The sequence below is a fragment of the Armigeres subalbatus genome, chromosome 1 (assembly GCF_024139115.2).
Source record: "Armigeres subalbatus isolate Guangzhou_Male chromosome 1, GZ_Asu_2, whole genome shotgun sequence".
Taxonomy (NCBI): Eukaryota; Metazoa; Arthropoda; class Insecta; order Diptera; family Culicidae; genus Armigeres; species Armigeres subalbatus.
The window spans coordinates 244,569,994-244,641,423 of NC_085139.1; the positions used below are offsets into that span (position 1 = coordinate 244,569,994).

The 71,430-nt window shown below is 46.6% G+C and overlaps 1 protein-coding gene across 1 annotated transcript; it reads left to right on the plus strand.

Moving 5' to 3' along the window:
• The first annotated feature begins 11,349 nt into the window (after positions 1-11,349).
• LOC134212311 (zinc finger protein 54-like) lies at positions 11,350-33,944 on the plus strand. Its single transcript, XM_062690047.1, has 5 exons — positions 11,350-12,293; positions 32,284-32,485; positions 32,561-32,805; positions 33,049-33,250; positions 33,319-33,944. Exons 1-5 carry the CDS (start codon positions 11,489-11,491, stop codon positions 33,902-33,904), a joined length of 2,040 nt encoding a protein of 679 aa, XP_062546031.1. The 5' UTR covers positions 11,350-11,488; the 3' UTR covers positions 33,905-33,944.
• The last annotated feature ends 37,486 nt before the right edge of the window (positions 33,945-71,430 follow it).

Sequence of the window (71,430 nt, forward strand, 5' to 3'; positions counted from 1 at the left end):
CCCTTGCAGAGTGTGCAATCGAACGGATCACCGACTGCGTCACGTCAAGACTTCAAAAATCTAAATATATTCGGATCGGATGAAAGTAGTTAGCACTGGAAGCTTTTGTCAGATATGCTTGAACATGCATGGGACAACACAATGCAAATCTGCTGCGCTCATGTTGAAGATTGTCGTCAGGAACATAATTCCTCTTACATCCAGTAGACGAAACGGTCGGAATTACAGCGCAGTTTCGGACAGACAGTATGACGATGTTTCGAATGATTCCGGTACGCCTGTACCGTGGAGAAAAATCGATCACCGTACTAGCGTTTTTGATGAGGGCGCTTGGTGACACTTATTGAACAAAAGCTCGCAGACCGCTTGGGAGTAGTCGGTGTCCAGGAAAAGCTTACAATCAGTGGACGGCCAACATAGAACGAGTGGAACGAAATTCTACGCGTGCGAATATATGCGTGTCGGGGATTGAAGCAAAAGCAATATGCTATTGAGTACAGTTCACACGGTCAACAAACTTATCCGCCAGCACAATCGTTGGATGCCAAGAAATTGTTGTCAGTACAGGCATCTACAAGGATTGCCTATTTCCTCCCACAACGGGCGACCAGAGATGCTGATTGGGTTAAACAACTTACTACTTTCGCTCCACTTGAATCCAAGATTGGATCAGCGACGGAGCCGATAGCCGTGCGGTGCCGACTTGGATGGACGGGTGATGGACCCAAACAATCGTCGACTGAAGCAGCAGTTACAGGATATGCTAACCATCATGAAGGCTTCAATGGAACTGCGATGCGTACAAGCGTTTCAAAGATCACCAAAGTTAGAAGAAAAATAAATTGTTACGCGGGACCGACGAACGAGTTGACACGCAGTTGTATGTGCAGCTCGAGGAGTGCATCAGCACGCGTATCCAATTTGGCGATGTTGTAGGTTTGAAGGTAACTTAAGATGTGCAGAGCTACAGGATGTTACGGCGTATGTTAACACCGCAATTGGCCCAGTGTGCCGACCAACACTACAGGCGTCCGTCGAAGATACTGGTGGCGTACCTATTTGTTTTTGCCGTCTTGTATCGTTCAATGCAGGCGCTTGGAAAAGAGAAAGAAGAGTATGAAATAGAATGTAAAGGTAAACAGCCCGCTATTTGAAGCTTGAACTTTAACTATTTCAGTGAACTGAATATTAATAATAATTAATAGAAGAAGGAAGTATTGCGGAACAAAATTGCTAGTGGTACTGCCCGTGAAGATTGAGACCTGACAGAGAAGCAACATAATTACTCTTGGTTTATGTAAGTAAATGTGATGGCGAATCAAATGCAAATAATTAATTGAAGAAATGTACACAGGAACGGAATAATATAGCAGGACAGGTTCAAGAAATATTGCTAGAAGAAGGTATCGCTCGCTATTATGTGTAAAAGGAGTGTCGAACCAATCGTTGTAAGTAAAATTAAAAAAAACCTGATAGATTCAATAATAAAATATTAATTTAGTTTTAGCTGCTACCAAAAAAAGTACTGCTTAAAAACTGGTTCTATTCCGAAAGCTTCCATCAGATTCGCATCATCGTCCGCAGTGTACTTCAAGTCCGAAGTCAAGTGTTCCCTTAATGTAATGCAAAATCCATTTTAGGTGCGTCCAATGTACATCTGCCGGACAAGACTGAAACTGACTTTAATAATTAACTGCTGCCGATAGGTCTGGGAGTAGATAGTGTCACATACATGAGGCAGCCTATTAACTCCTGTAGGGTTTGTTTCTTCGATTCCTTTTCTAAACGAAGTCGACATTCCATTGGTCGACCATATTGAAGCAATCAAGCAAAGCTCAAGTCCCTTCGGGTTGCTTATTCTTATCGTCCGTTGGACTTCTTTCCACCTTCCATCTTCCACCTTCCACCTTCATCTCAAGAAAACTAGTAATTTCTCCGTCTGTCATGTCGAAACCCTTGGCAAGACTGTTTTAATCTTCTTCGTTCTCAATGACAAGGATGTTGTCTACATACAATATTAGAAAATCTTTCTTTTGCCAGAGCCTCGTACATACAAGCATTGATCTTCGATCGACGGAAACCTAATCCGATCACAAAGCCATGAAATATATCGTTCCATGCTTTGGAAGCCTGGTTTAGCCGTAAAGGGACTTATTCAATTTGCAGACCAGCATTCTGATGCCGCATACCTCCAGTTGCGTCATGAATATTTCCTCGAGAATACACCATTCAGGAACGCCGTCACATCTATTTCATGGATTGGCATTCGTTCTTGGTTGGCACTGCCAGCATGACACAAGGTGTCCAATGGTGACTGGAGTATGTTCCATGAAGTCAAACCCTTTTTCTGCTCAAAGCTCAAAATAATTTTCTTAACCTTTTTCTGGTTGAATCCTTGCTACTAACTTGGCTTTATAGCGGTCCGGCTGTCAATCATCACCATGTCTTCCAATGTTGCTTCATTGTTGTCGTCTTTTCACCGAGTACACCGTCATCTTTAGCGTAATCCTAATCGCATTGATGCGCATGAACATGTGGAAGTAATTACGCTGCAGTGCCAACATTTCTCCTTTCAGCCGATTGAGGTGGTTTGGTTTGTGGCCGATAAAGCTGTCGTACGCAGTCGTAGTTGCGCATAGAGGTGTTGATGCGCGTCGTGGAATTCTCGAAGGCGGTTCAAGATTTCCACTTGAAAAGGACTTGATTGGTTTAGCGTGACAGCCACCATTGCATCCACGACCCAGTTGCTGCGCTGCCGGGCCCAATATTGCCACTTATATCGAAACTCGGCAACGTTTTCTTCCGTTGGAAGGTGCGGTCGAAAAGCCCAGAAACCGCACCCGCCTGTGTCCTGGGTGAAGACCGTGTCTTAGCTTTGTGATCCGTGAAACAGCAGACGTGCGTAGGCAGACTGAAATTCGTCGCAAAGACCACAGCTCACGTAAATCCGAACGAGGCAAGATCGCGCGTTTCGACAACCGACCGGTAAAACGGATTCACGTGGACATAGCTTCCCACACAACATAGCTGCAGTTGCTGTATGAGACGACGAGAGACGGACTGGTGTTCTGGCTGGACGAACGCACACACGCAGTACGCAATTGAAATCTCCAACTACGATGACGTTCTCTGTAGTGGCGGAGACGGGCATGTGCCATTGAAGAACTCTTTCGCGATAACATCGATATTTATCGTGAGACCAACACCATCAAAGGAGGTAAAGGATGCCGCTACCTGTTGATGGTTGGTTTGCGGGAGAGCTATCGATTCGTCAAATCGTCGTTTAAATCTTTGTTTACAAAAGCAGATAAGTCGTTTTGAAAATTTTGGCTTGAACTCTTCTCTAGCAGCGCGCTGTGCAGTGCCGGAGGGAGATAGACGTTGCAGATCGTTGTGTCGTTCACTGATTAGTTGGCTGTCCAGACTCTTTTCCACGTGAGTGTCATAGATGCTTCTTCACCGCTACAGCTGAGCCTCCCTTGTGTGGTCCACATTCTCAAAAACGACAAAGTCAGGCAAGGAAAGCAGTTCGTTATCGACTTCCTGCAGACACACGCCATCAAGGTTTTGCCTGCTTATGAAGGTTCGGAGGCGTTCAGTTTTTGGGGTTCAGATCGTGCCGATGTTGATGGATGCTAGATTGTATGACGTGGAAGCATTTATGAAGAAAGTCCACATCCCGCTCGTCGTCATCGTCGGGATCGCTGTTTCTGCCGGTGGCATCTTCGATCGCATCGCGTTTGCTGCCTTTTAAATATGTCAACCAAGACCACTTCATCGGTCTGTGGTTGTGTGCACATCGACGACGATGAGCGGCGCGTTTTGTACTTGCAACGTACTGGGAGATTCGTGATTGGAGCAGCAGATTGGCTAGAAGTTGGGTTTTTAGCCAGACAGTTTGGTCTGACTCGACGGCTGTGGCAGCTCGGGAAAGCCTCCAGCGATGCGGGAACACTGACCTACCAGTTTGGCGCTCGGGGTTTGCAACGTTCGGCTTTTCGGTGGTTGTCGTGGCCAGTTTGTTCGCCACGTTCGCATAGCTCTTCTAGACTAGCAGCTTTTGTTCTAGGACATGACATGCCAGAATGAGCTTGTTTTGCAGTGTTTACAAGAGACGATCTGTCCCTTGTAAACTATGTAGGCCTACTGTCCATCGATCGTTATCCAGGAATCGATGTTTCGATGGACTAGCACGATTTTTTCTTCGGGGATGCTTTCTAGCAGGTCGTGCTTTAACCTCTGCAATCCATCTTCCATGGTGATGGCGAAGCTTTGCACCGCGGGCTTCACTTCATGCTTCACATCATGTTTCGACTATTCGTTGTGCGAGCGCCAGGTTGTCAACCTTGGACACGCACATTGTTCACCCTGTGGCGCTGTAGTCTCAACACTTTTCTTCAGGGCGAGTACCGTGCGGCAAAAGCCGTGAACCTTTTCGAATGATGGCTTCGCCGGAAACTGGAATAGTCAATACGAAAGTATTTTTCACCTCATCGCGGATCACTTCTGCTACGCGGCATGGACGGAATCGAATTTAACCTGTAATCGATCATTTGGCTTTCAAGAGCGCAATCGGAAACACGTCTCCACGTCTCAGGAGCTGAGCTGTAACTGTTGAAATTAACTTTAACGTGCAATCGTCACCCTCATAATCGAGACAACTCAATGTTGATATGGAAATGAACACACCATGACTGTTGATGTGTTGTCGAATTAATTGTTTATGTCAAATGTAAAAATAAGAATTGTATTCGTTCAAAGTCCAACTGATTGGTTGTTTTTCTTTCTTCCGTTCCGACGTTCCTGATTCGCTTTATCTGTCCGCTGTACGTTTGTTGTCCACTGTTGCGCGCTCTCCAACAGGTTATTGGCCCAGGTATGGACGATAAAGTGAAAATCGCCGCGTTCGACGGGTCCGGGTTCCACAACTGGAGGTTTCGGATGGAAACTGTTCTCGACACGTTCGATCTGCTGGATTGCTCCACCGGGAGATGAGTGAGATCGACGAGTTTAAATTGATGGCGACGACTCGCTAGTGTAAAGTCGAGAAGAAAAAGAAATGGTGGAACGAAAAGCCGCGGAGAAAAGTGTAAAGCGTGATAATTCAGGCGATTGCTGACAGCCAGCTTGAACTGGTGAAAGATGCGACTCGAAGAAAATATGGACACGCTAAAAGCGGTGTTCGAGCGCGCGGTGTTGCCGGACAGTTGTTTATCCGAAAGCAGCTCCTCACATTGAAATATGTGTAGATGCGAGTGATAGTTTGTCGGAACACCTGCTGAAGTTTGATCGTTTGATTCGGGAGTTGAAAGAAAGTGGTGCGGCTGTTGAAGACTCTGACGCGGTTTGTCATTTGTTGTTGACGCTGCCACCGTCGTTTGATTCAGTAGTGACTGCAATCGAAACGCTTCCAACCGGTGTTCAATGGCTTTTGTTAAGAAGCGTTTACTCGACGTGGACATGAAAACAAGAAATCTGCTGGCCCCTGGGGGCGAAGATGAGCGTAGCCGTTTAGCAGACAAAGCTGAAAGAAGTTAAAGTGTTTTAGATGCGGTAGAGTTGGACACAAATGCCGATTGCCGTGAATGTGGGAATCGGATGCGAATGATTACGGTAGAGATAAATATGCGAGGAAATTCCAGAATCGTGAGCGGACATAGCTGTTGAAGACACGAGATCCTCGGATCGTGCGGATGTGGCATTTCTGGCATCCAAAGAAGAGAAAGAAGAAAATGAAACTGCGGTGGTTCTTAGACTCTGGAGCGACGGACCACATGGTGAACGACCGTAATTATTCAGCATGATGCGGCGTCTGGAGCACCTGGTTGGAGTAGTTGTAGCAAGTGGTGAGAAGCTGTCAGCGGAATATTCTGATGTTGTAGTGTACTCAAGGGGAAATATGAGAAAGAAATGTAAGTAAAGAATGTGCTGTACGTTCCCAACCTCAGCTGTAATTTGTTCTCGGTGAATTGTGTTGGAGAGCGGAATGGAAGCTCGTCTTCGGCAATAAAGCGAAAATTACAAAATATGGCGGTAATGGCTGCCGCATCAAGATGGAAAGCAGTATGTGTTAGACGAAGCCAATCAAAACGAGTACAACAATGGGTATACAAAGTCTTCATAGCAGTGTGTTGCAGCGCCCAGAAGCACAATGATTAAAATGGCGATATGGACGAATTGTTGCAGAAAATGATGGAAAGAGTATAAGAAAAGAAGGCAAAATGATAGCGAAAGACAAAGGACGACGATGAAGAATCACTAGTTGGTGAAAGTGTGCAGAGAGAAGAAATTTTATGCGAATTGACGAAGCTTGCATAGGAGGTGAATATTTTCAACAAAAGAAAATGGAAGTAATACGAAAGAAGAGGGTTGAGATTGTGAACTTGAACTTGAAATCAAGTGTTCGAAGTTGAAAGTGAAGTGACTATTTCAAGTCGATCTGTGATAATAAATGTGTATCGGTGTTGACTTGAGGAGGTGTTGAAATTAACTTTAACGTGCAATCGTCACCCCTCATAATCGAGACAACTCATGTTGATATGCGCGAAATACACATGACTGTTGATGTGTTGTCGAATTAATTGTTTATGTCAAATGTAAATAAATAAGAATTGTATTCGTTCGTGTAAAGTCCAACTGATTGGTTGTTTTTTCTTCCGTTCCGACGTTCCTGATTCGCTTTATTCCGCTGCATGTTTGTTGTCCACTGTTGCGCGCTCTCCAACAGTAACTACATATGTGTATTTTAAAATTATTTTAATTAACTCTTATAACATCTGTCCTTAGTGTGATAAGACGCGGCTACAAAGCAGACATGCTGAGGGTGGATGGGTTCGATCTCCGTGCCGGTCTAGGCACTTCATATTCGGAAATTGTCTCGACTTCCTGGGCATAAAGTTTCTGTTACTATAGGAAGGAAACCCCTCACAAAGAATAACAATTAGAGTTCCTTTCTTTCAGCGGCAGGCTACTGACTGATACCTCTGCCAGCAGCTGCAGTTCTCTTTATTCAACAATAGGTATATACAATCCATAACAAATTTCCTTAATCTATACCAAAGAGCAACTACAACCAACGGCCCGCTTCTTATCCATCTTCGATCTACAGCGAAGCGTCGCACATACCTGATATTCCAACACTCCTCCTTAGTGTGCACGCCTCGCAACTCTTCAGCGACTCCAACACCGAGCCCTGTCCATAGCTCCTTCTCGCGAACAATTCTCCGGCCCAATCCGTTGCCCGTACAAATGGCCTCTATCCGACGTTTGTTCACAGCACCCTCTGTTGACCAGCTCCTGAATGTCTGACCTCCTGATGAATGCCGTCCGCGTTACCAAGACTACGCGTGGCTATCCATGATCCCACTGCGCCACGATTATGCGGCCGATCCATGATCCCACATGCGAATGCCCATAACATCACACTAAGATGGAGAACGGGAATCGTTCCTGGGCCCATAACCTGTTGGCCATAGGAAGGGAACCCTCACTAAGAACAACAATTAGAGTTCCCTCTCAGCGGCAGGCTACTGACTGATACTGCCAGCAGCTGCAGTTCTTTATTCAACAATAGGTATATACAATAATCCATAACAAATTTCCTTAATCTATACCAAAGAGCAACTAACTAACCGGCGCCCGCTTCTTATCCATCTTCGATCTACAGCGAAGCGTCGCACACTACCTGATATTCCAACAGTTTCATCGTACTAGCCTCATGATATACGAATGCAAAAATGGTAACCTGGCTTAGAAAACTCGTAGTTAATAACGTGAGAGTGTTAATGAACATCTCAAGTAACTTGTTTAAGAGTAGGTTTTCGCTTAATCAGCTCCACTGAGCTGCTGCGAAAAACGTACTCTAAAGAAACTTTTGGTTACTTGGGATAAGCTGCGAGGCGGCTCTGTCCCAGTGTAGGGATGTAATGCCAATAAGAAGAAGAAGAAGAAAACGAAAATGGATCAAGAAGACACGGTGCATCCTTTCCGATAATTTATTTAAAAACTTCCATTGCACAGTCTTTTACAACTATGCAATAGCACTTCAGTTCAAGGAACTAGTTACCTTCTTCCGACTATGTTGGCTGGGTGGAAAGTCTCAACCCACTCGACGTTCGACCTCTCGTCACAACGTCCGAATGACTCGTGGATGCGAAAGGCGCCGGTTCACGCAGTTTCAACTTCCGCCACCACCAGAGGTCGAGCTGAGCTCCGGAAGACGACCGGCGGGAGACGTGATCGTTCGTGAAAATGGCGGTTAGGGCTGTCAGGGTTCAGGATGGTGTTCTGGCCTCCAATATCTCCAATATCGTTGGACCATATGACTTCATTCCGGTTTGAGACGGTGTTTCCACGATTGATGATTTGCGTTCAGTCTCCGGCCTCTGCCACCGAGTGAGCTAGATTATATCCCTTCGTAGTTCGGCTCACGTGCCGTCGTCGACTTTGACTTGTGTGGGACAGTAAGCCACGATGAACGTGACAACTGACGGAGGTGGTGACTTCCATTCCAACGGCTTTTGATTATTTTGAGCTTGAAGTCCGACAACAGGTAACAGGCGATGTTGCTCCGCAAGGCGATCGTCACTTCTCCCCCTCTGGAGCTTGTTCGATCGAACCTTACCAGCCTAAAACCCGGAATTGTTGCACCTATCTCGGGGGTGGGTTTCGGTGATGAAAGTCGCGTCAATCTCCAACTCCTCAAGGAAATCGCTGAGCTCAACGATTTTGCTCTTGAGTGAGCAAGGGTTCCAGTTTACCAGACCCAACCTATCAGAGCCAGCTGCTCTGGGTGTAGAGAGGGGGAACCCTCCAGAGGTAGAGAATGCGAGAGGGAGCGCGTTGACTGGTTGACGGATCGATGTTGCTTCGCTTGGCTTGACTTCGGGGAGACCGAGCCAGCAGCAGCTGCGTGTCTTCTTTGCGGTTGCAGAGGCGGAAGGACGGATCGGCCGCCGAAGAGGGATTGTTGGAAAGTTTCGTTCGTCGAGCAATTAGGGCGATCTTCGGCTGGATGATTTCGAAAGCTTGCGAATTTCGCAAAACTCCGCGCGTTTGGGGCCCTTCCATTTGCCGCACTAGTCGATGCCATGGTCTCGTACACGGGTACATCGCGTTCATGAAGCAGTTCCGCGTGCCTTGGCCGAAGGAGACAGTTCATGCACTGCGTCACGTCACGATGCATGAGCTTGTTTTTGTCCACTAGACAACGGTGATGTTGATGGCCTTGATTTGCTTGGGGTCCTTCAGCGTGGTAGTATGTACCGTGTACCGTGCTCCAGGTTCGCCAGGTTAAGCTGATTACGGTAAGTCCGGAAAGTGTCATGCCGGAGGATTTTGTGTATGCTGGTCGGCTTCAAATCACTTTTCTCCAGAGCTTCCTTCAGCTCTTTTTCGTCCACGTCGTTGAAGCCACGCAACACGACTTTGAGCGGCTTGCTCGGGGACATCGGGTGTAAAACTGGAACCGTTTCGTATGCAGGTACTCCAGCCCTTGTCGAAGCGAGACCTTTCATCGGTCATTAGTTTCACACCTTCGACGCATCAGTCGAAAGTTGCACTTAGGCCCCGGGCGATCAGTTTCCGGAAGTCGGGACCAATATGAATATACTACCAGGTAAACATTAAGCACTTGAATAAGCCCTATCTAAACTTTATAACGGCATTTTAGTGCCTATAAGTTCTATATATGTTTTCAAATGCTTATTGGCCATATAATCCTCAAGCAGCAAAAGAAGCTATATCGGTATACAACGCTTCGTTGTGAAGCTAATAGGCCCCGCTTGATTCGAGCCGAATAAAAGAACCAGCTTTACCAATTTAGAGATATCATCTATGACGTTTAGGTGAAATCAATAAAAATATCGACCATAGTTCTATAACCCTCTTTCGCTCGCATGCCACAGGGATTGTTTTCGAAAACCTATTATTCTATTCAGTATACTGTATAACAACATTATTATATGGTTAGACACGAGGTTAGACATATTAGAGTCCTATAAGAAGAGTAACGTCATGTGCCACGTTTGACAGGGCTCCTGCTCGTTTGGAACGCGCATTTGATGGAACTGACAGACGATTCTGTTCCAATTTGACACTTGACAACACTGTTATTATAGTCACTGTAAGACATATGTATGCAAACTATTGAAGGAAAATGCGGTTACATTGTCTATATGCTGTGGCCCTGGCTGTGGATTTATTCTGCAACTATAGTAAAGCTAATCGGCACCGAACGTTATATTTTATATGCTTCATGCAAAAGTTTCGTGAATAGTTTCTTTCTATTTTTTTTATCATTTGTTGCTCTTGATGTCGATTTAAATGAAATCTTTCAGTTTATCCCCAATCTCAGTAATACAAACACTCAGTTCGGAGATGGATCAAATGGTAAACCCCGCAGCCAAAATAAACCAAATCCTTCTACCCAACACAAGTTCAAGACCGAGGTTAGGAATAATTATCAAAAAATCATCGAGTCCCCAAAGAAAAAGGAAAGAACACATCAAAATGTAAATAAATATTTTTCATTTCACTTTTTTTTCGTTTTCCACTGCTCAAAAATTTTGACATTTCTGACATGGGCGCGGAAAATTGGAGGGGCATGCAGTATATCAGCCAAACGCCAAAAGCGGCTTTTTGAGCAGCACTAAAGATTTATTTAGGTCTTAATAGCACTGTTGACCATGCTGTAAATGCGACTATAAAACCGAATTGAAGTCGATTTTAACGGCTTAGTGGTTACTTGGTAGTCACAAACTGTCGTAAATTCTAGACCCCATCCCCCCTTAAACCGTGGACGTAGATTTTGAACGACCCTTTAATGAACATTTTCGAGTGAATACCTCGCTCAAATGTCAAAATCCTTGGGTGAGTGAATTTGATGAACTCTTGTACAGACTTTGACAGTATTAAAACAAACTTCTGTTTTTGTTCGACGTTTATCAATTTTGCTTATTTTGCGGATTTTCTTGTTATAAATTTAACATAATTGAAAGTTTTAATAGTTTAAAATAGTGCTGAGTGTGGAGTGCAAAATACGCGTGTTTTTCTCAATCAATCAGGCTTTCCAGTCAACAAAAAATTTCACCACCACTAACCTTCAGTAGGATGGCCTTACCTGGGGCGAACTGAAGTTTCTCTCCACAAACTGCTTCACTTGCCTTCGTGCTTGAAGCGAGGCATACCAGTGCTTGTGGTGAAACGAGAGTCTTCCAGATCCTCACGGTGATCCTCGATCTTATGAAAGCGCATTTGGGTTTCGAGAGCAGTAGATTTCGGAAGACATACTGAAAACTGTTGACACAACTAAAGGAGTTCAATCGGTTCATCTGAAAGTACAACGGGCAATTCCATCCGAAATAGGTCACGATCATCGGCAGATGACGATAGAAATTGCTTTACATGTCTGTTCCAAACCGACGATCGTACACCAATCTTGTCGGGAAGGGCAAGCGAGTTAGGCTCCAAGACCGTAGTGTCGGATCTGATGGTTAAACATCTCGGCTTCAAACTGGATGATTTTACTGCCAAACATGCGATATGCCGATTTTGTTTAAATCAACTGGTCGAGTTTCATTCTTTCCATCTACAAGTGGAGCAGAACCATTGTGCTCGGAATGCTGAAAGCGAGAACGATTTTCAGATGGACGAAGAGGAATCAGAAACCCAGGGTAACCACTGCGTTGAACGGCATGCCGTGCTTGATGAGGACAGAAGTGGGCTGGCCGAAAGATTGCTTGCTTTGGATGAATTTTATAGTCCGCAGGCACCCAATGAGATCCAACCTTCCGTTGCAATTGGGGGAAGCGTTTCAATTGACGATGATTCTGAAATGGCCGATGGAGAAAAACAATACGAGGAACTAAGAAGCCTGGAAGAATCTCGCGTAGGAGGGAATGTAAGATACGGGAATGATGGATCTAACGCCTATTCAGTAGAAGAATTTCCTCCGTTTGATGAATCGAACTTGATGGACAATGATATGGACAGTTATCATATGAAAAGAGAAAAAGGACATAATGGAGAAATGGAACAACCCTACAAAGAACGGGACCAAAACCCAGAAGTTAATAGATCTGAAAGCAAACTAACAGAAGAATTGTCTGCGTCGGAAAAAATAATAAAGAAGTTGCTAGCACATGAAACAGGGATGCGGAAACATGCGCTAACAAAAGCAGAGGGAGATGCAATTATCCATACTCACCTTCAGTACTCGTGTACGATTTGCAAAGAAGATTGTGGCACATTCATGCAGTTGAAGCAGCACAATGCAGATGTACATGGCATGAAAGGTACGTATTTGAAGTTTTCATTGTTGCTATCTATGAAAATTGGTTCTTTTTCAAATGTTTTATGTAATTTGTTAAATTTGGCTATAGTTTTCAAAAGCTTCGAACCCAATTCATAATTGATCACCCAACCGTGGACTACGTGGATATATCCTCTAAATTCTTTGGTCGCTTTTATACCGGCTTTTACTTCTTTTCGCTTCTCTATCCTTTTCCTGATTTCATCGGTGATCCATTGTTTATTCGGGTGCTCTTATTCTCGCTGCTGGCCACGATATATATATATATATATATATATATATATATATATATATATATATATATATATATATATATATATATATATATATATATATATATAAACGATGTACATTGTACATTCTACAACTTTGTTTGACTGCCACTAGAATGCTGTTAAAGCGTTAGTTGCAGTAGTTATACTAAATCATAACAAAATTTCATTCATTTAGTATAAGTATAACCTTCTCTCTATCCTCCCATAGACCCATAGTGTTATATACCAATCGATATACCGACTTTCTCGTAACAAGCTGCATTCAAAAAGTGGTACATAAAGCGTTGTTGATTGCCATTAAATCTGATAATAATCCTGTGTTGAACCTCTATATACAATACTGCAACAAGGGCATTACATCGTTCATATAGTTATCCTATCTAACTAGAAACTGGTCTGGATGGATGGTAACTCAGAATTATTGAAACTGGCTAACTGGGGATATAACAAACGATGATAAAGCTGATCAGTTCAGTCATTTCTAGTTCAGGCTATTTCATCACTTACTGACTATTATTTATGAAATTCACTGATTATAAACTTTATAGAAAAGATATTAAATTTTGCATAAATGTATCCACATCAGAACAATCTTCTAGCGCGCAATAGTGGCAATCGTAGATCTATTGTTGTTCATTGTCCTGTTCTTGCTGTGTAGATGCTGTTTTGCAGAAGTAGCGTTGTCGATCCCCTCAGAAGGTGGCAGGTGTGGCATCGGTTCAGTATCGGTTACACTGGGGTATTCGGGTTCAACGGGTGAAGACGTAGCGTAACCAACAAACACAATAATAAAGTAATAAAAAAAAGTCTGTTGACGATCGGTCATTGCGTATAAAAATTATAAAAAAAAAACCAAATCCACCTAGCGGTGATGATGCCTTTCTCGATTCAATCCCATGGTTTTGCCTTAGTGAGATACACATCATCAATAATTGCCAACATTACGGCTCTTGCAAACGCTGTAAGGCAAATCAACCACCAACACAGGGCCGGATTTATGGGGGGGGGGGCGTGGCTGTGGCCCCGGCCAGTTCCATCCCATTGGCTATTTGGCCAGTCCCATAAGAAAACAATGGGATTTGCCAAATAAGGAACCAAAATTAAGAATAGTGCCAAAACTGGTGCATGCGTTCCTATTATGGATTAATCAATTTTGAGAATAATAACAAATTTTATTGTGGTTTTTCACAGCTGTTCTAAGGAGCAGAAAGTAAAACCTTTCGCTTGATATATAAATCCACCCACATGCCTTTTACTTATTTCTAAAAAAATACAATTAATTGCATATTATTCGGCAACTGGTTGCATACGAAACTATTTTTTGCAATGAAATTAAATTACTTCTTCGTTACAGACGCGAGATTATTTGTGTAATGGAAATCGGGCCGTACGAAAAAAATGGTTTTCGTACGGCCGAGTTGCCGAATAATATGCAATTAATTGTAATAAAGTGTCGGTCTTTCACCGTCATTAGTCGTCTGAGTACACGCGACCGCTTACGTTAAGGCAATCAAACTCATCAAATGCTTTAGCCAAGCAAGCCTTTGGCACAGCAGAGTGCGATTGAATTCGCATTCTATACCGTCCCGCCCAGACAGTTACTGGGGGCATGGAGTGCGATCCTCCTGTTTAATAAACAATGTACTCTGCTTGGCTGTGTGTATACAATAGTAAAGCACATGTGGAGATTGGACAAATCAAGCATCCGAAAGATATTCAATTTGCAAAAAAGAGAGCTAACCGCGGTGGAGGTTGGTACTCGGATTCTGATGGCTTTTCCGCAAACGTGACCTTTAAGTGGTCTTGTTGTGTAGGGGTTATCACGCCTATCTAGAGAGTAGGAGGTTGAGGGTTCGAGTCCCTCCAAGACACGTGGATTCTTTTTCGCAAATTTCATATCAATTTGTCCATTTCGAAACATATGCTGTGCATATGCACAGCCAAGATATTTATCTAAAAAAATAGTTATTCTTATGTATGGCGACAATATTTTTATATTTTTAGCTGATAATGAAAATAAGTGTAACTAATAAGATTCATGAAAAAAGAACTGAAAATCCATAAAGTTGGCGAAATTTTCATTATTCCGAACTCTGGGAGAGAAGCTTGAAATGAGGCTTCTGAGCCCCTTGAAATGAGGCCTCCAAGCCTCTTGAAATGAGGCTTCTGAGCCCCTTGAAATGAGGCTTCTGAGCCTCTTGAAAGGAGGCTTCCGAGCCTCTTGAAAGGAGGCTTCCGAGCCTCTTGAAAGGAGGCTTCCGAGCCTCTTGAAAGGAGGCTTCCGAGCCTCTTGAAAGGAGGCTTCCGAGCCTCTTGAAAGGAGGCTTCTGAGCTCTTGAAAGGAGGCTTGAGCTCTTGAAAGGAGGCTTCTGAGCTCTTGAAAGGAGGCTTGAGCTCTTGAAAGGAGGCTTCTGAGCCTTCTTGAAAGGAGGCTTGAGCCTCTTGAAAGGAGGCTTCTGAGCTCTTGAAAGGAGGCTTCTGAGCCTCTTGAAAGGAGGCTTCTGAGCTCTCTTGAAAGGAGGCTTCTGAGCCTCTTGAAAGGAGGCTTCTGAGCCTCTTGAAAGGAGGCTTCGAGCTCTCTTGAAAGGAGGCTCTGAGCTCTTGAAAGGAGGCTTCCTGAGCTCTTGAAAGGAGGCTCTGAGCCTCTTGAAAGGAGGCTTCTGAGCTCTCTTGAAAGGAGGCTCTGAGCTCTTTGAAAGGAGGCTCTGAGCCTCTTGAAAGGAGGCTCTGAGCCTCTTGAAAGGAGGCTCTGAGCCTCTTGAAAGGAGGCTCTGAGCTCTTGGAAAGGAGGCCTGAGCCTCTTGAAAGGAGGCTTCTGAGCCCCTTGAACGGAGGCTTCCGAGCCCATTGAAAGGAGGCTTCTGAGCCTCCTGAAAGGAGGCATCTGATCCTCTGGAAAGGAGGCTTCCGAGCCTCCTGAAAGGAGGCTCTGAGCCTCTTGAAAGGAGGCTTCCAAGCTCTTTGATAGGAAGCTTCCAAGCTCTTGAAAGGAGGCTCTGAGCTCTTGAAAGGAGGCTTCCTGAGCCTCTTGTAAGGAGGCTTCTGAGCCTCTTGAAAGGAGGCTCTGAGCCTCTTGAAAGGAGGCTTCTGAGCCTCTCTTGAAAGGAGGCTCTGAGCCTCTTGAAAGGAGGCTCTGAGCTCTTGAAAGGGAGGCTTCCTGAGCCTCTTGAAAGGAGGCTTCCTGAGCTCCTTGAAAGGAGGCTCTGAGCCTCTTGAAAGGAGGCTCTGAGCCTCTTGAAAGGAGGCTCTGAGCCTCTTGAAAGGAGGCTCTGAGCTCTTGAAAGGAGGCTCTGGAGCTCTTGAAAGGAGGCTCTGAGCTCTTGAAAGGAGGCTCTGAGCCTCTTGAAAGGAGGCTCTGAGCTCTTGAAAGGGAGGCTTCTGAGCCTCTTGGAAAGGAGGCTTGAGCCTCTGAAAGGAGGCTCTGAGCCTCTTGAAAGGAGGCTTCTGAGCCTTCTTGAAAGGAGGCTTCTGAGCCTCTTGAAAGGAGGCTTGAGCCTCTTGAAAGGAGGCTCTGAGCCTCTTGAAAGGAGGCTTCTGAGCCTCTTGAAAGGAGGCTTCTGAGCTCTTGGAAAGGAGGCTCTGAGCCTCTTGAAAGGAGGCTTCTGAGCCTCTTGAAAGGAGGCTCTGAGCTCTCTTGAAAGGAGGCTCTGAGCTCTTGAAAGGAGGCTTCTGAGCCTCTTGAAAGGAGGCTTCTGAGCTCTTGAAAGGAGGCTTCTGAGCTCTTGAAAGGAGGCTCTGAGCCTCTTTGAAAGGAGGCCTGAGCTCTCTTGAAAGGAGGCTTCTGAGCCTCTTGAAAGGAGGCTTCCTGAGCCTCTTGAAAGGAGGCCTTGAGCCTCTTGAAAGGAGGCTGGAGCTCTTGAAAGGAGGCTTCTGAGCTCTTGAAAGGAGGCTTCTGAGCTCTTGAAAGGAGGCTTCTGAGCTCTTGAAAGGAGGCTTCTGAGCCTCTGAAAGGAGGCCTGAGCCTCTTGAAAGGAGGCTTCCGAGCCTCTTGAAAGGAGGCTTCTGAGCCTCTTGAAAGGAGGCTCTGAGCCTCTTGAAAGGAGGCTTCTGAGCCTCTTGAAAGGAGGCTTCTGAGCCTCTTGAAAGGAGGCTCTGAGCTCTTGAAAGGAGGGCTCTGAGCCTCTTGAAAGGAGGCTCTGAGCCTCTTGAAAGGAGGCTTCTGAGCCTCTTGAAAGGAGGCCTGAGCCTCTTGAAAGGAGGCTTCCTGAGCCTCTTGAAAGGAGGCTTCTGAGCCTCTTGAAAGGAGGCTCTGAGCCTCTTGAAAGGAGGCTTCCTGAGCTCTTGAAAGGAGGCTCTGAGCCTCTTGAAAGGAGGCTCTGAGCCTCTTGAAAGGAGGCTTCTGAGCTCTTGGAAAGGAGGCTCTGAGCCTCTTGAAAGGAGGCTTCTGAGCCTCTTGAAAGGAGGCTTCTGAGCCTCTTGAAAGGAGGCTCTGAGCCTCTTGAAAGGAGGCTTCTGAGCCTCTTGAAAGGAGGCTCTGAGCCTCTTGAAAGGAGGCTTCTGAGCCTCTTGAAAGGAGGCTTGAGCCTCTTGAAAGGAGGCTCTGAGCTCTTGAAAGGAGGCTTCTGAGCCTCTTGAAAGGAGGCTTCCTGAGCCTCTTGAAAGGAGGCTTCCTGAGCCTCTTGAAAGGAGGCTTCTGAGCTCTCTGAAAGGAGGCTTGAGCCTCTTGAAAGGAGGCTTGAGCCTCTTGAAAGGAGGCTTCTGAGCCTCTTGAAAGGAGGCTTCCTGAGCTCTTGAAAGGAGGCTTGAGCCTCTTGGAAAGGAGGCTTCTGAGCCTCTTGAAAGGAGGCTTCTGAGCCTCTTGAAAGGAGGCTCTGAGCTCTTGAAAGGAGGCCTGAGCCTCTTGAAAGGAGGCTCTGAGCCTCCTGAAAGGGAGGCCTGAGCCTCTTGAAAGGAGGCTCTGAGCCTCTTGAAAGGAGGCTTCAAGCCTCTTGAAAGGAGGCTTCCAAGCCTCTTGAAAGGAGGCTCTGAGCCTCTTGAAAGGAGGCTCTGAGCTCTTGAAAGGAGGCTTCTGAGCCTCTTGAAAGGAGGCTTCTGAGCCTCTTGAAAGGAGGCTTCTGAGCCTCTTGAAAGGAGGCTCTGAGCCTCTTGAAAGGAGGCTTTCCTGAGCCTCTTGAAAGGAGGCTTCCTGAGCCTCTTGAAAGGAGGCTCTGAGCCTCTTGAAAGGAGGCTCTGAGCCTCTTGAAAGGAGGCTCTGAGCCTCTTGAAAGGAGGCTTCTGAGCCTCTTGAAAGGAGGCTTGAGCCTCTTGAAAGGAGGCTCTGAGCCTCTTGAAAGGAGGCCTGAGCCTCTTGAAAGGAGGCTTCTGAGCCTCTTGAAAGGAGGCTTCCTGAGCCTCTTGAAAGGAGGCTTCTGAGCTCTTGAAAGGAGGCTTCCTGAGCCTCTGAAAGGAGGCTCTGAGCCTCTTGAAAGGAGGCTTCTGAGCCTCTTGAAAGGAGGCTCTGAGCCTCTTGAAAGGAGGCTTCTGAGCTCTTGAAAGGAGGCTCTGAGCTCTTGAAAGGAGGCTTGAGCCTCTTGAAAGGAGGCTTCTGAGCCTCTTGAAAGGAGGCTTCCTGAGCTCTTGAAAGGAGGCTTCCTGAGCCTCTTGAAAGGAGGCTTCTGAGCCTCTTGAAAGGAGGCTTCCTGAGCCTCTTGAAAGGAGGCTCTGAGCCTTCTTGAAAGGAGGCTTCTGAGCCTCTTGAAAGGAGGCTTCTGAGCCTCTTGAAAGGAGGCTTCCTGAGCCTCTTGAAAGGAGGCTTCTGAGCCTCTTGAAAGGAGGCTGGAGCTCTTGAAAGGAGGCTCTGAGCCTCTTGAAAGGAGGCTTCTGAGCCTCTTGAAAGGAGGCTCTGAGCCTCTTGAAAGGAGGCTCTGAGCCTCTTGAAAGGAGGCTTCTGAGCCTCTTGAAAGGAGGCTTGAGCCTCTTGAAAGGAGGCTTCTGAGCCTCTTGAAAGGAGGCTTCCTGAGCCTCTTGAAAGGAGGCTTCCTGAGCCTCTTGAAAGGAGGCTTCCTGAGCCTCTTGAAAGGAGGCTCTGAGCCTCTTGAAAGGAGGCTTCTGAGCCTCTTGAAAGGAGGCTCTGAGCCTCTTGAAAGGAGGCTTCCTGAGCCTCTTGAAAGGAGGCTCTGAGCCTCTTGAAAGGAGGCTTCTGAGCCTCTTGAAAGGAGGCTTCTGAGCCTCTTGAAAGGAGGCTTCCTGAGCCTCTGAAAGGAGGCTTCTGAGCTCTCTTGAAAGGAGGCTTCTGAGCCTCTTGAAAGGAGGCTTCCTGAGCCTCTTGAAAGGAGGCTCTGAGCCTCTTGAAAGGAGGCTTCTGAGCCTCTTGAAAGGAGGCTTCTGAGCCTCTTGAAAGGAGGCTTCTGAGCCTCTTGAAAGGAGGCTTCTGAGCCTCTTGAAAGGAGGCTTCTGAGCCTCTTGAAAGGAGGCTTCCTGAGCTCTTGAAAGGAGGCTTCTGAGCCTCTTGAAAGGAGGCTTCTGAGCCTCTTGAAAGGAGGCTCTGAGCTCTTGAAAGGAGGCTCTGAGCCTCTTGAAAGGAGGCTTCTGAGCCTCTTGAAAGGAGGCTTCTGAGCCTCTTGAAAGGAGGCTTCTGAGCTCTTGAAAGGAGGCTTCTGAGCCTCTTGAAAGGAGGCTTCTGAGCTCTTGAAAGGAGGCTTGAGCCTCTTGAAAGGAGGCTTGAGCCTCTTGAAAGGAGGCTTCTGAGCCTCTTGAAAGGAGGCTTCTGAGCCTCTTGAAAGGAGGCTTCTGAGCCTCTTGAAAGGAGGCTCTGAGCTCTTGAAAGGAGGCTTCTGAGCCTCTTGAAAGGAGGCTTCTGAGCCTCTTGAAAGGAGGCTCTGAGCCTCTTGAAAGGAGGCTCTGAGCCTCTTGAAAGGAGGCTTCTGAGCCTCTTGAAAGGAGGCTCTGAGCCTCTTGAAAGGAGGCTTCTGAGCCTCTTGAAAGGAGGCTTCTGAGCTCTTGAAAGGAGGCTTCTGAGCCTCTTGAAAGGAGGCCTGAGCCTCTTGAAAGGAGGCTCTGAGCCTCTTGAAAGGAGGCTTCTGAGCCTCTTGAAAGGAGGCTTCTGAGCCTCTTGAAAGGAGGCTTCTGAGCCTCTTGAAAGGAGGCTTCTGAGCTCTTGAAAGGAGGCTTCTGAGCCTCTTGAAAGGAGGCTTCTGAGCCTCTTGAAAGGAGGCTTCTGAGCTCTTGAAAGGAGGCTTCTGAGCCTCTTGAAAGGAGGCTTCTGAGCCTCTTGAAAGGAGGCTCTGAGCCTCTTGAAAGGAGGCTCTGAGCCTCTTGAAAGGAGGCTTCTGAGCCTCTTGAAAGGAGGCTTTGAGCCTCTTGAAAGGAGGCTTCTGAGCCTCTTGAAAGGAGGCTTCTGAGCCTCTTGAAAGGAGGCTTCTGAGCCTCTTGAAAGGAGGCTTCTGAGCCTCTTGAAAGGAGGCTTCTGAGCCTCTTGAAAGGAGGCTTCTGAGCCTCTTGAAAGGAGGCTTGTGAGCCTCTGGACAGGAGGCTTGGAGCTCTTGAAAGGAGGCTTCTGAGCCTCTTGAAAGGAGGCTCTGAGCCTCTTGAAAGGATGCTTCTGAGCCTCTTGAAAGGAGGCTTCTGCGCCTCTTGAAAGGAGGCTTCTGAGCCTCTTGAAAGGAGGCTTCTGAGCCTCTTGAAAGGAGGATTCTGAGCCTCTTGAAAGGAGGCTTCTGAGCCTCTTGAAAGGAGGCTTCTGAGCCTCTTGAAAGGAGGCTTCTGAGCCTCTTGAAAGGAGGCTCTGAGCCTCTTGAAAGGAGGCTCTGAGCCTCTTGAAAGGAGGCTTCTGAGCCTCTTGAAAGGAGGCTTCTGAGCCTCTTGAAAGGAGGCCTGAGCCTCTTGAAAGGAGGCTTCTGAGCCTCTTGAAAGGAGGCTTCCTGAGCCTCTTGAAAGGAGGCTCTGAGCCTCTTGAAAGGAGGCCTGAGCTCTTGAAAGAGGCTCTGAGCCTCTTGAAAGGAGGCTTCTGAGCCTCTTGAAAGGAGGCTTCCGAGCCTCTTGAAAGGAGGCTCTGAGCCTCTTGAAAGGAGGCTTCTGAGCCTCTTGAAAGGCGGCTTCTGAGCCTCTTGAAAGGCGGCTTCTGAGCCTCTTGAAAGGAGGCTTCTGAGCTCTTGAAAGGAGGCTTCCTGAGCCTCTTGAAAGGAGGCTTCCTGAGCCTCTTGAAAGGAGGCTTCTGAGCTCTTGAAAGGAGGCTTCCTGAGCCTCTTGAAAGGCGGCTTCTGAGCCTCTTGAAAGGAGGCTTCTGAGCCTCTTGAAAGGAGGCTTCCTGAGCCTCTTGAAAGGAGGCCTGAGCCTCTTGAAAGGAGGCTTCTGAGCCTCTTGAAAGGAGGCTCTGAGCCTCTTGAAAGGAGGCTTCTGAGCCTCTTGAAAGGAGGCTCTGAGCCTCTTGAAAGGAGGCTTCCTGAGCCTCTTGAAAGGAGGCTCTGAGCCTCTTGAAAGGAGGCTTCTGAGCCTCTTGAAAGGAGGCTTCTGAACCTCTTGAAAGGAGGCTTGGAGGCTCTTGAAAGGAGGCTTCTGAGGCCTCTTGAAAGAGGCTTCTGAGCCTCTTGAAAGGAGGCTTCTGGGCCTCTTGGAAGGAGGCTTCTGAGCCTCTTGAAAAGAGGCTTCTGAGCCTCTTGAAAGGAGGCTTCTGAGCCTCTTGAAAGGAGGCTTCTGAGCCTCTTGAAAGGAGGCTTCCGAGCCTCTTGAAAGGAGGCTTCCGAGCCTCTTGAAAGGAGGCTTCCGAGCCTCTTGAAAGGAGGCTTCCGAGCCTCTTGAAAGGATGCTTCCGAGCCTCTTGAAAGAAGGTTTCCGAGCCTCTTGAAAGGAGGCTTCCGAGAAGTACTGAAGCGTATCAGTGCATGCAATAATTAATGCTTGGCGGTTACTTGGGGTGTCTGATGCGTGGTATCCGAGTCTATGTTCCTTCAACCTTACGGTCCAAAGTTCTAACCGAATCGCACTCAACCCATTTTAGTACAAGCCGACTGAAGTCGCTCGCTCGAGGATACGTTTGGTGGGAAATAATCGATAAGGACTTCGAGGGGATGCTACGCAACTGTAGCAATTGTCAATCAACAAGGGTTGAACCAACCAAGGGATCGTTCAAAAATTACGTCCATAGTTTTTCGGCATTTTCAACCCCCCTCCCCTTCTCCTGTCACAAAGTGTCACGAATCATTAACCGTCCCCGTCCTCTGTACGTACATGTGTCATTTTTATTTTGGTGATTATTTAAGTTTTTCTTTTTCGTATACTACTTTTACAATAGCCTAGTGAGTTATGTCCCTTACTAACAGTTTGAATATATGTTTTTAAAATGCAAATTGTCCCTAAAATACTTTCAATTTTTTTTTAGGGTGGACGTCACAAAAGACGAACCCCCCTCCCTCCCCCTGTCACAAACTGTCACAAAATTCCGACCCCCCTCCCCCCCTCAAACCTTGGACGTAATTTTTGAACGACCCCCAAGGCTGGGAAGTACCAACGAAACCGTTTGAACGTGTGCACGTGGATTTTGCAGGGCCGTTTAAGAACACATTCTTTATTGTGTTGGTGGACGCCTACACCAAGTGGCCAAAGGTGCGCATTATGAACAACATTACAACCACTTCCACGATTCGAATATTCGAATATTTCGCTACGTATGGAATTCCATCTGTACTGTTGAGTGACCACGGGGTGCAATTCACTTCTGGGGAGTTCCTGCAACGGGTAAATCACCATCAATAGATCAGCTTAGGGAAGTTGGTCCAACACTGCTTAGTGGACGTGACCATACACCAGTTATAACCGAGGATGTACCTGTCGAAGCTGCACTTTCGGATATTCCTGAACCAATCACAGCAGCCAGAGCCACTGTGAAAACTGATGTACCGATGTCAAGTCCGATGATTTCCGTCAAACCGTCAGTGCAAGCCGACGGAGCTTAAAGGAACGGAATTATCGCAGCTGCTCCGGATCCAAGACCGCCAATCGTCAACAGAAAACAGGTGAACCAGAGACCCAATAGAAAATCGCCGTGAAGATCTTGAAGGGTCATCCGACCGCCCAACAGACTGAATCTTTAATATTTCTCAGACACTTTCATTAACTGTGAAACTATTTTATATTGTTGAATTTGAATTTCATTTGTTAGGGGGAAGAGCTGTCATAAGTTTCGTTAGTTTTCTTTACCTTTGTTTATAAATATACCTTGCGACAGCTATCAGTAGTCCCCGTGCTCTGTCAAGTTTTTTTAGTTGAGATCGAACAATAAAAACGACTAGACACGTTTCCGCGAAGTGAATCGTTTATTCAATGAATGGCGTCCCTCCTCCTAGAACCCGTTATCGACTACCGTTACAACAGCCTCTGCCTGACCGCATTACCATTCAAGGCTCCAAGACACAATGTCCGTTGGATCACATGCACACGCATAAAATCAAGGGCGCCGCCTACAAGAAGTTGGCGGAGGAAGTCGGAGAAAGTTAGGGAGCGTCAAGGTGGGATGGTCGGTATGCCCTGTGGGCATATATGAGCAACCCGAAGTTTGCTTCAAGTGCCTGGAACCGGGGCACAAGCAATGGGACTGCAAAGGCCCTGACAGAAGCAAGCTCTGTCGACGCTGCGGATTGGAGGGACATAAGGCACAATGCTGCACGAACCCTCCCAACTGTTTGATCTGTTCCAGCAAAGCTGCGAACAGCAAACACCCCATGGGGGGTTCGAAGTGCCCGGCGTTTAAGCGTGCTGCAAAATCACAGTGCAGGTAACGCAGCCAGACCGTTGCTGAATGGGGGACGGATATCGCCATCATAGCAGATCCTTACCGGGTACCCGCCAGGAACGGTAATTGGGTCACCGATGGGTCTAAAATGGCGGCGATATGGACAACGGGGAAATACCCAGTCCAAGAGTTGGTGCAGTTCGATCGAATGCTAGATTGTTTGACGGCTAACTTGATGGGGCTTAGGCCGGTGGTGATAGCGGGGGACTTCAACGCTTGGGCCGTGGAATGGGGAAGCCGATCCACGAATCAACGGGGGCAGATCCTGCTGGAATCACTGGCCATGTTGGATGTGGACTTGGCTAATGTCGGTACCAAAAGTACCTACAGCTGGAACGGTGCCGAGTCGATTATCGACGTTACGTTCTGGAGCCCTGGCCAAACGAGTAGTTCGAACTGGAGGGTAGATGATGACTACACTCACAGCGACCACCTGGCGGTTCGCTACAGTATCGACTATACGACCAGCATTCAGCGGACGGAAGAAGGGGCGAGGCCTAGTCCTCGTATGTGGAAGACATCATACTTCGACGACGAGGTGTTTAAGGAAGCGCTCCGCCGCGAACACAATACTCTCGGTCTGAGCGGCGAGCAGCTGGTAACAGTACTCTCGCGTGCATGCGATGCCACCATGCCTAGGAAAGTCCACCCTAGGAATGGGAGGCCTTACTGGTGGACTAAAGCAATTGCAAACCTGCGCCGCGCCAGCCTACGGACACGGAGGCGGACGCAGCGAGCACGCACAGAAGCGGAGCGTGTTGAACGACGGGTGGCGTTCGTGGCTGCTAGAGCCGCTCTGAAGACTGAGATCAGATCAAGCAAAAAATCCTGTTTCCAGGGCCTGTGTCAAAGTGCCAACGAGAATCCATGGGGTGACGCCTATAGGCTAGTAATGGCCAAGACACGTAGGGCGATGGCCCCTACAGAGCGGTCTCCAGAGATGCTGGAGAGGATCATCGCGGGGCTCTTCCCACGTCACGACCAGAGTCCCTGGCCTCCCTTTGTGGAGCTGCCAGGGGCCAGGGTGACCGACGAGGGAAGAGTAACTGTGGCGGAACTTGCGGGGATTGCACAGTCCCTTAGTGTAGGTAAGGCGCCAGGACCGGATGGTATTCCGAACCTGGCCATCAAAGCGGCCATTGCCGAGGCTCCCGAGATGTTCCCTGAAGCATGGAAAAGGCAGAGCTTGGTCCTATTGCCAAAGGCGGGAAAACCACCGGGCGATCCGTCGGCATATAGACCAATATGCCTGCTTGATACGGCGGGGAAGGTGCTCGAGAAGATCATCCTCAACAGGTTGTTGATACGCACGGAGGGTGCGGTTGGTCTATCGAGTAACCAGTTTGGCTTCCGAAAGGGTAAGTCGACCGTAGACGCTATCTTGTCGATTACCAAATCCGCGGAGATAGCTATCCAGCGTAAGAGGAGAGGAGTTCGCAGTAGTGACTTTCGACGTGAGGAATGCTTTCAATAGTGCCAGTTGGGCAGCTATTGCAGATGCGCTTCCCGAGTACCTGTACAAGATTCTCGGAAGCTACTTCCAGAATCGAGTACTGGTATACGACACGGAGGCGGGTCGGAAGTGCGTTGACATAACCTCAGGGGTTCCGCAAGGTTCCATACTGGGTCCGGTGTTATGTAACGTCATGTACGACGGTCGGTGTCTTGAGGTTGAAGTTTCCGGTGGGCGTGGTAATCGTCGGCTTCGCTGACGATATTACGCTGGAGGTCTACGGCGAATCGATCGAAGAGGTGGAGTTGACTTCAGCCCACTCGATCGCAATTGTGGAAGAGTGGATGAGTTCCAGGAAGTTAGAACTGGCTCACCACAAGACTGAGGTGGTTGTTGTTAACAACCGAAAGTCGGAGCAGCAAGCGGTGATAAGATCACCTCTGAACGCTCCATCAAACTCTTGGGGGTAATGATCGACGATAAGCTCACCTTTGGTAGCCACGTCAATTACGCCTGCAAGCGTGCCTCCACAGCTATAGTGGCATTGTCCCGGATGATGGCAAATAGCTCTGCGGTTTATGCCAGCAAGCGCAAGCTTCTGGCTAGCGTTGCTCTGTCCATACTGAGGTATGGGGGCCAGCTTGGGGCACGGCCCTGGGTATTAACTGCTACAGAACGAAGTTAGAAAGTACGTATAGGCTCATGTAGAGTTGCGAGCGCGTACCGTACCGTGTCGCACGATGCACTCTGCGTCATCACCGGTATGATGCCTATTGACATCGTTATCGGTGAAGACATAGAGTGCTTTGAAATGCGCGGCACGAGAGGCATCCGTAGGACTGTCAGGTTGGCCTCAATGGTCAAATGGCAACGTGCGTGGGACAGTTCCACTAAGGGTAGATGGACACATAGGTTGATACCGGAGATAGGTACGTGGGTCAAGAGGCGCCATGGGGAAATCACTTTCCACCTGACCCAGGTCCTTACAGGCCATGGTTGCTTCAGACAGTACCTACACCGGTTCGGACACTCGGCCTCGCCCGTCGGTTTCCTGTGGTCGAACTCGATCCTTTTATCGAACAACTGGCCGCGTGAAGAACAACATGGTATTGTCGCTTTCGCGGCGTCGGTCAACCAGGCGGGTTCTGAGCCCGAGGACGGAAAGGGTCCTCGTCAAGGCTGGGGCAGGCGTAGGCACCGCGTCGGCATGTCCCTATGTGTGCTGGCGAATAGGCCCTATCGCAGAGAGGTCAATTTGGGGTGCACGCGGCATAATCATTCTTGATACCAGTCGTGCAGAGGGAAGCAGGCGAGAAGTCGACCCTGCCCACCTTCCGAGGACAAAGGGCGTGGTAAGGCCACCTGGAAAGCCGGCAATGCGCTGGCACGATACCATGGTGTTCTTCTAAAAAAGCGAGTCACGATGTTCGATGCTGCAAGGACAAGCAGCTAACCTCGAGGGTGCGTTGTGCACTGCCCCCCCTTTGAAGCATTACTTTCTGGTTGTACCGAAGGGACTATGGGCTTGGCGGCAATGGAAACGGTTTAGCGGGTCGGGGATGCAGTCCTGCCTCCCTCATTGGAGGTGGCCCCTAACTCCGCACTTCCTGGTCAACCCAGGATGTCTGTTGATCAGATTCCCCCTCCATTGTTTAGGAAGAAAAAAAAACACGCATAAAATCAATGTAAATGCCAGATATGTGACGCGACACCAAACAAAAATAGTCAACATGTGATACCATCACGGCATGATATGTCTTTGGTTGCTATCTCAGTGCTTAAATGGTTTAAGCCCAACCATCGCATCAATATAATCTGTCCGAGAGGAGGAAATGTGATATCTTCTAATCGAACCAAATCTAGTATTTATTTATTTATTTATTCAACTTTTAACTTATCTAATACAATTTGTTTAGTAGCAATCTAAAATCGTGTTACGGATCTCCTTTCAGCGATATCTTAGCATTTTTATATTTCAGTAATTACGGTTATTATTTTACTGTTCACCATGGAAGGAAAAGTTTAGAATTCAAAAACCTTCAAAATTATTTAGGAGAAAAAAAGAAAAGAAAAGCTTAATTCTAGTATCACATTTCGGCCATCTCTTGTAGATATGGATTTGTAGAGGAGGAACAGCTTTGGTGGAACTTCGGTACCAGTCTTTGAAACCAGTCGTCTATACGCTCAACTCCAGCAAGCGTATGTAACTCATCCGTTGGGAATAGGAAGTCCAAATCTAGTATCATCTTTAGTAGGCGATTTTGCTTGACTTGTAATTTATTGCGGTGAGTTTGAGCACAGTTGTACCAGGCAGGGAAGCCATACGCAACCGTAGGCCGGAAGATGGTTTTGTATAGCAATAACTTGATGCTGGGATTCAGGCGAGACCGTCTTTTCACGAGCGGGTATAGAGTTCTCGTTAGGTTGTCACATTTTTGAATACATGATGCCACGTGGTGACAACCAAAGTTTAACTTTTTATCCAGAATCACACCAAGGTAGCCAACAGTTGAATGCCATGGAATTTCATCACCGTTGCAAGATACGTGTCTCTGCGGTAAGTATTTCGGGCTTTGCCGACGTGTAAAGAAGATCGCCTGAAATTTGGCAGGATTGGCTTTAACTTTCCATCTCTCTTGATGCTTCTGAATCGAGTCGTGTGCTTCTTGAAGTTTGTCGATCACAACATTTGGGTCGCGATGTGAAGCAATGAATCCAGTGTCGTCCGCAAACAGGTAATACTGTACCCCGTCAACTTTGACGATATCGGCGGAGAAAATGTTGTATAAGGTTGGGCTTAGCACAGAACCTTGGGGAACTCCAAAAGGTATTCCTACTGGGTCTGATGTACAACCGTTTACCGAGACTTGGAAAGTTCGGCCCGTCAAAAAACTACACACAATTTTAAGAATTAGCATAGGAAAATTTCCGAGTAGCATTTTGTGCAGTATCGCTTCGTGCCAGACCGAGTCATAAGCTTTCTCTACGTCGAGCAGGATTAACCCAGAAGATTTCCCCCGTTGGAAATTTCTTTTGACATCATTCACCAACCGTACGATTTGATGACCTTTTTGGAAACCAAACTGCTCGTTCGAGATGATTCGGATGGATTCCAAGTGCTTGTCAATTCGTGTTAAAATTACTCTTTCGAACATACATCTTGCTTAAAGTTGGTAAAAGGCTTATGGGTCTGTAGTTCGAGGGACAAGATGCATCCTTGTTTGCTTTTGGTATGGCAACAACTATTGCGTGTTTCCAATTGGTAGGAAAGTAACATAATTTTAGACAGGCAGAATTTTTTTTGAGAGAAACACACAGCCTTTCCTAGGAAGATGCTTCAACAACCAGTTCCGGATGCCATCATGGCCGGGGGCTTTTTTTGCTTTAAGGTTGCGTACGATTTTCACTATTTCTTTAGGTCGAACCAACCAGTCGTTATCGTTGGCCGGTAATGACTGGTTGATATGATCGACGGATCGCTTGACTGCTTCAATGGTATCCCATTCACTAGCTGCTTGATTGTTGTGCGCTTGTGCAAAACTTTTGGCAAGCAATTTTGCTTTTTTCTTGAGATCTGCATGCAGGGTGTTGCCATTTCGCAGTGGGGGGCTGTACTTACAGGTATTTTTCATTGCTTTGGTGATATCGCCACGAGACATTGATCCTAACGATTCTTCAAATTTGTTGAAGCGGGCATCCGCGCAATCATTGCGGATACGGTTTGACAGTGATGCAACGATTTCTTTCAGTAGAGGATCCCTAGTCCGCATCCACTGTCGCCGGCGTCGGTTTCGTAGTTGGATCAGTAATTTAGTTTCTTCAGGGATGCAAGCTGTTTTGTAGGGGCGAATATTCGTTTGTGGTACCGCCGCTGACTCTGCCTCCAAGAGTGCATCTTTGAAATAAACAAGAGCAGCATCAATTCCATTTGCGTCCAGAATGTCGGCAACCACCGGGTCATTGGGATTCAACTTGTTACTAGCTATTCTTTGAAAAATTTGCCAGTCGGCGCGAGCGTAACAACGAACAGTGTTTGTGTGTGCCGCAGCCACGTCTGTGAGGTTGATTTCAAAGGTAATGGGCAAATGGTCTGAAGAGAGTTCATTCAGGACGATTGGTTTACTCATGTCGATAATGTTGTTGGATAAGACGCGGTCCAGCGTGGATGGTTTCCCCCTTCCGGTTGGATAAAAAGTTGGCGAATCTGGGAAGTTGATATTGAAACTCGAGCGAGCAGCTTCCTGTTACAAAATATTTCCGGCCTTGTTACTTTTAGCGCAGTTCCAGTGGGAATGTCTAGCATTGAAATCACCGACTACGAAGAATGGACCTTCACGAGACACCATGGAGCGAATGTCCCGACGAAATTGAGACCAGTTTGAGCACCGCCGTGCACCAGCAAAATATGCGGCGATGATGCATATCTCACTTCCTCCATCCATTGAGATCAATATACCGGCAGCTTCGATCAGTATCGTCGAAATATCAATTTGTTTGGATTGTAATCCCTTTCGTATGGCAAGTAGCACACCACCGCCTCTCCCGACATCATCATTAGCGGCCCGGTCGAGCCGAACACAGCAGAAATTTGGGTGATGAAAAGATAGATTAGGTTGTAACCATGTTTCCGTGACTACCGCTACGTCGATGTTGTATAGCAGGATAAAGTCGAAAACTCCATATGCTTATTATGAATGGATCTACCATTCCAGTTAGCTTTTCGAAGCGACAGTCGATTAGCCATTATAAACGTACTTCATAATAAGCTCAGAGAGAGCTAAAATTGTTGCTCCTTGTTTCGGCAGCTTTGCAAACGTTGAACAAATCCTTTGCTAGGCAAAGGAATTCGGTAACGGTGAATAGGTTCGGATCTTGCACATCTATTCTCTGGGAACTCGTACCTTGCACAACTTGGGAGAAGGTGAGTCGATCGGTTACGCACGTGTTGTTTTGTTGCCCTTGAACAATAGGAGCATTCCTAGGATGCCTTGGCATCGCAGCCGACGAAGCGCGGGAGATAAATGTGGATTTTTTGGAAAGACGCCGTCGGTTCTCTTCTTGCTGCTTTATGTAATTCGTGCGACTGGGGCAGCCGCGATAATTGGCAGTATGGTTACCACTGCAGTTGGCACATCGAATTTCGCTACGTGTGGCAACGGCGTCGTTTAACCTTTCCGTCCCCAACGTCTGTTTTTAAGGGCTTTCAAAAATCTAAACTGCTGTAAAAATCGCATTTCTTGACCGATTCTTTCGCAACAAGTTGCATTCCATCCGGATAGATCCCAATTTTTGATTTATATTAGTTTCGAGGATATCCACAGTACGGTTCCAGAATTATTCCTGATTCCGTTGGGGTCAGTTGTCCCCGGAATAAGTGGCCATGTACAATTTTTGGTCAAAACAGGTCGTGTGACACCTCAAACTTCATGATTTCACAAAGCAATGATGCAAATGATATTTTTTGGGTTCCTGGCCCACTCGTACTCAATCTGGCCACATCGGTTACAATCCGGGGACCTACACGGGGCCATTTCCTAAATTGATTCAAAATAGGTCGTGCGACACCTCAAACTTCATGATTTCACAAAGTAATGATGGAAATGATATTTTTAGGGTTCCTGACCCACTCGGATTCAATCCGGCCACATCGGTCCCAATCCGGGGACCACCGGAATGGCCATTTTCTAAATTGATTCAAAATAGGTTGTGCGACACTTCAAACTTCATGATTTTTCAAAGCAATGATGAGAATGATATTTTTAGGGCTCCTGGCCCACTCGGATCCATTCCGGCCACAATCCGGAGGACCTACGGAATGGCCATTTTCCAAATTGATTCAAAATAGGTCGTGCGAAAACTCAAACTTCATGATTTTACAAAGCAATGATGGAAATGATATTTTTAGGGTTCCTGGCCCACTCGGATCCATTCCGGCCACAATCCGGAGGACCTACGGAATGGTCATTTTCTAAATTGATTCAAAATAGGTCGTGCGACGACTCAAACTTCATGATTTTACAAAGCAATGATGAGAATGATATTTTTAGGGTTCCTGACCCACTAGAATCCATTCCGGCCACAATTCGGAGGACCTACGGAATGGCCATTTTCTAAAGTGATTCAAAAGAGGTCGTGCGACACCTCAAACTTCATGATTTCACAAAGCAATGATGAGAATTTTATTTTTAGGGTTCCTGGCCCACTCGGATTCAATCCGACCACATCGGTCACAATCCAGGGACCCATGGATTTCACCGAAAATTTATACAGAAATTATACCATAAATGAAATCAACAATGGAATTTTCGGAGGAATTCCTAGATTAATTCCCGAAGAAATTCTGAAAGATTTCTATTGGGACATCCTTCAGGAGTTTTTCTGAAAATTCCTCCTGGAGTTCCTCCGGGAATTCCACCGGCAGTTTCTTAAAGAGTTCCTGTAGGATTTTCTCCGAAAATTATTCCGGTAGTTCTATCGGCAAATCCTACGGGGGCTCCTCTTCCGGGAATTTCTCCAGAATTTCCTCCGGGAATTCATTCAAGCTTTCTTTCTGGAATTCATTTAGGCTTCTCCAGGAATTTATATAGAAAATCCTCCAGAAGCTCCACTAAGAATTTCTCTGGAAGCTCCTGGCCTTAGCCGGAAGCTTACATTTGTCGGTAAAATGTTTCTCGCCACACTTGACACAAAGGGGAGAGACGTTACAATATCGCATTCCATGCCCGAATTGTTGACAACGGTGGCATTGTACTGCGTCATCGGATTTCCTGACAAAGTATCTCCATTTAACCACCGTGTTGAACAATGCCTTGATTGCTTGCAATTCCGATAGCTTTACGGAGCCTTTCTCGAAGTAGAGCAGGTACAGCACACTTTCCTCAGCTCCAACATTTTTCCGTGAAAAAATTTTGATCTCCGCCGGGTTGATTCCTTTGCAATTAATTTCATCCTTCAGCTCAGCTTATGAAAACGTTGTATCTAGTTTTTGCTGCAATATTTTTACCCCAGCACCCTAGACAAAACTATTTTCTTCAGATCTGTGCAAAAAATCCGATGTAAATGTTAGCATGGCTTTGTAGTAATCGAAAAAGAAAGTAAACAAAGAGAGCCTCTCTTTCGGATATTCGACGTTTTTAAAAATCAAGCGAGAAATGTTTTTTTTTTCATCTTTCCAAGATTTATCCTTCCTTCCAATCACACTACCATCACTAATGCTATATAACTTTTTTACCCGCAACATTTTCATTAAGTTAAATTCTAAGGGTTTCAAAATTATCCCACTAACTTTACCGATTGTACTCTCACGGGCACTACTCTTTCCTGTAATAAACGTGAACACTGTCCCATACTTAATACAAGCCAGATATACATTCCCAATCTTGCTATATTCTGAACTAAAGGCCAACATTGTTCAGACTTAAATACCTTCACCAAAAAAACGGCAATTCTCGTGAACATTTTATACAGTCATATACTATAGTCAAATAGCTAGTTAGTTATTCATCGATAATTTTTCTTTTTTTGTCGATTTTCTCCACAGCCAGTGTGCCCTGCTGTGGAAAGCGGTATTATCAAAAAAGATATTTGTTATGGCATGTGCTCTGCGTAACGGGGAAACAAAAGGAGGTTCGCTGTGATCGCTGCCACCAACCTTTTGCAGATGTCCCAGGACTGGAAAGGCATATGAAGTCACATCATAACAAGGACAAAGAACGATTCAAATGTAATCGCTGCGGACTTAGGTGGGAAATGAAATTGAACGCTGTCTATCAATCTTCCTAAATCTACTCTCAAATTGTGCATTGTTATCATTCCAGCTTCGCATTAAAAACTGGATATAAAAAGCATATGGAAAGCGTTCTATGCAAGGCGAATAATCAACGAACAGAATCGTCAATTTGGAGTTCGAAACCTGGAAACAGCAACGGTCTATCAACAACAGGAATGAGAGATCATGATGCAGTTATCCGGACCCACATGTCGTACACGTGTTCCATTTGCCAGAAGAATTGTGCTTCATTTAGTCGTTTGAAAAAGCACATGCCGGAACATGGCATGAAAGGTAGGTGTATACATATAACCATGTAATCATTATCATCTCCTAATATTTCCCGTGACAAAACTGTTTTGTACCTATCATTTACATTCAATTTTTAAATTCATGGAACCCACTAAACACATGTTTTATCAAGAAAATCAATCTTTTTCTTTTAAAAATATTTATAAGCGTTTCTATTGAGGGCAGACTTTATCCCAACAATCATTGATAACCGATTCAATCTCATGTTTGCAATTCTCTCTACAGCCGGCGTGCTCTGCTGTGGCCGTGAGTTTTTGCAAAAACATCTTTTGTATATACACGTGCTAAACCTAACGGAAAAACTAAAGCCAGTCTACTGTAGACGTTGCGACCGGCCTTTCAAACACGAAATATCATTGAAGCGGCACATGAAGGGACACGAGAACAAAGATAACGAGCTATACAAATGCAAGCTTTGTGATGCCAAGTACGTTTATAAAATGATTTTAATAAACACTATTTAGTACAAAAGTGTAATCTTTTTTATCGTTTCAGTTTTTCGTTCAAAGCGCATTTCAAAGATCATCTGCAAAATACCCATGGCGATGGGGATGTTTGTTGCGAAATCTGTCACCGTGACATCCCCAAGACTCTGTTGCTAAAACACATGGAAGGGCACAAGAAGACACCCGACAAACTACGATGGAAATGCAAAATCTGCCCAAGATCATTTGTGAACAAGTTGCTATATCAGAAGCACATATCAAACCATAGTGACCTCAAAGATCGTGAAATCGGCGGAGAAACAAGTGCAAACACTGACGCGCTCATCAAACCCCAATATGATAAGCATTCGACGAGTAAGTCACAGGATGCGGAGAATGCTACAACAGCCTCTGGTCGCAGTAGCACCCCCGCACAGGAGAAAAAAATGTCACTCAACGAATGCATTATCTGCGATCGAACGTTTCCAACCGACCTGACCTATCACGAGCATATGAAGAAGGTACACGATATAACGGTTCCGCTGCCTTCCTCCAGCAGTCCAGAGGCCACGTGCAAAATATGTAACATCGCTTTTTCGGACCAGCAAGGTTTAGTGCAACATCAAACCTATTGGCATTCTGAAGACAAGAAATAGACTCACGAGCAATTCCTGAATTGTTCAAAATGTAATTCCATGTGTCTGTATCGTTATTTATTATAAATGTGACTGCCCTTTTTATATCATTAGTACAATTTGTACAGAAAACCAGTGAGAAGGGGGCTTTGGGTTAACGATCTTACCGAAAAGGATGCCGCTAGGCAGGACGACGCGGCGAATGTTCGTCTGCCAATGCGAAAATTGGGTTTAGCCTAACACAACAAGTATGAAAGATACGTTTTGTCTGAAGTTCCGAATTATGGAATTTATTTTCAAGCAGATAGTAGCCAAGCACGAGGCTTCCAAGCCTCTTGAAAGGAGGCTTCCGAGCCTCTTGAAAGGAGGCTTCCGAGCCTCTTGAAAGGAGGCTTCCGAGCCTCTTGAAAGGAGGCTTCCGAGCCTCTTGAAAGGAGGCTTCCGAGCCTCTTGAAAGGAGGCTTCCGAGCCTCTTGAAAGGAGGCTTCTGAGCCTCTTGAAAGGAGGCTTGCAAGCCTCTTGAAAGGAGGCTTGCAGGCCTCTTGAAAGGAGGCTTCCAGGCCTCTTGAAAGGAGGCTTCCAGGCCTCTTGAAAGGAGGCTTCTGAGCCTCTTGAAAGGAGGCTTCCTGAGCCTCTTGAAAGGACGCCTCCCGAGCCTCTTGAAAGCAGGCTTCCGAGCCTCCTGAAAGGAGGCTTCTGAGCCTCTTGAAAGGAGGCTTCTGAGCTTCTTGAAAGGAGGCTTCCAGCTTCTTGAAAGGAGGCTTCCAGACCTCTTGAAAGGAGGCTTCCAGGCCTCTTGAAAGGAGGCTTCCAGCTCTTGAAGGAGGCTTCTGAGCCTCTTGAAAGAGGCTTGAGCCTCTTGAAAGGAGGCTTCCTGAGCCTCTTGAAAGGAGGCTTCTGAGCCTCTTGAAAGGAGGCTTCTGAGCCTCTTGAAAGGGAGGCTCTGAGCCTCTCTTGAAAGGAGGCTTCCGAGCTCTTGAAAGGAGGCTCTGAGCCTCTTGAAAGGAGGCTTCCTGAGCCTCTTGAAAGGAGGCTTCCGAGCCTCTTGAAAGGAGGCTTGAGCCTCTTGAAAGGAGGCTTTGAGCCTCTTGAAAGGAGGCTTGAGCCTCTTGAAAGGAGGCTTCTGAGCCTCTTGAAAGGAGGCTTCTGAGGCCTCTTGAAAGGAGGCTTCTGAGCCTCTTGAAAGGAGGCTTCCTGAGCTCTTGAAAGGAGGCTTCTGAGCCTCTTGAAAGGAGGCTTCTGAGCCTCTTGAAAGGAGGCTTCTGAGCCTCTTGAAAGGAGGCTTCCTGAGCCTCTTGAAAGGAGGCTTCTGAGCCTCTTGAAAGGAGGCTCTGAGCCTCTTGAAAGGAGGCTTCTGAGCCTCTTGAAAGGAGGCTTCTGAGCCTCTTGAAAGGAGGCTTCTGAGCCTCTTGAAAGGAGGCCTGAGCCTCTTGAAAGGAGGCTTCCAGCCTCTTGAAAGGAGGCTTGAGCCTCTTGAAAGGAGGCTTCTGAGCCTCTTGAAAGGAGGCTTCCTGAGCCTCTTGAAAGGAGGCTTCTGAGCCTCTTGAAAGGAGGCTGAGGCCTCTTGAAAGGAGGCTTCTGAGCCTCTTGAAAGGAGGCTTCTGAGCCTCTTGAAAGGAGGCCCCAGCCTCTTGAAAGGAGGCTTCCAAGCCTCTTGAAAGGAGGCTTCCAAGCCTCTTGAAAGGAGGCTTCCAAGCCTCTTGAAAGGAGGCTTCCAAGCCTCTTGAAAGGAGGCTTCCAAGCCTCTTGAAAGGAGGCTTCCAAGCCTCTTGAAAGGAGGCTTGAGCTCTTGAAAGGAGGCTTTGAGGCCTCTTGAAAGGAGGCTGAGGCCTCTTGAAAGGAGGCTTCTGAGCCTCTTGAAAGGAGGCTTCCTGAGCCTCTTGAAAGGAGGCTCTGAGCCTCTTGAAAGGAGGCTTCTGGAGCCTCTTGAAAGGAGGCTTGAGCCTCTTGAAAGGAGGCTCTGAGCTCTTGAAAGGAGGCCTGAGCCTCTTGAAAGGAGGCTTGAGCCTCTTGAAAGGAGGCTTCCAGCCTCTTGAAAGGAGGCTCTGAGCCTCTTGAAAGGAGGCTTCTGAGCCTCTTGAAAGGAGGCTTGAGCCTCTTGAAAGGAGGCTTCCTGAGCCTCTTGAAAGGAGGCTTCTGAGCCTCTTGAAAGGAGGCTTCTGAGCCTCTTGAAAGGAGGCTTCTGAGCCTCTTGAAAGGAGGCTCTGAGCCTCTTGAAAGGAGGCTTCCAGGCCTCTTGAAAGGAGGCTTCTGAGCCTCTTGAAAGGAGGCTTCTGAGCCTCTTGAAGGAGGCTTCTGAGCCTCTTGAAAGGAGGCTTCTGAGCCTCTTGAAAGGAGGCTCTGAGCTCTTGAAAGGAGGCTTCTGAGCCTCTTGAAAGGAGGCTTCTGAGCCTCTTGAAAGGAGGCTTCCTGAGCCTCTTGAAAGGAGGCTCTGAGCCTCTTGAAAGGAGGCTTCTGAGCCTCTTGAAAGGAGGCTTCTGAGCCTCTTGAAAGGAGGCTTCTGGAGCCTCTTGAAAGGAGGCTTCTGAGCCTCTTGAAAGGAGGCTCTGAGCCTCTTGAAAGGAGGCTTCCTGAGCCTCTTGAAAGGAGACTTCTGAGCCTCTTGAAAGGAGGCTTCCAAGCCTCTTGAAAGGAGGCTTCCAAGCCTCTTGAAAGGAGGCTTCCAAGCCTCTTGAAAGGAGGCTTCCAAGCCTCTTGAAAGGAGGCTTCCAAGCCTCTTGAAAGGAGGCTCTTGAAAGGAGGCTTCCAAGCCTCTTGAAAGGAGGCTTCCAAGCCTCTTGAAAGGAGGCTTCCTGAGCCTCTTGAAAGGAGGCCTGAGCCTCTTGAAAGGAGGCTTCTGAGCCTCTTGAAAGGAGGCTTCTGAGCCTCTTGAAAGGAGGCTCTGAGCCTCTTGAAAGGAGGCTTCTGAGCCTCTTGAAAGGAGGCCTGAGCCTCTTGAAAGGAGGCTCTGAGCCTCTTGAAAGGAGGCTCTGAGCCTCTTGAAAGGAGGCTTCCTGAGCCTCTTGAAAGGAGGCTTGAGCCTCTTGAAAGGAGGCTTCCGAGCCTCTTGAAAGGAGGCTTCCAGGCCTCTTGAAAGGAGGCTCTGAGCCTCTTGAAAGGAGGCTCTGAGGCCTCTTGAAAGGAGGCTTCTGAGCCTCTTGAAAGGAGGCTTCCAGGCCTCTTGAAAGGAGGCTTGAGCCTCTTGAAAGGAGGCTTGAGCCTCTTGAAAGGAGGCTTCTGAGCCTCTTGAAAGGAGGCTTGGAGCCTCTTGAAAGGAGGCTTCCGAGCCTCTTGAAAGGAGGCTTGAGCCTCTTGAAAGGAGGCTTCCTGAGCCTCTTGAAAGGAGGCTTCTGAGCCTCTTGAAAGGAGGCTTCTGAGCCTCTTGAAAGGAGGCTTCCAGGCCTCTTGAAAGGAGGCTTCTGAGCCTCTTGAAAGGAGGCTTCCAGGCCTCTTGAAAGGAGGCTTCTGAGCCTCTTGAAAGGAGGCTCTGAGCCTCTTGAAAGGAGGCTTCTGAGCCTCTTGAAAGGAGGCTTCTGAGCTCTTGAAAGGAGGCTTCCGAGCCTCTTGAAAGGAGGCTCTGAGCCTCTTGAAAGGAGGCTTCTGAGCCTCTTGAAAGGAGGCTCTGAGCCTCTTGAAGGAGGCTTCCGAGCCTCTTGAAAGGAGGCTGGAGCCTCTTGAAAGGAGGCTTCTGGAGCCTCTTGAAAGGTTGAAAGGAGGCTTCTGAGCCTCTTGAAAGGAGGCTTCTGAGCCTCTTGAAAGGAGGCTTCCAGGCCTCTTGAAAGGAGGCTTGAGCCTCTTGAAAGGAGGCTTGAGCCTCTTGAAAGGAGGCTTCTGAGCCTCTTGAAAGGAGGCTTCTGAGCCTCTTGAAAGGAGGCTTCCTGAGCCTCTTGAAAGGAGGCTTCTGAGCCTCTTGAAAGGAGGCTTCTGAGCCTCTTGAAAGGAGGCTTCTGAGCCTCTTGAAAGGAGGCTTCTGAGCCTCTTGAAAGGAGGCTTCTGAGTCTCTTGAAAGGAGGCTTCCAGGCCTCTTGAAAGGAGGCTCTGAGCCTCTTGAAAGGAGGCTTCCTGAGCCTCTTGAAAGGAGGCTTCTGAGCCTCTTGAAAGGAGGCTTCTGAGCCTCTTGAAAGGAGGCTTCTGAGCCTCTTGAAAGGAGGCCTGAGCCTCTTGAAAGGAGGCTCGAGCCTCTTGAAAGGAGGCTTCCTGAGCCTCTTGAAAGGAGGCTTCTGAGCCTCTTGAAAGGAGGCTTCTGAGCCTCTTGAAAGGAGGCTCGAGCCTCTTGAAAGGAGGCTTCCAGCCTCTTGAAAGGAGGCTTCCTGGAGCCTCTTGAAAGGAGGCTCTGAGCCTCTTGAAAGGAGGCTCTGAGCCTCTTGAAAGGAGGCTTCTGAGCCTCTTGAAAGGAGGCTTCAGGCCTCTTGAAAGGAGGCTTCCAGAGCCTCTTGAAAGGAGGCTTCCAGGCCTCTTGAAAGGAGGCTTCCGAGCCTCTTGAAAGGAGGCTTCCAGGCCTCTTGAAAGGAGGCTTCCTGAGCCTCTTGAAAGGAGGCTTCTGAGCCTCTTGAAAGGAGGCTTCGAGCCTCTTGAAAGGAGGCTCTGAGGCCTCTTGAAAGGAGGCTTCCTGAGCCTCTTGAAAGGAGGCTTCCTGAGCCTCTTGAAAGGAGGCCTGAGCCTCTTGAAGGAGGCCTGAGCCTCTTGAAAGGAGGCTTCTGAGCCTCTTGAAAGGAGGCTTCCAGGCGCCTCTTGAAAGGAGGCTTCCAGGCCTCTTGAAAGGAGGCTTCCGAGCCTCTTGAAAGGAGGCTTCTGAGCCTCTTGAAAGGAGGCTTCTGAGCCTCTTGAAAGGAGGCTTCCAGGCCTCTTGAAAGGAGGCTTCTGAGCCTCTTGAAAGGAGGCTTCGAGCCTCTTGAAAGGAGGCTTCCTGAGCCTCTTGAAAGGAGGCTTCCTGAGCCTCTTGAAAGGAGGCTTCTGAGCCTCTTGAAAGGAGGCTTCTGAGCCTCTTGAAAGGAGGCTTCCAGGCCTCTTGAAAGGAGGCTTCTGAGGCCTCTTGAAAGGAGGCTTCCTGAGCCTCTTGAAAGGAGGCTCTGAGCCTCTTGAAAGGAGGCTTCGAGCCTCTTGAAAGGAGGCTTCCAGGCCTCTTGAAAGGAGGCTCTGAGCCTCTTGAAAGGAGGTTTCTGAGCCTCTTGAAAGGAGGCTTCCTGAGCCTCTTGAAAGGAGGCTTCCTAGCCTCTTGAAAGGAGGCTTCTGAGCCTCTTGAAAGGAGGCTCTGAGCCTCTTGAAAGGAGGCTTCTGAGCCTCTTGAAAGGAGGCTTCCTGAGCCTCTTGAAAGGAGGCTTCTGAGCTCTTGGAAAGGAGGCTTGAGCTCTCTTGAAAGGAGGCTTCTGAGCCTCTTGAAAGGAGGCTTCCTGAGCCTCTTGAAGGAGGCTTCCTGAGCCTCTTGAAAGGAGGCTTGAGGCCTCTTGAAAGGAGGCTTCTGAGCTCTTGAAAGGAGGCTTCTGAGCCTCTTGAAAGGAGGCTTCTGAGCCTCTTGAAAGGAGGCTCTGAGCCTCTTGAAAGGAGGCCTGAGCCTCTTGAAAGGAGGCTTCTGAGCCTCTTGAAAGGAGGCTTGAGCCTCTTGAAAGGAGGCTTCCAGGCCTCTTGAAAGGAGGCTTCTGAGCCTCTTGAAAGGAGGCTTCCGAGCCTCTTGAAAGGAGGCTTCTGAGGCCTCTTGAAAGGAGGCTTCCGAGCCTCTTGAAGGAGGCTTCTGAGGCCTCTTGAAAGGAGGCTTGAGCCTCTTGAAAGGAGGCTTGAGCCTCTTGAAAGGAGGCTTCCTGAGCCTCTTGAAAGGAGGCTTCCAGGCCTCTTGAAAGGAGGCTTCCTGAGCCTCTTGAAAGGAGGCTTCTGAGCCTCTTGAAAGGAGGCTTCCGAGCCTCTTGAAAGGAGGCTTCTGAGCCTCTTGAAAGGAGGGCTGAGCCTCTTGAAAGGAGGCTTCTGAGGCCTCTTGAAAGGAGGCTTCCAGCCTCTTGAAAGGAGGCTTCTGAGCCTCTTGAAAGGAGGCTCTGAGCCTCTTGAAAGGAGGCTTCCTGAGCCTCTTGAAAGGAGGCTTCTGAGCCTCTTGAAGGAGGCTTCCAGAGCCTCTTGAAAGGAGGCTTCTGAGCCTCTTGAAAGGAGGCTTCTGAGCCTCTTGGAAAGGAGGCTTCCGAGCCTCTTGAAAGGAGGCTTCTGAGCGTCTTTAAAGGAGGCTTCCGAACCTCTTGAAAGGTGGCTTCGGAGTCAATTGAAAGGTGGCTTCGGAGCCTCTTGAAAGGAGGTTCCAGAGCCTCTTGAAAGGAGGCTTCCGTGCCTCTTGAAAGGAGGCTTCCGAGCCTCTTGAAAGGAGGCTTCCTGAGCCTCTTGAAAGGAGGCTTCGAGCCTCTTGAAAGGAGGCTTCCAGGCCTCTTGAAGGAGGCTTGAGCCTTCTTGAAAGGAGGCTTCCTGAGCCTCTTGAAAGGAGGCTTCTGAGCCTCTTGAAAGGAGGCTTCCGAGCTCTTGAAAGGAGGCTTCTGAGCCTCTTGAAAGGAGGCTTCCAGGCCTCTTGAAAGGAGGCTTCCAGGCCTCTTGAAAGGAGGCTTCTGAGCCTCTTGAAAGGAGGCTTCCGAGCCTCTTGAAAGGAGGCTTGAGCCTCTTGAAAGGAGGCTTCTGAGCCTCTTGAAAGGAGGCTTCCTGAGCCTCTTGAAAGGAGGCTTCTGAGCCTCTTGAAAGGGAGGCTTCTGAGCCTCTTGAAAGGAGGCTCTGAGCCTCTTGAAAGGAGGCTCTGAGCTCTTGAAAGGAGGCTTGGGCTCTTGAAAGGAGGCTTCCGAGCCTCTTGAAAGGAGGCTTCTGAGCCTCTTGAAAGGAGGCTTCCAGCCTCTTGAGAGGAGGCTTGGGAGCCTCTTGAAAGGTGGCTTCCTGAGCCTCTTGAAAGGAGGCTTGAGCCTCTTGAAAGGAGGCTTCCAGAGCCTCTTGAAAGGAGGCTTCCAGCCTCTTGAAAGGAGGCTTCCTGAGCCTCTTGAAAGGAGGCTCTGAGCCTCTTGAAAGGAGGCTTCGAGCCTCTTGAAAGGAGGCTTCTGAGCCTCTTGAAAGGAGGCTTCCTGAGCCTCTTGAAAGGAGGCTTCTGAGCCTCTTGAAAGGAGGCTCTGAGCCTCTTGAAAGGAGGCTTGAGCCTCTTGGAAGGAGGCTTCTGAGCCTCTTGAAAGGAGGCTTTCGAGCCTTTTGAAAGGAAGCTTTTGAGCCTCTTGAAAGGAGGCTTTCGAGCTCTTGAAAGGAGGCTTCCGGGCCTCTTGAAAGGAGGCCTGAGCTCTTGAAAGGAGGCTTCTGAGCCTCTTGAAAGGAGGCTTCCAGGCCTCTTGAAAGGAGGCTTCTGAGCCTCTTGAAAGGAGGCCTGAGCCTCTTGAAAGGAGGCTTCTGAGCCTCTTGAAAGGAGGCTTCCGAGCCTCTTGAAAGGAGGCTTCCTGAGCCTCTTGAAAGGAGGCTTCCTGAGCCTTCTTGAAAGGAGGCTCTGAGCCTCTTGAAAGGAGGCTTCCTGAGCCTCTTGAAAGGAGGCTTCCTGAGCCTCTTGAAGGAGGCTTCCTGAGCCTCTTGAAAGGAGGCTTCCTGAGCCTCTTGAAAGGAGGCTTCTGAGCCTCTTGAAAGGAGGCTTCCTGAGTCTCTTGAAAGGAGGCTTCTGAGTCTCTTGAAAGGAGGCTTGAGTCTCTTGAAAGGAGGCTTCCGAGCCTCTTGAAAGGAGGCTTCCAGGCCTCTTGAAAGGAGGCTTCTGAGCCTCTTGAAAGGAGGCTTCCGAGCCTCTTGAAAGGAGGCTTCCGAGCCTCTTGAAAGGAGGCTTCCGAGCCTCTTGAAAGGAGGCTTCCGAGCCTCTTGGAAGGAGGCTTCCGAGCCTCTTGAAAGGAGGCTTCCGAGCCTCTTGAAAGGAGGCTTCCGAGCTTCTTGAAAGGAGGCTTCCAAGCCTCTTGAAAGGAGGCTTCCAAGCCTCTTGAAAGGAGGCTTCCAAGCCTCTTGAAAGGAGGCTTCCAAGCCTCTTGAAAGGAGGCTTCCAAGCCTCTTGAAAGGAGGCTTCCAAGCCTCTTGAAAGGAGGCTTCCAAGCCTCTTGAATGTGAAAGGAGATGTTGAGATTTCGGTGAATTGAAGCAACAACATCTATTTATATCAGCGTTCACCAACATCTATATTGCTTTGAGAATAGTACGGAGACTCTCTTTGTTCACGCTCTCTTTCGCCAATAGATCAGGTTTTGAATTGTTTGCTTCATTGACACTTCAGCACGCCAAGAAATAAGTTGTTAAATAATTTGTAATAATCGAAAGAGAAAGACCAAAGAGAGACTATCTTTTGCACATACGACCTATTCTAAAAGCACTCGCTAGAACTTTGGTTCAGCTCGAGAAAATGTTAGCACACCGATTAAAATTCGGGTGAACTAAAGTTTTATGCTTTGTCCTCAATTCCCTTAATCCATCCCTGCAACCCGAATTCATTCATCTCGCCACAGTGTGCTTCATTCGTCCCATCAGTTTCTTTCATCGTCGTCTTCGTTCAGCTCGTTCGCCCGCCTTCATTCTGTCACTTTCAATCGTCGGGATCGGTCGCGTATCAGAGTTCGTCTTCCGCAAGATTTTTTTCTTCGTTCTTCCATGATCATAAATTTTACCGAGCAAAAATGCACTGAAATTGTGCATTTTGTTGACTCTTCTACGCGTCTGATCGGCGTTAGTGTCTCGAAATATTTTAAAGAAGAAAGTGCCTTTACTATCAAGCAGATTGATCGAGATTTCGTGGAGGTTCGATTCGGTAAGTGGTAAGAAACCGCTGGGAAAGAAGATTTCTTCGTTTTGGTGCACGCGCAGTGAAATGGCTGAGGAAGCAAAATGGTGTGTTTAATGGGGTTTCGTTCTGATGTCCAAATGGGTGCGGATTCGGGAAAGAACGACGTTGTCTTTACTATCATGGTCTTTGAAAATCTGTGCAAAAGAAGTGTGCAATGTGTGGTAAAATGGCGATGATCTCGCGAGAGAACACCTTTGGATTTGTGTGGCAACGGAACCAAAGGAAGGGTGGAGCAGCTATACCTTCTTGTGCTGAGAAGCAACTGGTTTCTGTTCACATTTGTTTACATAGCCGTTATCTTGGCACGGTGCTTATCCAGTGGAATGAAGGGACATAGTCGGTGACTTGGCAGGTGACTCCATCGGCGGTTCAGGCTTGGCGAGAAAAGGAATTGATTCATGAAGATTTGAGCTCTTTTCAGCCAGATGTTGAATCATCCGGACGAGTGGGATAACAGAGGAGTAGTCTGACGAGAAGAAGTAAAGACGGAGAAGTTGAGTCAAAGACGCACAAATCTCAACTGTTCGCCAGGGCAGCTGTTCTCAACCCTTTTCTTAGGAAAGTTTCTGGTAGAAAAGAAGAACATGTGACAAGTTATCAAACGTGCCAAAATGGTAAAGCTCCTGGAAAATTTTTATTTTGTTTGTGTTTGGGATCTACTTTCCTTAATCTGAAAATTTACATGCTCGATGTTTTCTGCATTTGGTCATCCAAAAATCAGAGAGTGAACGCATTCGTTGGTACGTATCCCAAGTGACAAATCGGGATATTTAAAGGAATATGAATCTGCAGTTGTTATGAGGGTCCCGTATACAGTTTATCTTTCGTGAAATCCATGGCATCATCAATTGAGTAGGTACAACTGATGTTCGAAGTATTCTAAGATTCTTCAACGAAAACCAAGATTCTTTCGGAATCAATGAACTGCATGCATCAAGAGTTGATCAAAAAACAACCTGAGGTTAACTTAAAACATATATTGAAATCGAGAACCGCTGCGTCAGACTACGGGATACACGCGACTCGGCATTTTCGTAAGTAGTTTTAATGCCCGAGGGCCCATTGTAGCATAAATCTTAACACGATTGGAACAGTGTTTGTGAATATTGAAAATTGAAGATAAATAATAAACTAGCTCATCGCCCACGAACGTATAAATCCCCGGAGTAATGCAATCAGCATCAACCGAGATTGAATACTATCTTTAATCTTTGAATGCCATTCGTAGGAGTTGAAAGGAAAACGAAATATGAGTGAATATCCGCACATAACAACAACATCAGCTATTAAGTGCTTTATTTTATCGCTTTCCACTGAAACTGATTCAACTGGTCTACGGTGACGCTTTTCATTCAGCTCAAAACCGGCGCCTTGCGTCAAGCTGGCTAATTGAATATTGAAGCAGCCCACAATCATGCACAAATGACGATATGAATCATTGCATCGTCGTTAGCAGATCTGACAGAGTCACGGTTGAATTTTCTTCGGAATTGCTCTTCGACGCAGAAGAAGGAGGTGAGACCTTGAATGAGCACGTTTAAAACGATGACGAAGAGTTGGCAAGAAACCAGTAGTATTAACAATATTGATGTATCGACAAACGGAAATGAACTTCCGAATATTGAAGAGTCTAACATTTGCAATCAACCACCAACCAATGCACTTTAACAGTTTAAGACAGTACAATGAAAATTTGTTTGAAAGGTTATTCATATAGGAGAAATTGACCAAGCCCACGTGCAGTATTGAGGAACTCATTGTCAATTTCTGGGAAACTGAGAGCAAGCAAGCGTCCATTAATGTTGAGTACAGCTAAAACTTTGCTTCCACTGTTGCACAATCTTATTTATTAATGTTAATGGAAAGAATGTTAAAAAGACATACAAATGCACATACTTTTCGTAAGGAATGACTGTAACAACTATTTCGTCGTTACCATTTTCTTACAGACATAAAGATACACAACCCATGTGTAACAAATAACAAAAAATACGTTCTCTCTGGTGCCCTGAGAGACAGCTAGGTGTTTCCATTACGGAATAAGACAAGGTTTCATAAGAGATTTCGGTCCATCAAAAAATCCTGCAAATATATTTCCATTGCGTATTGCGCATTTTGTCTACAGCAAATAGTTTGCTGTATTAATATTTGACCTTTTGTGTACCTGAGCAGCAATGTTACATAAAAGTTTATGACCCATATGCAAACGAATTTATTCACATTTCAGTTGTTGCAACCAAATTAGTCTGGCATGTGGTGCTAGGAGGATTTTATCCTATTTGGGCACCTGAATCAATCAACGCCATTTGGCATCATCGATCTGATGTTTGTGTCTGGAACAAATCTGACAAAACACTTTATTGCCTACTTTAAGGCTTTCTTCTTGATCCAGACAGAATCAACAAACAAAACAGACACAATCCAGCACAAATGATGAGAACTCGATCGACTATTAACTACTTTTCGAACAAGATAAAACAAACCTGTCATGATAAGCATTGCAGACGAAACAAACAGTTCAATATTCAAAATATGTGGCTCTGATCTCTCTTGTGAATGCATACAAAATCTCCTTTGTGATACGATCGTTGTGCTAATTCTTCTTCATTGGCATTACAACATCACACTGGGACAGAGCCGCCACGCAGCTTAGTGTTCATTAAGCTGTTCCACAGTTATTAACTGCGAGGTTTCAAGCCAAGTTACCATTTTGCATTCGAATCATGGAGGCTAGCACGATTATACTTTTATGCCCAGGGAAGTCGAAACAATTTCCAATCCGAAAATTGCTCAGACCGGCACCGAATCGAACCCAGCCACCTCAGCATGGTCTTGCTTTCTAGCCGCGCGTCTTACCGCTTACCGTTGTGCTAATAGTATCGTACTAAAACCGCCATACGTAATTTGTAGGTCAGGAGTAATAATCTGACCAAAATCATGCCAATCAATGGTCAATGGGGACGGATTCGGGTTAATCCACATTGACTGAGGAAATAAATTCTAAGGGACATTACTTACCGACTTGAAACATCTTTATCCTGGTCGATGTCCAGCTATCGTCATATCCTGTTACCAAGTTAGATTTTAGTCGACTTTCATTTCTTTATGGAGGCTTAACGGCCATGAGCATTTAAAAGATCTTCTTGCGTACATAAAACAAGTTGTGCCACAAAAAAATCCTCAGGGGTATGGAATCGGCACCAATGAAGATCAATTGAAGTTGTGAAGCCGTGATAAAACGTCTGCTCGAGCATTGCCTGCCTCAATAATCCTCGCTTGACTTGTCTTTGTGTATCATAACCTCCCCGCTCAGGTCGTCGAATAATCTACATAAACAGCAACTCTATAGATCAAATAACTGTATATGTTAATCTGCAGAAAATAACTTACTTTTGGGTCGGCTTGAAAATCTCCAGCCTGAGTGATGTCCAGCTATCGCTTCAACCTGTTGCCGTTAGATTTCGGTCCCTTCTTTATTTCTTTATTGAGACTTCGCCACCATGAGCTCTGGGTCTGCCTCTGCTGCGATGTCCTGCTAATGCTTGTTTGGAGATTTCGTTTCCGCCCATACTTGTTGTGGACGACCCAGCCTCACTTTCGATCCTGAATTTATGTTGCTATCGGCCCTGCGGCAACGACGATAGAGCTAGTTTGAGATCCAATTGCGACCAAAGCCCAATTATATACCGCAGGCATCTGTTGTTGAATACCTGCAGCCATTGAGTGTTCTCCACTGATACACACCATGTTTCGCTAGCGTATAACAGCACAGATTTCACGTTAGAGTTGCGTTCACTTATCTGCCTGTTTTCCAGATATTAAACTCACAAAGCAGCCCTTGCTTTTTGATCCGGTGCTCTGTCGATCTTTGTACCGTCGTCTGGCGCCATTTGGCTACCAAGATATTGAAGCTTTCAACATTCTCCACTGGTAGCCCGGCTACTGTGAAACTGAAGGGGTCACTGTGTTACATTCAACGATTTAGTTTTGTTGACGGATGACTAAGCCTGCCGAAGAGGAGCGCTCGGCAAGGTCGTGGAGCTTACTTCCGCCGTTGAGCGAGGAGTGCAACGTCTACAGCCAATTCTAGTCGTTTATTATAGGCTGCCATAACAGCCCGTGGTTTGGTTCACGGTCAATCGCACCTACTAGAATATCGTCGATTACGACGAGGAACAGAACGGTGATAGAATACATCCTTGCCTTCACACCAGCTACGACCCGATAGGGTCGGACAAGACCCCATTGTGCAGCACTCACACAGAAAGGCCCTCGTACTGTGCCTCGCTGAGGTCGATGTTTTTCTAGGAACCCTCTGCGTCTCAGGGCGTCCCACATATTCTCGTGATTGAGAGGTCGAAAGTTTTTCGTAGTCAATGAATCAAGAAAGGACCTTTAATTCGTTGACCTGCTCCAAAATGATCAGAGCGTGACAATATGGTCCAACAGGATCTTCCGGCACGGAATCCGGCTTGTGCCGGAGAGTCGTCGATCTTCTCCTGAATCCGCAGGATAATTTTGCACAGAACTTTGAGAACGGTACACAGTATAATGCTCGCCAGTTATCGCACAGCCAGGTCACCCTTTTGGGCACCTTCACTAAGATACCTTGCATCCAGTCGACGGGAAAGTTGGTGCCCAGATATTACAAAATAAACGATGCAGTAGTTGAGCGGATGTCATGGGTCAGCTTTGAGCATCTCGCTGATATGCGGTCGACCCCTGGGGCTTTATTCGATTTCATGCTTTGATGGCTGTTTGAATCTCTAGCAGTGATGGAGCTTCGGTATTGACGCGTGTTATATCGGATCCCAGGCATATCGGGTGGTGATGGCTAGCTGGCACTGAAAAGTGTCGAAGTGCTCGAACCAGCGTTTCAGCTGGTCAGTTGGGTCGGTCAATAACTGATCATTCGCGTCTTTCACAGGCATCGTTGCATTCATCTTCGCCCCGCTTGCGTCGTGAGATATCGTAGAGGAGGCGAATGTCCCCGGTTGGCGGCTCTCTCTCCTTCGTCGGTCAGAGAGTCTACACGCTCGCTTGTCCCGTCGACATGAGCGTTTTACTTCCTTCTCAAGAGCCGAGTATCGTGACGGGCTAAGACTTTGGCTCCTCTGGTTTTCGATCGCTCTATCGCGGCTTTGGCTTCTCTTCGCTTCTCTATCTTTCTCCAGGTCTCATCGGATCCATTGTTTTCTCTGGTGCGTAGCTCGCCCAGATTGTTCTCGCTGGTGGTGATGAAGGCATTCTTGATGGCGGTCCATTGGTCTTCCACGCTGCCACCTTCCGGAATATCTGCAGCACGCGTTCCAGTTCTTCAACGAAGGACCGTTTCACGTGGCATCTTCCAGTCGGCGTGTGTGAATCGTCGTCCTTTTTCCTCCTGTTGACGAATCGGCAATGCGCAGGCGTATTTCGCCGATGAGGAGGTGATGATCAGACGCGATATCGGCACTACGTTTATTCCGTACATCGAAGACTCGTTTCCATTTTCAGCTGATGCAGATGTGGTCGATTTGATTTTCAGTAAAGCCGTCACGGAGACCCACGTGACCTTGTGAACCGGTCATGAGGGAAGAGCGATCCCCCGATCACCATCGTCGTTATTACCACAAAATTCTGCGAACAGCTCTCCGTTTTCGCTCATTTCTCGAGACCATGGCGTCCCATAATGCGCCCATGGTTCGAGTTGTCGGATCCGATCTTCGCATTGAAGTCGCCTAAACAGATCTTGATATCACCCTTCGGAATTCTACTACGACGGCATTGAGTTGACTGTAGTAGTCTCTTTGTTGCAGATCGGCAGCATCGGTTGGCGCATAACATTGGATTATAGTAAGGTTTCGGACCCGTGTCTCAAATCTGGCACGATTATCCTTTCACTTATAGGTTCCACTCTTAAGCGCAGAGTGTGCTTGAGCGCTATAGTAGGAAGCCAACTCGATGCCGGGAGCGTGTTCACCTCGTAAACAGAGTATAGCAGAACTTGTCCTGACGGTTCTGTGTTCTCCAAAGTTTGGCCAACGGACTTCACTCAGTCCCAGGATCTCAAGCTTTATGCGCTGCTCATTGGCAAGTTGTGCCAATGTTCTGCTGGGCTAGGGTTAAAACATTCCATGTTCCATTCGTGTCCGTTGTTTCGCGCTAAGAGTCGTCGCCGCAAAATCAGTCCGTATTCTTTCATTATCGGATTCTCGAACAAATTGATGTCGGAACAGTAGGTTGTTGGCCCAAGGTTCCCTATCCACCAGGATGGGGCTGCCATCTTAGGTATAGCTTCCGGGGAATAGCATTTCATACCAGCGCTGGATGCCAGAACAGACGCTGTAGGAGCCGCACTTCCTTGGTGAACAGACGCTCGGTCAGTCGGGTCAAATTTGTTTAAAGTCCACCAACACCAGGATTCAGGCTAGTGCGCTTTGAGCGGCGCACGGTCGCTTTGATAGGGCCTGCTTGGGACACATGCAGCTTTTTATAGGAGTTCAACAGAGCCCACGTCGAACCCCACATCCTAGACAGACCCTACAGCACGCACCCTCTCACTCTAGCTGATGTCAGGTAGAAGGACAACAGTGCCAGGCTGCACTACCATCTAAGTACGCAACCCTTAGCTGGCGGTCGATGTCACTGGAACGAGCGAGTATTGGAACTTATGAGACCAGAGCTATGTTAGGCGCCCTTCCGGATGTCAACAGCCCAATCTCGATTATATCTGCTTAATTTTTACATGACCATGTAATTTTAAATTGATTTTCATTTGAAATGACAAAATCTGTTTATTTACATGCTCTAAATATGAGCATCAAATAAACCTTAGCTTTGCTCTCCTTTCAAGAGCCTCGTAAACCTTCGTCGAAGCGTCCTTCGAAAGACTCGATGCCTTTCAAGAGGCCTGGAAGCCTCCTGCCAACAGGCTCGGAAGCGTCCATTCAAGAGCGCTGGAAGCCTGTTCAAGAAGTTAGGAAGCTCCTTCAAGAGGCTCGAAGCCTCCTATTTAAAAGGCTCGAAGCTTCTTTCAAAAGGCACGGATGCTCTTTTCAGGAGGGTCGAGAGCCAAATGTCAAAGGTTTTTATTGTATTGTTATTTCTCCTAGGGTGGATTCGCGATATGTCTAGCGTAGTGAATACAACTCTGTTTTATTCGTCCTTGATTGGCAGGGTGCAATCCCATAGTGGTTGATTTTGGTTGACCCAAGATATCCGCAATCATATTCTCCGAAGCACAATATCGCAGCCTCATGTCACCAGATGTGCTGTGTGTAACTAGTGTAACCGTGTGTCTATGTGTTTAGACCTCTTCTGCTGGTCTAACGCAACGATATCCAGCAGTTTCTGTTGTCTCAAAATGATTGTCGGTTGTCTTTCCTCCAAGCGTCAATCGTGGTCAACAGGTAGAACAATCCGTGAGCCTCGGTCCAGCAGTGACGATGGACAACTCATTTCCGCCCTAAGATTCCGAGTGCCGCCGCGATGTCTGGGACTATGCATTGACAGATACAGCAGGCAACCGATTAACTTTGGTATTCTTCATTATTCTCCAGCTTCGGCCACGTTCAGTCCCTTTTGTACCTCGGTCCATAGGATACTTTGACCTCTAGCATTCTCCAAACCAAACCGGTTGATTAATCTTCTGATGTAGGCACTTTGGGAAATCACGAAGAAGCCGTATACGTCCTTCCCACACAGATACTCAGGAAACTCTTGATGTCTCCTAGCTCTTGTAATATTCAATCGTTCCTGCAAGCCTGCTCGACCTGAGCGATTTCTCCTCCTGTGCACAAACCAGCCTAGATCGTCCACGTAGACAAGTAAAAACACTCAAAACATTCTTTCGGTACAGGCACGAATCGAACTACGCTGTTCAAATCCAAACTGCTTCAAACGAAGACGCGCGCGGTTTGCATCAAACCGTAACTGCTCCTCTTTAATCTGCACTTTCTTCTCTTCCGGGCACACATGTTGGCTATCCACTCGTCTTTCTCCGCACAGCTGACCGCTTGTTCATGCCATGCCAACGAAATAGCCATCGAAACGGGCTGGAAATTCTTCCGTATACTCGCTCGTGTAGAGCGATGTGGATTCTATCGTTGGGCTTCCGGAGCAGGAATGAATAGGAATAGTAAATTTTTCCGCCGATACATACCCGTTCATGTCTTCTTCTTCATTATCATGACCTTCTTCTGGTACATCTGCATGCCGCCTCACGCAGTGCTACTTATACCGGCAGCGGTTCCAACTCGACTCGTTGATTCAGTAGCTTCTAGCTTCGCTCGGTATAACGTTCAGTGTCCATACGCCAACCTCGAGGAACTTCACTATCCTGGCTGATGGTGATCCGCCTCGACGCGTATCTAACAGCCGATATGCCTTTGTGCTCATCGGAGTAGCCTACAAACACCAACTTACGCGTTTTAGGTTGTATCTTCGTGCTCGCAGCTGGTATGCGTCTCAACAAAATCGAAAATGCTCATACGATGAAAGTCTTCCGTACCACTTCATACGGGCTCATTCCGATGGATCTGGATGGTACTCGATTCTGGATATAGGTTGCGTTAGGATCGCTTCGCCCCAAAACGTTTAATCCAGCTTCTCCTCCAACAGCATACAGAGCCATCTCCTTCAGGTATCGGTTTCGACTCTACTACGCCATTCTGCTGTAGCGTGTAGAACGCGCTGAACTAGCTCATGATGCCTTCTGTCCGCAGATAGGTGCAAATCCTGTTGATGAACTCTCCACCAACGTCTGACTGTAACACCTTGGGAGTTTTTCCAATCTGGTCCGGCAAAAGCTGATCAAATCTTTAATTTTCACTGCGGCCTCAGACTCTTTTGAGAAGGTATACAAACGCCATATGTGTATGGTCATCAACCGCAAAGGAAATATTGGTTCCACTCTGCGTGCGTGTTATTGGACCGCCGAGATCGGCATGCACGCATTCTCTACTTCGAGCTCTATCCGCGCTTTTCGGAAATGGTGCGCAACAGGCAACATTGGCACACGGTGCGCACACACAACCACTAGCTTCATCCGTCCGCATGTTGTCCGCATGAATCACGCGGACCATGTCCGGAACTCAGTGCCCTAGACGGCGGTGCCACGTATGCAGGCAATGCGACGGTTGCGACGTCTGCACACTCAATCATCGCTTGCTCCGGAACACATAAACGGCAAATGCTTCCGTGTCGTCACCAACTGCACATATCTCCCCATTGCGCTTTCGGATCTCACACCGATTCCCAGTAAAAACAACATCAAGATTCTTCTTTGCGAGGATACTCACCGAAAGCAATAATCCACTGGTTCGGGACGTACAATCCTCCTCAATCCACACCAACGATGATTCCGCGGGGTTCCAGCCACCTTGGCTCGCTCGCCGTCGGCTAACATTATGCTTGTCTCACTGGAGATCGCTTGCGTGTGCTTAGCTGTCGGTTCATTCGTCTTGCAACATTTGGGTCCGGTTGTTTAATTGGATGAACGAGTGTAAATTACGCGTTCAGTGAGCTAACGGGCACAGCAGAAGCATCACACCAACTCACCTGTCGGGGAGAAGGACCAATGTAAATTACGCGTTCAGTGAGCTAACGGGCACAGAAAGCCAAAACTCACCTCTGGGGAGAAGGACCAATGTAAATTACGCGTCTCGTGCTAACGGGCACAGCAGAAGCACCGTCACACCAACTCACCTGTCGGGGGAGAAGGACCAATGTAAATTACGCTTCAGTGTGCTAACGGGCACAGCAGAAGCACCGTCACACCAACTCACCTGTCGGGGGAGAATGATACAGCGTTCAGTGAGCTAACGGGCTACAGCAGAAGCACGTCACACCAACTCACCTGTCTGTGGGGGAAGACTGCTGATTCAGGATGTTGCGTGTCGGGGGGTGACTCAGGTTTGGCCACATTCAGGATCCCGCCAACGACACCGGACACTCACAAACCTCACAGTACAATACCACAAAGCTAACAGACAGGCACTTTACTATTGGCAATTCTCACCTTTCGCTAATAATTACTAACTTATAAGTTTTACTATACTATTTTATTTTAGAATAAGTTAGATTAAGTACATTTAATTTGCTTCTGATGGCTTGAAGTTCTTGAAAAGTAGATTTTTCAGATTTTCATGCATGGCATATTCGATGGTTGTTGATTTGATTACATGACGACACGTGGATGCTGCAGACGTCGACGCCGTGAACTTTTATTTCGGACGCCTATGACGTCACAGATGTTCTCGCTGCTGCAGTGTTGGCAACATTCTCCGGCCCAGGAACCGAGGTGATGGCTTCAAGCAACACGATTTTGCTGACAGGTCGCTTATAGGTTGATTTGGAAGTTTTGATTTCAATAGCTCTTATATTTCCATCTGGTCCACGATAGATTTTTTCCACTCACACCTTTAATTGCCACGATGTAATGATTCGTCCACAATCATCACAAGGTCGCCAACTTTGTATTCGTGATACAATCTGTTGTCGGCCACTTTGCGACTCCGGATGAGCTCCGGACGGTACGCTGCTACCCATCTGCGCCAGAAACGGTCAAACCTGCGAATGTTTTAGGCAGCACGACAGTCCAGATCCCTTCGTCGAAATCGTGATCAAACTGAATTATATTGTTACGTCCAGTAGTAACATGTTTGGCGTTAACGGTTCCGGATCCAGGGGTCATCGGAACGTGCGTTAGCGGTTCGATTATTGATTCATTGCTTCGCACAATGCTGTTCAAGCACTAAATCCGTAGGGTGTTGTTCCTGCAGCATCGCACGAAGAGCGGTTTTGATGAACGCACCCGTCGCTCCCAGCAACCTCCGAAATGCGGAGCGCCAGGCGGTATAAATTTCACCGCACACCCCTAACGCTCAAGGAACTTTCATCTGCGGCTGATCGAGTGTTTTTACCAGTGTCTTCAACTCTTGGTCAGCACCGATGAAGTTAGTCCCATTATCTCATGATGAACTGCGGTAGACCACGGATAGCCATAAAACATCGTATGGCCATTAAACAGCTATTCGTATCGAGTGACGGCACAATCTCCAGGTGTACTGCTCTTGATGTCATACAGGTAAACAGCACTATCCATCTCTTCTCTAGATGACGGCCGACCTTCACAGATAGCGGTCCGAAATAATCGATTCCGGTACAGGAGAAGGATACGCGAACGGAGTCGTTCTTTCCGGTGGTAGATTTCCATTTGCGGAACAGTTGGTTTGCCTTCAGTTCTCGACACCTCACACAAGACAGTGCATACTTCTTTACTTGCGAACGGATCTTCAGTATACGGTGGCGTTCTCGTATTGGCTGATGACAGCCTAACCCCTGATGCGCGTTCGCGATGTGATACATACGAAACAATGTGAAAACGGATGATTGTTTGGTAGAATCACGGGGTTGTTTACTCGAACGACTGGTTGTTATCTTGAACACGACCTCGCATGGGATGATTCCATTGTGAGAAATGGAGAATACGTTCTTAATCGGCTGTTAGCTTTCACATATCCTGTCTTCTTCAGATTAAACAGCCTGACCCAAAGACTTCAGCTTGTACTTTCTGTACCAATTATTTCTAGGTCGGATATTTTGAACAGATAACGTCAAACGATCAGGTTTCTCGGATCTGGCAATACTAACAGTTTTCTCATTTTCAGGTAGTATGCGGTTGATCTGATCAGCCTATTGAAATCTGAGAACCTTGAAATGTCGGCAGCTCAATCGATGCTTCTTCGTGTACAGTGTAACACAACAGATTGGTGCTACTATCGACGATGATTTCAGATTGAAAATTACCAGCTCTGCAGAGACATCGCCAATGGTTCCTCAGTAGGCCAGACATACTCGTCGCGATGAAGTCTGACCTCAACCACTCATGCATATTGCCAAACTTTGAACATTTCGTGGCCAAATCCAGCCACATTCAGCTGTGATGGAACCCAGCGCCACAAATCGGTTCCGTGCCATTTCTTTAATCCGCATCACACGTGCGCCAACGTAGCGGTCAGTTTTGACCTGTCTTCAGCCAACTCAAGCAGATCTTAGAGTCGGTCCAAGCACACCTGGTAATATCCACCATCATCTCCGTTTGTAGTACGCTCACCATCTGACTTGCGAGAACACATTGTAGTTCCAGGCGTGGTACAGTTTGTGACTTTAGGGCCACTCTTTGACTTGGCATATACCAGGGCCACATGAACTTTACCTTGACTACGATGAACCATATATACCACGCAAGCAAACGCCTTGTCACTCGTCATCAGAAGGCATGTAATTCCCTATGAAAAAGAGAAACGCAGGGTATAGTCTTGAGAAACGAATTTCATTCAACTTCCAAGTTTCGACCAACCAATCCGTCCATCTAGGAATCAGTTCGTCGGGAATTTCATCGTCCCAACGGATTGCAACCGCCACAGCTTGGAAGATAATCTTCAGTTGTATTGTTATTGGACTGAGAAAACTAAGTGGGTCAAAGATACTCATCATGAACCTCAACAGGCCGTTTTGTTGGAATGGCTTCGCCACTTTGGAAGCGCTCATCCAGGTTTGAGAAAGTCAATGGAAAAACAAATTCATCGGACTGCAGATCCCATCTAATTCCGAGAACGCGAACCTCACCTTCCTACAGCCGGCATTAATTTCAGGATCGAGCGTCGATCACAGTTTTGAATTCGAAGAGAACTCGCCAGCTTGAATCCGCCTTGCTCGTGAACATTTATCACGCGTTGGATCAGTCTCGATTGCCGCTTCTTCAGTGTCAGCGCAGTCGAAAAACGTCGACATAGTTGTTTAACAACTGCTCGTTCGACGCAGGATGCTTTTCTTCCAGTTCCTTTGCATTGAAATTCTTTATGAATTGTGCCATCGATGGGGACGAAACCGCGCCAAATATCATAACCTTCATCACGTATACATCTGGTGGAACTGTGGTCTATACCACGCCATAGAAAACGTTGGGAATTTTGATCTTCAGGACGGATGCGCACTTCAGAACATTTCCCGGATGTCAGCCTGAAAGCTCATCTTCTTCATCCTTGCTCGTACCAAGATTGCAATCAGCGGAGGAACGAAATCCGACCCTTCAAGAGCAGATCGTTCAAAGAGAATCCATGCGACTTTGCTTTCGCGTCCATGACCAAACGAAACTTCTCTCCACTCACCACGCTGAAGTGAGGCAGATACCAGGTGTTGATTTTTCTGACAGTTCTTCAGGCCTGAGTTTCCTGGCATAACCCTTATCGATGTAGCTCTGAATCTTGCTACAGTATTTTCTGCAAATTCAGGTCGAGTCCATCTTCTTCTCAATGGTTTGAAGCCGGCGCAGAGCCAGAGGTTTACCATCCGGGAAGACGAAATTGTTGTATCTGTAAATCTGCCCCACCTCGAAGCGCGTCTCTCGGCGTGTGATTGTGCGATTCATGATATCTAGTGCACGTTGATCTTCATCAGCCATTACCGTCGACTGACCAGAGATACAAAGTCTTCTACCTTATACATCTGTTTCACCAGGTCTGTAAGCTCGATGTCATCGTTATCGGTACACAGCAACGCATGTTGACCGCCCGATCCAGCAACGGCAGAGTCAATTACCCATGTACAGTCCATCCCAGGCACGTCAACTGTAAACCGTGAGCGAGTATTGGCAGTCTCTAGAGGTACGATCAGACCCGCGTTGTTCGATCCAATCAGCATACAGGACGCACCTTGAATTGCAGCTAATTTGTCCTCATCCAGCATTGGATACATTCGTTTACTTTTGCCATGTCGAATTTCAGCGGAGGTAAAGCTATATTGTAACCGTTTGAATATTCTTCACTTCGTACCACTTCGCTTGTTCCGATGGTCCAGATATACGGAGAAAGCAGCATCGATTGCTCCTCCCCAGTAATATTCTCGTTCGTCCATCTGTACTGTTCGGGTGCAATCGGTCCTCGTAGTCCGATATTCTCAGCAACAGCAGCATCCATCATTGATAGCGAAGAGCCTTCATCGAAAAGCGCGAACACTTCTCTCACCTTTGGTCCTCGAATTTTTACCTTGCTGACGCGGAGCAGTGTGTTCATGTTCTTCCCATTCACGTTACATACGTTCTCTTGATGTTCGGTGCGATGGACCTCGACTTTGTGGATTCGTCGGAATGTACTAGCTCGTGATGATTCTGTACAGATCGAACACTTTATCGGACTGCAGTTCCGTCTGGCATGGTCCGACTTCAGTATATAGCAAACCTTGCAGGAATTTGCTGTAGATCGACGCTGAGCAAATCGACAGTTTACGAAACTGTTCACACTCTCCAGACCACAGTGAGAACTTGCTTGAGCACAGGACATTTTCTGGTTTCTTCGTTGTTGCGACTGGTAATGTTTAACCACGGTTTTTGCTTCGGTTGGTAGCTGGACTTTTTGCGTTGAACACAGGGTTGAGATCTAAGTTGGCTGTCCATCCATCCTCCAACCAACGAGAGAAAGTTTTGAACTGATGACTTCGCCTTCTTTCATCAAAGCGGCCTTTGTGTCGAACCCACATCTGTTTGCTGAAAGTGCAGTTTATCAGCCAGGTGACAGATGAGCTCGGATTCATCAAATAGTTATCCGCCTTCGCGTTTGCTATCGCAATCTTGGTACCACCGCGTTGTAAAAGGTACGAAAGGATTCTCATGCTTCCCTCCTTAACGTTCTCCAGATTTCTCAACGCTTCCAGTCTATTCGCAACTACCCATTCGGTGCGACTGAAATTGGACTTCAGCATTCTCAAGATTTATTCCATTGTCGGGAGACGAGAGCAGGGCTTCTACGGTCTTATCGCTTTTCTCGCAACGCTTTATTCAATCGTCTCAGATTGTCACGATCAGTAAGCTGGAACTCCTCGGTAGACGTTTTAAATTCATTCAAATATCGTCCAATCCATAACATCGCCTGTAAAGAATGGCAAATCTTTCATATTTCTGCTTTGTAGTGCTTGAAAGCTGGACAAAACGCCATTCACGTCAGGTATGGCGACTTGTGCTTGATTAGCGCCGACTGCCGATACGTCTCCTCGCTCCAGGTGGCGCACCAGATGCACCACGTGTTCCATGAAACGGTGGATCCATTCGATAGGTGACTCATCAACGTCCAATGGTTTGTCCTCTTTGTATCAGCGCAATCCACAATACGTCGCGATGCATTGCTATACTACTCGTTCCGTAAGTGGTGTTCGATCGATGACTGGAGGTCGACTGCAGCTCAATCTTTCTTATATCACGTTCCATCTTCGCTTTTGGAATTCAGCCTGTTCTTCCGTCTTCAATGCCAGATCATGTTGAATCTGCAGCGCTAGTCGTGTTTTCTGCTTCGATTCTGTCTCTGTTCGATAGCTCGCAGCTCAGCCAATCATTTTGCTCTTCCAACTCCAAGATCTTGATTTGACTGTCGTTTTGTTGCTTCGCGAGGTTCCGGATCGGTTTGATATTAATCCAGTTTTAGCATCATCTTTGCGGCATCGGATACGACCGATTTGTTCTCCGGCACATCGACCTGATCTCCCGTAATGGTCGTGGTGGCAGCGACGTCCATGTTCCGGTGGGTATTCAGATTCTGCTGGTTTGGTGGAGTACGAAGCATCTCACCGAGTTTCGGTATCTCGACGACGTAATTGTTCAACCGTTTGGGTGCAATACCACGATTCTACGACTAGAGCAACGTACCTGTTTTTCCAGCCGGTCGGTGGCTTTCGAAGGACCAATGTAAATTACGCGTTCAGTGAGCTAACGGGCACAGCAGAAGCACCGTCACACCAACTCACCTGTCGGGGAGAAGGACCAACGTAAATTACGTTCAGTGAGCTAACGGCACAGCAGAAGCACCGTCACACCAACTCACCTGTCGGGGAGAAGGACCTAAATTACGCGTTCAGTGAGCTAACGGGCAGCAGAAGCACGTCACACCAACTCACCTGTCGGGAGAAGGACCAATGTAAATTACGCGTTCAGTGAGCTAACGGGCACAGCAGAAGCACGTCACACCAACTCACCTGTCGGGGAGAAGGACCAATGTAAATTACGCGTTCAGTGAGCTAACGGGCACAGCAGAAGCACTGTCACACCAACTCACCTGTCGGGGAGAAGGACCATGTAAATTACGCGTTCAGTAGAGCTAACGGCACAGCAGAAGCACCGTCACACCAACTCACCTGTCTGCGGGGGGACTGTACGATTTCAGGATGTTGCGCGTCGGGGGTGGAGCCTCAGGTTTGGCCATTCAGATCCCGCCAACGACACCGGACACTCAAACTTCACAGTACAATACCACAAAGCTACAGACAGGCACTTACTATTGGCACTTTCACCTTTCGCTAATAATTACTAACTTATAAGTTTACTATACTATTTTTTACAAAATTCCCATTCCGACTGATGAGTTTAGAAATCGTCGCTTGCCAAGTAAATGTAAAGAATAAAGACCTTGCATAGCTTCAGTGTATATTCCCCAAATGCCTCACTTAATCGTCGGCATCTTTGGAGCGCAGTCTCTTTTATCATCCCCAGTTTTAATACTGGGTGATGAATGACATATTGCATGGGCGAAACTAGAGACGATAACAGAGCGCCTATTTTCTATGATTTGTGCGACGATTTCAACTTGAATATTTTGAACACAGGCGAAGTAACTCGAATAGGACCTCAAGGTCAGGAAAGTCGAATAGATCTGTCTTTATGCTCTAATTCACTATCATTAGATTCCACGTGGAAGGTAACCAAGATCCCCATGGTAGTGACCATGCCGATAGTCACCACAATCAAAAAAGCGGCTATCAACGATCAGTGCCAGTTAATGTTCCTTTCGACCTCACGAAAACATTGACTGGCAAAATTTGCATCGGCGGTAAAATTGGATTGAATCAACTGATATTCTTCCTCCACTGGATGAGTATCATCTTACCGAATTGATTCATAAAGCGCACTAGAAGCTCCAGAACGACGCGTTCCAAGTACATCGTCATAAGAAGACCAGCCACTCCTGGATGGGATGATGAATGTACTAAGTTGTATTCGAGAAATCTGATGCCTTCAAGGCTTTCCGTAAACACGGAAGGTCGTTTTCGAAGAGTATGAGGCTTGAAAGAAAGCTCAAAATCTTCTCAGGCTAAAAACGTAGCTACTTGGCGACGTTTTGTCGAGGACATCACGAGAAACCCTCAATGACAACACTTTGGAAACGGCCCGCAACATGCGGAACCGCATTTCCACCAACGAGAGTGAAGAATACATCAATCGATGGATATTCAACTTCGCAAAAAGGTCTGTCCAGATTCCGTACCAGCTGAACTCGCTATTTCGAGAATCAGTCACTGATCCCGGTTCTTTGGGTGGACCATCTCAATGCTGGAACTATCTATGCCTTCTTTCATCAAACAATTCTTTCCGGATGCGATAATATCAAATTCAATCTTCTAAAAACTCCCCAGATATCGCTAAAGATTTGATTACTTGACCTGTACAACTGTTTCATGGAGTACAACATCTACCACCAGAATGGCAGGTCAAAGTAATAATATTCAAAAGCCTGGGAAACCAGCGTCTAATCACAATTCATATGACCGATTGCCATGATCATGATGAGAAAATTATTGGAGAAAATGATCCTTTCAAGAATTGACCATTGGGTCGAACAAAATGCATTACTGTCAAATACCAATTCGGGTTTCTGAAAGGTAAAGGAACAAATGACCGTCTCAGCGTTGCTCTCTTCATATAGCTATGGACAACGCTGGTTTTCTTCATATTGATTCCGAAGTACTGTCAAAGACGAGTGATTACCCGTTATTTTGAATAATTTCACAATTTGTTGTCAGTAAAACAATGAACTTTACTCGGCACTCTGATAACTTCCAGGAATAGCTACGGGCCTTCCCAAGGTTCATGTTAAGTCCCTATTACAATTTCTATGTTAAAGATATTGACAATTGTTTGGAGGACAATGCACGCTTAGACAACTTGCAGATGATGCCGATCTCCCTAAGAGGTTCATGTGCAGAAGTCCTGCAAAGACATTGCAAAATTCTAAATAACCTGTTTGGGCCAGACATTTAGGATCGAGTTCTCTCCGCAAAAACTCAATTGTGTTTACTAAGAAGCGATCCTGCTCAACTGAAACTAAAGCTGTTAAAGATGACATAAACACCTCTATCTTCTAAATACCTTGGGTCTGTGATTCTAATGTACCTGGAAGACCCATATTGATTATTTGTTAGAGAAATGCTGAAAAGGATCCATTTTCCGTTCTATCTCCGGAACATGGTGGGCGTCACCCGAAGACCTCATCAAACTATATAAAGACGCTCTCTGTTTTAGAGTATGGCCTTTTCGCTTCCTCTCAGCAGCTGATTGCCACCTGATCAAATTGGAACGAATTCAATATCGTTGTTTGCGTATTGCCCTTGGCTGTGCATTCAACGAAACATGAGCCTGGAGGTGCTTGCTGAGCATCCTTTAAAGCACCTACTAGAGCCTTACTTAGAATACTGATCAAATGTGGAACAAGTACACACTTGTATTAGAAAACTTCGATAATATGCTTGAACTGGCTCATCATTCAAGATACCTGCAAGTCTATCTCAACTCATATCGACAGATCTCTGTCTTCCATGTTATAATCCACCCACTTGCGTCAACGACAGTTCTCAATTGTATACGATCTGTCCATGAAATGCCATTCAAGGAATACCAGATCATCTTCGACAACATTCTATCCTTCCATTTTTCTGAAAAATATGAACATGTCAATTGCAATAACAGATATTTCACTGATGGTTCTCGCATTAACGGATCCACTGGTTTCGGTGTTTTCAACGTAAATTCAACCACCTTCCGAAAACTTCAAGAACCGTGTTCGGTTTATGTTGCTGAGCTGGCAGCAATTAATTTCGCTTTGGGGATAATTTCCGATCAGCCGTAGACCATTATTTCATCTTCTCGGATAGTCTCAGTTCTACTGAGGCACTCCGGTCGATGAAATCAGTTAACACGCATCTTACTTTCTTACAACCAAGAGAGCAGATGCGTGATTTGGTCGAAAGATCATTTAAGATTACCTTTGTATGGGTCCCATCCCATTGCTAATCTATGGCAATGAAGGCGGACTCAGCTAGCAAAGGTGGGCGCACAGGAAGGTGAAGTTTATGATAGACAAATCTCGAACAACGAGTTTTTCCCATTAGTCCGTCAGAGTACTTTCAAATTGGCAAATGACTTGGTCACACAATGAACTTGACGGTGGCTTTTTCCATAGTTCCTAAGTTTCTGCGCTGATGGTTCAGAGGTGAGGACTTGCCTGAGGCTCATTCGCACGATGTCGAGACTTATGTCCAATCACTATTCACTAAACGCACACATTCTATAGAATAAACCTGGTTGAAGCAACTACTGTAGGTGTGATGCGTTACGATGACATCGATCACGTAGTTTGGTATTGCTCGGAAAACGACGCCTCCGAGAGCAACTATTGGATACCCTTGTGCCGAGGAAACAACCCTACAGGGAAGTAAGAGGTGTTTGGGGGATCGGATGTGGTTTATATGCAGGCCATCTATGCCTTTCTTGCTCGTCTGACATAAAAGTCTAATTTCTATCTTTTTTTCTTCTCGTTTTGTTTTGTATTGTTCTTGTAATACGAAGCTATGGCTCATCCGGAAGATGCTCCCCGACGAACCACAACGAGCCCGACGCTACGCCATACCGTTATTGACGTCAAATACCCGGATGAGCAGCTGAATAATTTCAAACCTAAATCCCAACCTAGTCCGTCCTGAAATTACGTAATCTAACCTTGAGTCGCCACGAGTATCTTGATTCATACCCTTCCTTACTAACTGTTGATAATAAGATGATATCGATTGTAACATATATAAAGTCTCGGCTCCGTTAAGTGTTATACGCCTGAGCCTGCCAAATAAACACAATAGATAAAAAAAAACCATCACTTTTTATTTTAGAGTTAGATTAAGCACATTTAATTTGCTTTGATGGTTGAAGTTTGAAAAGTGTAGATTTTTCTAGATTTTCATGCATGCATACTTCGATGGTTGTTGATTTGTACCATGACGACACGTGGATGCGGCAGACGTCGACGCCGTGGCAACTTTATTTCGGACGCCTATGACGTCACAGATGTTCTCGCTGCTGCAGTGTTGGCAACAACGAGTCTCCGTTTGTTTACTTCCACTACCGGTGACTTTACTACCGCGACGACGCATGTTCACTGTTCGATGTAACACCTCCGCTGCGTTCCTGACGCCAATATCTTTTGACTTGAATCGTTGCATCGTCAGCTCATCCCTGTGGGCGCCCCAAAGCCGTCGCCAGATAGTCATATGAGTCCGGTAATGAACATAAACTTGCCACTGTAGCTTTCTGAATTGCATCGACGACATCCACATTTGCTGCACTCAGATCTGAAAACGTTAGCAAATGATGCTTCATATCGTCGTTCTCCTTCAGCCCAGATGCGTCAGGTTCTTCAAGAGACATACCTCCGATCCCTTGTCGTGGTAATTCTTTAAGGCATCCCGTTGCCGTCTACGCTGTCGTGCAATTGCGCACCAAGCTTTGTTTGGTCATCTGCGAAACTGCCATGTTCTCTCGACCATGAGTGTCGTGACCGACGAGGTTTAGGCTCATCCGTTCGTCGCAATAATACTCAGCAAACTGATCCGCTGTTCACTTTGACACGATCATTCGATATGTTTCAAAATAAGGTGTAGCTTACTATTCGAAAGAAATACATACCTAAAGAGCGTATCTAAATTACAAAAATCAACGATTGCCAATACCGCAATGCAGTACAGTGAATCGCTTTTTCGATATCTTTATAAACTTGATCTTATCTACTACAATGAGCATCTCCATTTTGCACGCAATTGATAGTTGTGATTGTTCAGCTTCTGCAAGGCAAATCTTTGCTAATCCGCCATTTGTTTTTTTTTGCCGGAACTCACCAGCCGTTGCTCGACGCACAAACTATCGACCAAAACGACCCGTATCGTATCTTTTTTCATGCAAACGAACCGATTTCAACAATCACGAATCAGTTGAGGCAATATAACTGTGCGGACAATCGACCGACGGAACCAGACGAATAGAAAACACGGGGAAATCCAGGAGCAAACGAATGACCGCGTAAAGTTAACGTTTTTTATTATGCCATTCAGGAGTGGATTCGCGCGTCGTTCAGCGTAACTTCAATAGTGGCGCAACATCTACAAGCCTTCAAAGTTCAATGGACAAAGGCTCCCCAGACCTAAGCGATTTCATCGTGACGGAGACAACTTAGTCGCCGCGATTCTATCGTTGAGTCGCTGCAGGCAATGTTCTATTTACACTCCATACCAACGGCGATGAATCGCTGTCGCCAAGCGATAGAATCGCGTCGCGTCTGTCGCATCGCGTGTGTTTGAGGGAACCTTTAAATTTGAATTGGGAAATACCGAATCAACGAAAATTTCAGATAAAATCTAGTTCGATTTCAGATCCGTTTTTCATATATCTTGTGAGTCACGCTTTCAATCTACAGCAAAAACAATAAAGGAAACCTCAAAGATCGAAAGAGTATCTCTCAAGAAAAAGATTGAGGAACAAGAATATAAAACAAAAGTTTAAATGTATCACATCTTTTCTATTTTATAAACGATCCTGTTTGGATGTTGTTATGCGCGGCGATGACCTGAATCGGGTAGCAGTTTCTTCCATAGAGATCAATGAAGGTAGTGTGCACCAAAAGAGGTGGGTCATCCATTTTTGAGGTACCAGGTCTGCTGCCTCAAACGCCAAGAATAACAATTCAATGGTTCTCATGGTTGGATGGTTTATGCTCATGTCTTCCTGCAGAAGGTGACCAGTGGTGAGGAGATCAGCCTCTACAGCAGTTCTAAAGAGAAATTTAACGATCATAAGGTCGTAATTTGTAATTAGCACTGCTTATACTATTGGACCTTATCACTTTCCTTTTGGCAGGAGCAGTTAGGAGCAAACGTGCGGGAGAAATGATCCAAATGGGTTTTACTGAACGAAGGAAGAAAATAAAGTAGAGGTCGTCTTGTTCAAAGCGAACTACAAACACCAATTGGGCACTAAAACGAATCAAACGATTAAACAAGAGATTTACTTTACTGATTTACTCTCGCAACAGGTTGCAATCGACAGAACTTGTCCTATTTTTGCCTTTTCTCGTACAACTGTTGTACCGAAAGGCTATCATTTCACTGAAACGAACTTTTATAGAAGCTTCCAGACCTCAATATATCAAACGAATCAGCTTTGACGTGAGCTGACATGTCTGTCTGTCCGTGTGTATGTATGTGTGTTGTACAAAAGCTATAAAAAATTAGACAACCTTTTCGTATAGTAATCCTTTAACCACCTTTCTCGCAACAAGTTTCATTCGACAGGGACAAAGCCTTGTTGATCACTATTGAATTTGATAACAACGGTCATTGCGTCTTATGTTATAAAGAAAATGAGTACATCGGACCATATAAACCTCATATAAGGTTGGTGTCTTAACTAAATGCGAGAAAGGCACCACCAACGCTAGGTGGATTAATCTGGCTTCTTCATTGAAAATGGGTTATATCGGGCCATGAGCTTATGTTATGGACAAAACGCTATTTTCATAATGCACAAGAAAGGCACAATTATTGCTAGGTGGATTAATCAGGATTTTCTCAATGATCGTTTCTGATCAACATGTTTCGCGCTTCATATGCGGTGCACCGAAACGAATTAAATGCGTCCGATAATTAAGGTAATTATCTTCAGAATGTTGCCTTCTTCCATTTCTTTATTATACACTCACCCTCTATGATGGACATTCCAGATAACTGCAGCAACGATGACGATAATAATGAGCAGAAACGACCGTCGCGGTGACCCTGGCTGCGACCTTCTGTTATGCGCGATCACCCTCACAGCCGCCCAATCATCGTCCCAATTAACGTGTCCGGGCAAACGACCTGCCGCGAGTGCATCCAGACCAGCAACCGTCGGTGGTGCACCAGGCAACTTCACCAAAGCCGCGATGCCACTACGACGTCGGCTACGGTCCGGAGTGGAGGCATCGACCTGAGCAACGAAGGATCACGCGATCGCCAGGAACTCAGCAACCAACCAAAGTGGGTGGAGCTGGTGGTGGCTAAAGCGGAGATGTCCGGTAGTTCGCACTGGTCATCGTCCTCATCGTCTCACTCAGCTCTGTCATCCCTCGTCCTCTTCCGGAAGCATGAGCGCCAGTGGACAGAGCATTGCAATCTACCTGCAGAGGGTGCAACTGAAGGCTGATTGAGTGAGTTCATTGTCATACGGTTTCGACATCACTAAGGAAGATCCATTAATTACGTAACGCAAAATGGACTTTTTGAACCCCCTCTCCCCTATGTCACACCTTTTGTATGAATCATTTGAAAATTTTGTATGGATTGTCACACTCACTCAGCCCCCTCTAAGCGTTAGCGTGACTGGACGTTCCTAATAGCAGCTAATCAAATGCTTATTTTCAGATGAAGCTACCACTGATAGGGAGTCATACTCGCAAGCCGGAGGACTCCCCTGTCGATCTGTACTACCTCATGGATCTGTCCAAGTCCATGGAGGACGACAAGAAGCTGTCTTGCTCGGAGCCCAGCTGGCCGAGGAGATGCAGAAGATTACGTCCAACTCCGACTCGGGTCGGTCTGTTCGTCGTGCAACTCTGATGCCGTCATGCCTCAACCGTGCCGAAGAAGTAAGTATCGTTCCCGGCGGTGTGCCCTTCGTCGGAAATTAATCTACTTTCAGCACATCCGTCAATCATACCCGTCGAATTGCTGCGCTACGACGTGATCGTCACGAGTTTTGTGTCCGTTCGAACACATGTGCTAATATTCGTCATAATCGACAAATTTCATTGTTCTTCACCCGGGGCACGTGCGAACGCAATGGCAGATTGCAAATCCATGACGGTTGGAAGCCCCGTACTTACAAGAACTCACATGTCGCTGAGCGTCGACACCGAATGGTTTTTCCGTAAGTTTTTCTCTTTCTGACCTCTGGTGGCATTCCAAGCGATCGCTGTTTACCGTGTTAATGATGGTAGTTTGGTCGTCACATGTTACTTTTCCTTCAAATTGTTTGTAATGATATAGAATTTAGAATAAGGTCATATGTGCATTAGTAGAAAATTGCAAGTAGTTGTAGATTAGGGAGGTTTTCACGGTTTTTTTCGATCATATTTCGTTTTTTTCCTGATATTATTTAATTGTTTCAAATGTTATAGAATATTCGATTATTTGAATCTTCAAATTGAAAGGCGTTCAGTTATTGATTGCTAATTTATATGGAGTTCGATTAGTTTTTTTCCACTCATAGATATCGGAATGCTTTAAAGTTAAAAATGTGTTTGTGTTATCATTGTTGTGTACTCATTCATGTTCATAATCACTATTTATTCAATGCATGTTATATACTTTAAATGTAGTTGTTTGTTTCTAAAATCTCAGTTATATTCTAAAACCGTTAATTGTTATTATGCGGTCTGAAGTATTTTATTTAAGTTCAGTTGACGAGAGTTGAAATATTTTACAACATCTACGTTATTAAAGGAATTGTTTGTAAATAAGTATACTAAATTATGATAAAATCAGACCATTAATATTTTCTACTTATCAAGGAGACTCATTTTAAAGTTGACAACATCTGAGACGATGATTATTTCATGGACGATCGTTGGCAGAAGCGCGATTGAACTGGAGAGCGATTAGCCCTAGTGGACATTATTCCGCCCTAGGGATGATAATTCCGAATACAGATTGACTTTTAAGAATAGCTGTTGCCTAGAATAGGATTGTTCGATCATCTGGCACTTGGTCATGTGATCTCTTCTTTAGTTCACTTTAACAATCCAAACTTTTCGTCAATCTACTTGACGAGGGCTTCGAGTGAGGAGATTGGCGCTCCACGACTATACATACTCACGTGCCCGTCGACCTGCAGATGACTAGACTGCACGGGGCTTCGGGGTGTCGATGTATTGTTACCGATGCATCCAACCGGCCAAGACCGGTGATTCTCAGTAGCTTCGTGGCACCGCCTGGTGGTTCGTAATCGGGCTTGGCTCCATTTGAATTACGCGCGAGACTTTCCATGTAATGACGCTATTGATACGCGCGATATACGTTCCTTCTTCACGTCTCTGTCGATCTTTATCCAGAAAAAACATAAAGGACCATCTCAAATTTCTCGCGAAGTTACGCCTTCTGTACGAGTTTCTTCTCAAGATGGACTGATCCTTTGAGGAACCTCCGGACGTAAAGATTAAAGATTGTTGGAGCTTCCAGTTGCTTTGACAAGTACATCGAAGACGACACATTTCTCACGCATGCTTTAACCCGTGAAGATAGTTTTAAACGGCAATACAAGATTTACCTGCGACTGGAACCCCCTCATGGTGATTGCGGGCCAGTGGAGGAAAAGCGTTTTCGATTCAGCAAGAGTGCTGAGAACGTTTTCTGCTCGGCAAAGTTTTTCTGCTGCACGTGGCGGAGGATGGCGGCGATGGCCACAGGAAGTTCAGAATGGAGATTAATTTGATCCGCGAGGAATTATGGTACTGTTGAAACGCCGGAGTCCAAAACGTGGCACAGTGACGACAAAGAACCGCGCTACCACGGTGGCTGTGTATCGACAAAACTCAATAATGCCTCGGAAGACGGCTCTACTGCCAAAGATTTTAGTTGAGATCGTGCCCTGAAAGGTACTACCATCACAGTTTTTCTCCTGAAGAAACTTTGCGGAACCTAAACTCGTTGAAGGAGGCGCACCTGGATAGCCATTTGTTAAGGAGTGATGGATTCATAGCAGGGGACTCCTACGCGGACAGTCGATGAGTTGGCAAGTTAAACAACACCTGGACGAGTACGAGCGGTGTGGTTGATCGTTCCGGACGAGTGCACACTGATTCGGAGAAGATGTGCTTTTCTGCAAACGTCGCTACTTTGCGATCGATGCCGTTTCAGTGGCGGAGTCGACGAAGAAGCTACAAACGCAACCTTCGAGCAGTTTCGTCGATCCAGGAAATCGGATTTACCAGCAAAGCCGAAAAGTGCCTGCCAGCGACAGATAACATACGTTGACACCTATCGATTACATGGTTCCAGCCATGGCGAAGATGCCATTACAGTACCTTACACCTCAATCCCGGCCCCATTTAAAATACGCGGGGCACTCAAATTCCAGCGAAATTTTCTGAGGTAAGGCAGCTTTTTATCCTGCACTACGCCGCAAAAAATCGGAAGTTCTGTCGTTCTTGGGGCGATCAATATTACGGAAATTCGTCCCGAGTATGCGCAAGTTTGATATCCGATCGATGAGCTAGCCAAGTCCACAATAAGTTCGCCTGATAGTCGAAGTGTAGAAATCATTCACTACCTTCAAGCTAATTCTCCAGTCCGATTGCTTTGACCGCCGTCAACCACAGCCCCGATAGTAGTAGCAGGGATGCACTTCAGTGGGCTTCGGTGACCAACAGCCGCAAATTTCCAGATGGGTCGCTGAAAGAAGTATTGGCTGAGCAACGATCGAGATGCTCTACCAACAGAGCTGTGCTGTCATGTTGCTGTTTTGCATCTGGCAGCACCGCCTATCAAGTTTTCAAAAGGCGCGGTTGTGCGCTTGTTAAAGTTTCCTGTTTTTTCATTATTGAAAGCGTTGCTCGCGTGTTTCATTAGTCATTTTAAAGTCTTGTTTAGTAATTTCGACTAGTCCTTCAAGAATCAATGTAGTCCCAGTATAGGACTGAAGCCATGTCGAGTGAAGCTTTGACATTTTTTCGTTCGGTTTCGTCCGCATGCGTGTAAGTTGAGCAAAATGGCGGATGTGAAAGTATATTCGAAAAATTAAATGCGTACTGCGGTGGAAATTCAAAATGGAGTTTTCCCTGTAAAAGAAGATTAAATCTTTGTCCCTCTGTTGTCGTGAATGCTGCCTAGTGAACCGACAGCCGACTGATCCTGAAGGATGGAAAGCTTCAAGCATGATTGGTTTGGTATTAGAAGACACGCAACTGGTTCCACTATAATCAGGAAAACGACTGCAAAGAGATGGGACCTCATTGAAGGAAATCTGGAGCGTTATCCCTGTCATCCACTTTGCATGTACTGCGCAGAATTTGTGTTCATGGTGGTTATCAGAAGAGGGCAATTTGTTAGAACATCTGAATGATATGACAACATTGCACAATCATTGAGGTAATGGGAGAGGACTGAAAGACAGAGTGTTCATGGTTTGGATCCCCCGTGAGTTCCGATGTCGTACTCATTAACGTGATTGAAAATCGCCGAGGGTCGGAAGTCAACATGGAGTTTGAAAAGCAAAACTGCGCGAAGAGTGGCGTCGTCGTCAAGGTGTAGGATATAGAGAGTACAAAAGGCTCTTGAAGACCATAAGTGGTAAAAGAATTCGAAAGAAGAAGAAGGAAGTAATTTGTCATTGCCACCAACCCGGGACATTATCCGCCGTGATTGTTCCTAAATTGGCAAAGGATAAATCATAGAAAGAGAAGAAAAGAATCTGGGAAAGCAACAATAGCAGAAGTGTCAAGTGGAATAATGGAAATGTGTCTTATTGTATCCTTATGTAATGCCGAATGTGGTATTTAATCCGTGCAACGTCTCAGCATGACGAGTGAGAAAGATGCTTAACCGATAGCAAAAAGTCGTGGAGATGTTGGCATTGACGGTATCACTGTCCGGTGGGTCAGTGGTACCGAAGGTAGTATCTTTAACTGAAGGTGTAAACAGATGAACGTGATGCTCAACGAGTGTACCACATCTCTCGCAGGAAATCTGTTATTCGTAGTGGAAAGATTGTGATCTGGTACAGTGTAGTATTCGAGAAAACTGCTATTCGAGTCCCACGCGACAAGGAAGAGTACTTGTAGGCGAGAAGCGAGGATTATATGTCGTTTGAAAAGTTCTCGAACGAGTTCTTCAACCACCAGAATCATCACAGAGCTGTATGAACATTTGTGGCATCGTAGGCTGGGTCATCGGGATCCGAATAGCAACTGCAAAGATCGTGCGTCAAGAGTTGGGCTTCGGTCTGAAATTACAAAAGTGTACTCGTTGAATGCGTTTGCGGAGTGTTGCATGCAAGGTAAAATGAGCTGGATTCTTCTCAAAGCAGTCTCAGAGCAACATCGTCTGCGGTGGGAGATCTGCGCACGGACGTTGAGGTCCAATGGAGGTTGCCTTGCACACCCAGCGGTAATCGTTTCTACGTGACTATAGCGACGATTTCACGTGTTCTACATTCGGATATACCTTATGAAAGCAGGCGGGTGCTGATGCAAAAGTGCGAGATATTGCAGTATGATGAAGAAACTAATTTGACGGACAAACCGGACTGTCATCTGCTCGGATGGAGGAGGAGAATATTCCAGCACGGCGTTCCAGCGTTTCTGGCTGACAATGGTATTATTTTGCAACAAATACTGCGACGTGGTCTACCACAGTAATAACAAAGGAAACCGAAGGACCGTTAAGAGGTCGAAATGGTTCGATGTTTACTTCGAGCTTGTACTGAACAAGAGGTATCGGGGTGAGGCCTATGGGCTCGAAATTCACTCCAAAAATCGCCCTTCCGTCATCAGTTCTGGAAACATTTTATGAGCTTGTGCATAGCAAGAAACCATCGTATATGCATCTGCGTGTTTTTTGCCTGATGCGTAGTCCATATCCCGAAAGAAAAACGCAAAAATTGGATCCG

Excerpts from the sequence above, each read along its gene's own strand:
- LOC134212311 (XM_062690047.1), top strand. The coding sequence starts at position 11,489 with ATGGTTAAACATCTCGGCTTCAAACTGGATGATTTTACTGCCAAACAT. Across the intron at positions 12,294-32,283 it reads AGATGTACATGGCATGAAAG|CCAGTGTGCCCTGCTGTGGA; the intron begins GTACGTATTTGA and ends TTTTCTCCACAG. Across the intron at positions 32,806-33,048 it reads GCCGGAACATGGCATGAAAG|CCGGCGTGCTCTGCTGTGGC; the intron begins GTAGGTGTATAC and ends TTCTCTCTACAG.